Source organism: Dioscorea cayenensis, chromosome 7 (assembly GCF_009730915.1).
Source record: "Dioscorea cayenensis subsp. rotundata cultivar TDr96_F1 chromosome 7, TDr96_F1_v2_PseudoChromosome.rev07_lg8_w22 25.fasta, whole genome shotgun sequence".
NCBI lineage: Eukaryota > Viridiplantae > Streptophyta > Magnoliopsida > Dioscoreales > Dioscoreaceae > Dioscorea > Dioscorea cayenensis.
The window spans coordinates 18092708-18164796 of record NC_052477.1 but is presented as its reverse complement, the minus strand read 5'-3'; the positions used below and the strand labels follow the sequence as shown (position 1 = coordinate 18164796).

General features: G+C 36.1%; 2 protein-coding genes across 2 annotated transcripts; one reads left to right on the top strand and one right to left on the bottom strand.

The window, feature by feature from the left end:
* The first annotated feature begins 31269 nt into the window (after positions 1-31269).
* Positions 31270-37601, top strand: LOC120265810. The gene is made up of 2 exons (XM_039273783.1): positions 31270-31488; positions 37340-37601. Exons 1-2 carry the CDS (start codon positions 31318-31320, stop codon positions 37484-37486), a joined length of 318 nt encoding a protein of 105 aa, XP_039129717.1. The 5' UTR covers positions 31270-31317; the 3' UTR covers positions 37487-37601.
* Positions 37602-52330: 14729 nt separating this feature from the next.
* On the bottom strand, positions 52331-53844 carry LOC120265116 (mannan endo-1,4-beta-mannosidase 5-like). Its single transcript, XM_039273023.1, is given in 6 exon segments — positions 52331-52700; positions 52812-53014; positions 53111-53233; positions 53333-53470; positions 53472-53528; positions 53638-53844. Coding segments are annotated over 6 exon segments (1098 nt in total).
* Positions 53845-72089: the final 18245 nt, after the last annotated feature.

The following is a 72089-nucleotide window of genomic DNA, read 5'->3' as shown; positions in this document are numbered from 1 at the left end:
CTATTCCTTTTAGAGAAAATGGAAAGCCCTCAACTCTTATAGCATCATCCGTAACACCGTATGATCTTCAAGCATGTCACAAACTCCAAGAGCTCAATATGCTGTTTTGGATTGCACTCGACCGTTGTATCATGGCCTGACGGTAATGCTGGCTTTAGCTCAAAGTTCTAGCCATAATCGGGGCCGCGACAATGCTAGATCAGGTCCTCACACCGATGATCTCAAAGCGTAATCCGAAAGCAGTCCTCTCAGTTGTTCATTCTCGCTCTCGCCATGTTACCCTTCAACATCCACTTCACTCGATTTGACGCATTCTGCTACATGTGTTCTTTACCTCCTTTCTTCTCGCGAGTGTAAAGCCCGTCTCAGTGATCATCTTCAATTACGTCGGCGGGTTCCTTCGGGCCATAACCCTGACGCACTCAAAATAAAGAGAAAACAAATCAAACGACGATAGAATAAGAGGAAGTGAAGTAGAATGCGACCGACGAACGGCTAGTGATAACAAAACTGCAAAGTATCTCTAAACGCCTACTCCCCAAGAACGGCGCTTAAAACTCTCGACAACGCCTTGGCGTGGTGACCCATAGCTACGCACAATGTGTTTGTCGAAAGCCATCAATCCCATGAAAGTGGGTGTATCGTGATCCGCCGTGAGTAGGGAATAAAATACCAAAATTTCTACTTAACAGCTTTAAGCATGTAATAACAGTGATCAGTGTTGATAAGATGTGATGTAAAACTAAATAAAACTGAAACAAGAATGAGAGGCACAAGTAAGTGAGGAAAGGCCAATCGAAGTAGTGCACCTGGACAATGCTCCCCTAGACTAATGTGCACGTAAGACTCACTGCATTATACTTCTAACTAGCGCTTAGGTCCAGTCGGAAATTCCTAAAGCATGCCACTGGTCCCAAACCTAAAGCCAACCTCGACTAACTTTACACTATGTCCCTGCTGGAGAAATCGGCTTAATCTCGAAGACATTTCACGACCGTGAAAAAGTTACAAGGGGCTCTAGGATTCCCAAGTGATAAACCCATTCCTATGTGTAGATCTAACCCTTTGGTCCACCCGAAAGTCCTTAGCTACACTAAGCCCTAGAAACTAAATTCACTTAACGGCTTCACTCGTTGTCAAGACATCCAAGCCCCCACTGAGTTCATCCTTTTAGTTCTTCACTCTATCTGTAACCGCAAAAGAGCTCTAGGAATTGGAGGTAGGATAAATCACTGACCCGGAGGAAAGGGGAAGCTCCGTCTGCCTCTCGATTCACCCTCTTAACCCTCTAATCTAGCCTGTTTAACCGCTGGCATGTCACCCATCCACAAAGGTTACCAAGATGAACTCTCAACTCCCTAGTGTCACTCTAGAGAGAAATCATTCAACAAGCATTCAAGATTGAAACTCAATTAAAACATCAATTAAGGAAAGCATAATAAAAGGTCAAAAGAAACAATAACATCCTAGGGTTTACAAAACCAAGTACCCACTAAGGGGTTTAGCTCTCCATGGAGCAAGATACAATCAATAATGAAATCGAAAGTAAAAACAAGTAATCCATACGAAAAAACCCCCTTGTCTTCTCCAAAAGTCACCTTGTCCGGCCTAGGGCACACCTCGCCGGATCGATGCTGACAAAAGCTCCCCTAATAACCTTCTTCCAAATGGAGCGTGGTGTCGAATTCGTAGAAGCACTCCAAAGACTTGCCAAAAGCCTCTCAAAACCCTAACCGACGGCCTCCCAAAAGATAGATAAAAGTTGGAGAGAAGGGTGAAAAGATCTCCCAAAAATTGGGCTGAATCGCGGCTTAAATAGGGCTGGAATCGGGCATCCACACGCCCCTGTGGATTCTCCACACGAGCCTGTGGAATTTCCACACGGGTGTGGGGAATTTCCACACGCTCGTGTGGATTCTCTGGAAACCTGATTTTCGGTCGAATGTGAATAGTAACTGCTATAGTATATTGCTATAGTAATTTACTACAGTAACCTGCTGTAGTACTCCGCTAAAACACTCCCGATTCCACACTTTTCATCGAGGCAACATAAACGGGCACACGTTTATGTCATAGATCGCAACTCTTCTTCAATGAAAGGCCTCATTGGTGAAGATCTTGCTATCAATGCACAAGTCGAGATACGCAAATGTGATTGCTTTCGTGCCCCTCCAACTCATTTTAATGACTTGAATACGTGGAGGTTGGCACACATTCACGTATGTTAGAGCCCGACTTGTGTCTTCGCATTTGTTCTTTCCAAGATTCACTAAATAGTGCGTTCACGATCTACTTTTGCCTTCTTTTCTTAATATTTAGCTTCACAACCCTACATGCGCAAAAGAACACAAATACACATGTATTAGTGCTTAAACCTGATAAAAGTAATGCTTATCGTAAGGAAAAAAATACTTCGCATTCTTAACACACAAGCACTTATCACTTATATACATGTTTTAATTTTCACATTAATCAATGATTTATATATAAATAAATTAAGAAAGTTGTTTAGATACCTAGCAAAACTAGGTATTTAACTCATGCTATTCTATTATGAGAAATATGATTACCTGAACTTAATGATCCACGAGGCACGCTTCCAGCGTGAATTCTTAAAAAGAAATACAAAAAATTATTGGACTAACCAATAGAGATTATCTTGTCCTAGGGTTTTGAAAAGAAATAAACGGCAGAGGAGTTCTTCGCTAAAACTATGGTTCTTAAAATGAAGACAGGATAAAAGAGAAGAGTTTTTATTTTACAATAGGGTAATATTGGAATTTTACATATATCATATTTTCTCAACCATAATGCAGGCCTTGTTTGGGTTAGCTTTTAAAAAAAAAATATTTTTTTTTATTTGTAGAAGTACATTTTCAAAAGTGTTTTTTATAGTATGTTATGTGCTTTTCAGTATTTTATATTTAGATAAGCTAATGGAAAGTACTTTTATATATATGAAGTTGTTTGGATGTAAATTTTTAAAAGGGCTTTTAGAGGTAGCAAATTACTAAAATGGGCATTTATTTTGTTTTCATTGAGTTACTATTATACATTGCTATTAATAATGATAATGAAAACACTAATGATAATAATAATAACTTAATGTATTATTATTATAATTATAATTACAATAATAATAATAATTATTATTGTTATTATTATTATAAAAAACCAAAAATTCTAACCCCAGTATTGGGGTTAGAATTCTCTTATAAAAAAAACCTAAAATCTAACCTCGGCATTGGGCTTAGAATTTTCTTATTAAAAAAAAACCTAAAATTCTAACCCTGACATCGGGGTTAAAAATCTAAACAAAACTTGAAATGATTATTTACTTAATATATATTAATTAAATCAATAAATTATTATTATTGTTAATAATAATAATAATAATAATAATAATAATAATCCAGAAAAGCCCTAAAAATAGTCATTCCTATATTTGATAAGGGTAACCTAGTAATTTAACAACTCCCAAAATAGCTTCTGAGAAGTGTTTTTCCAAAAACACCACATGGTCGACTTTTTGCTTTTTACTGAAAAAGCCAATCAAAATGTTCCCGAGATGTGCTTAATTTATAAAAAAAAAACACTTCTGGGCTTAAAAAAAATACCAATACAAAGACCCTCCTAATCCATTTCACACATCCCCCATTTGTGAATCATTTTCCTTGGTCATGGAAAAAGTAATTACAAATTGACCATTATTTTACATAGTTTCTTTTTCAACCAAACACATGTAAATGTTTCACAACCTTAACTTTGCTGGAAAAGTTGTTACTTTCTTCCATACCAACGACCCCTAAAGCTTATAATTCATAAGATACTTATGCACAAATTCTGAAATTTAGTAGTCAGCTAAACAAGATCAATAGTTCCAATTTCCGTATTGTGATATCTTCCAAATTATGTCTCTAGACCTCCCAAATTAAATAGATATCTCTACTATGCTATAAGAAAAATTTCTGAAATCTATCAACCTTATAGCCATCCAATTTCTAAAAAAATCACATCCGAAAGAAAAGCTCTTCAAGAAAACCATAAGAATTCATTATCTTCACTATAGACTTGTACATTCTCAATTTTATCCCAGCAAACCCAAATATCAATGCCATCTTCAATTGTAAATTTTGTCAAGGACTGTATCAAAAGGGATAATCACCAAGGATTTAAGATTTCAATCAATCAAGCCCTAAATATGCTTCAATAAAGTACCAGATAGATACTCCAACAACACAACTAAGAATCAGAGGATTCTCTCACTAATGGTGATAACAACATCCTTTTTATACCCCCTAAATAAAAATCCACAAATTTTAAATCAAGCTATTACCAACATTGATTCAAGGCCAGAACATTCTAATCTCATAATATCAACCGCAAAATTTCTGAATAATTGTGGACTCCGCCACCAATTAAACTTTTTTTTATATATATTTTGATATTTTGAATTTTAAATTTAAAGTAGCCCTTGATATTATCATTAATATTTTCCTAATATTTCTGATCATTCCTATTCCGTAACCTACAACCCATCTTCCCCTCCGTAACCCTGGGCCTTTGATCATCACGTTCTCGTTCCTGTTAGAAAAAAAAAAACAGTGAAACCTATCCCTAACTTGCCTGCATCTTCTCCCATCTCCTCATCACACTTTGATCTTTGTTTCTGATTGTGGACAAAATCGCTTCTCCATTAGGGTTTGTCAGAGGGAAGATTTTGTTTTCTTGTTCTTCTTTTTTTATTGTTTAGGTTTTGGTGCTAGTTGAGGTTAGAGTTTCCTTTGTAGCTTGATTATGGATCTTTAAATCTTGTGATTTTCATTAGAGAGTTGAAGTTAAATTCTTATGTTTCCATCCATGCTTATTGTGTGAAAGATTTGAGTTATTTAAGGATAATTATTAGATTGAGAAGTTTTTTGGTAGTATAGCAGAGATCTCTTATTAATTTGGGAGAGCTAGAGACATATTTTGGAGGATATCAAAATATAAAAACTGTAGGCATTGATCTTGTTTATCTTACTGTCAAATTTTGGAATTTTTTTCATGTGCATCCTGTAAGATATAGGCTCTACATGCAAGTGTCTCGGATAAAATTCTTTGCAGGCCTTGGAGTGTTTTTAACTTTTTTCATGATTCTAGAGTCTGAATTAGATATAGATAATTATATGAAAGTTGTAGATTTGATATTACCTAATTACCTGCGAACTTTCAGATTTTATGTGTCTATAGTTTGTGAGATATAGCCTTATTAGTGTAACTATCTCAGATGGTATTTCTATGCAAAGTATGAAGATCTATGGGTACTTTGATGATCATGGACATTGAATTGGGTGAGGTGAAAAATATAAAAGTTGTTTCTTATTTCAATACCCTTTTGCGTGTGAACTGCAAGTTCACGGGTTTATCAAAGTAATAATACCCTGGTGAGTAAGTAGTCGTATCCCAGAGAATAGTGATCAGAAACACAAAGATTGTTATTTAACTAGAATGAAGATGAATCGATAGTGGTGTGAGCAAAATCAATAAAAATAGAAATAAGGAAAGAAGGAGGCACAAATAAAAGATAGGAGAGGCAATCGACAGAAATTGGGGCACTCGGACATTACTCACCCTAGGACTATTGTTACAAGTACAAGACCAACCATTATGTATCTCAACTGATGCTTAATGAGTCGTGGAAATCCTAAAACACACGGTCCCAAACCTAAAGTCAACATTGACTAACCCTACACTATGCCCCGGTGGAGAAATAACTCAGTCTCGATGCCTCACACTGTATAAGGTTTCTTAAAGCTCTAGGGATGCCAAGCGATAAATCATATTCCCTAATATAGATCTAACCCTTTGGTCTAGGCGAAAGACCCCTAGCACAATTAAGCCCCAGATATTAAGGATTACATCAATGCTTCACTCTGTTGCTTGCGCAACTAAGCCCTAGTGGAGTTTGTCTCTTAGCACTTCACTCTATTGTGACCGCAAAGAACTCTTGAAACGTGGAGGTAGGATAAATCACACCGGAGGGGAAAGGGGGTGTTCCACTACCTCTCGACTCACCCTCTCAATCCTCTCCAATCTAGCATTGTCTAACCCTCATGGTGTGTCACTCATACACAAAGGTTACCAAGATGGTTTCTCAACCCTAGTGTCACTCTAAGGTAAAATCAACTCAACAAGCATTCAAAATTGGAACTTAATTAAAACATCAATTAAAGAAAGCATAATAAAAGATAAAAAAAAACAATATCATCCTAGGGTTTACAAGTCCAAGTACCCACTAGGGGTTTAGCTCTTCATAAAGAAAAATACAATCAATAATGGAATCGGGAGTAAAGATATGCAATCCATGAATAAAACCCTCTTGGTGTTCGTGTCGGTGGTCTTGAGGAGTAGCCGCGTCTTCTTCAAAGGTGCTCTTGTCAAGCCTAGGGCACACCTCGACGAATCGATGCCGACGAAAGCTCCTCCAATAACTATCTTCTGAAGGAACGCGATGTTGAAGCCCGTAGAACTACTCCAAAAACCTAGCCAACGCCTCTCCAAACCCTAGCCGCGAGCGCCTCCAAAGATGGTGAAGTTATGGGCAAAAGATGGGAAAAAGATTCTCAAAACGGGTTGAAGTCGCGACTTAAATAGGCTTCAATTCGGCATCCACACGGGCGTGTGGAATTTCCACATGCCCGTGTGAATCTGCAGAAATCTATTTTTCAGCGGTCTGTGCACAGTAATTTCTACAGTAATTTACTGCGGTGATTTGCTCATTATAAAAAAAGAATACTTCGTATTGCTAATACACAAGCACTTATCATTAAGTTGTACAATTTTCAGTAAAATTTCATTGATTTTAGAATTGTAGATCGAGAGATATGCATGTTTGAATGAGATATGTCTGAATTATAAGTCTGCAGAAATAATCGGAGATTCATTTGAATGCTAGAATTTGATTAATACTCCAAACAATGTGAATTTCAGATATGTCGTAGTCTTATGTGAACATGAAGTATTTTGACATAGAAATTAGTCCCCAATTAACTATGCGCTAACCCTATCACTGGGGGTTAAATACTAACCATGTTGACATATATTATGTTAAGAGACTATAGTTTTTCACCATTTTGTCCGTGAAGAATAACGGCTTCTGATATTCTGGCTCTGCTCACTGAGGGTAAATAAATGAACTCTAATATTCTGGCTCTGGTCACCGAGGGTAAACAAATACACTCTGATATTTTGTTTTGATCATAGTTATTGGGAGACATATACTGTATTTATTTAAAAATCAGGCTATATTGGATGTTTTTGTCTTGTTCCAAATTGTATTTTGATAATTGTTCTGCTAAATCATATTACTGTTTTTTATTCATAATTTTGAGACTTTTTATGATCCCAATGTTTTTAGTGGTTCCTTACTGGGTTGTCAAGCTCATAATCTGTTGTTAAATTTTTTTAGATCAAGAGTTTAATAGCTCACCGAAAGTGAACAACTAGCAAGCCTGTCCTTGGTTTAGTTGAGATCAAATCTTTGTTTATTTTGTAAACTCTAAGATTTGCATTCTAGAAGTTTGTATTTTTTTCGAAACTTAAGTATTGCTTGATTGTATGTTCAGTTTTGTAATAGGTTTTTAGACCTTGCATGCCTATTCTGCTATGCACAATGGGTGTGCGGCCATTTATCAGCACACCGGGTTTGGTGAACTGGGTTCGGGGTGTGACAATAATCAAAACAAATTAAAGAATCAGATCCTTACCTCTGACGAGCCCTATCAGAGAAAAGAATTTGTCCTTGCAAACCACAAGCGAGGCACATGGTTAGAAGATGCAGGTTTTCAGATTCATAATTATATTTTTTTTAAAAAAAGGCAGGATGTGATTAGAAGGCGTGGATGTGATTGTGGGTCATGAGTGGGATGTAGGGAGGCATGGGAGACATGGGATGGAAGTTTTCAAAAAAGTCCAGCTTTTTTAAACAAAACTTTATAATAAAAAACTAGAAAGAGTGTGGTCCACAATATTTTTCTGAAGGATAGATAATAAGGCAAGTAAGCTCCCATGGACTTTCTACTAACAATGAGCCCCAAGGTCCATAAAGATCTTGTATCATTTGATGTAAGGAGAAAATCTAGAAGAGATTAGTGAAGTATTGCAAATAAGAACAACAAGTGGATATGAAAGCAGACACAATTGAGCAGAAAAAAAAATAAGCCAATTGTGAAATCTTGTAGTTACACTTGGCAAAGTTGTCAACTGTGAGAATTTATTATCAAAATGCAACCACACAAGGCATTGCAGTACTATGCTAGTTAGCTATTTTAGGAGAAAGTGATGGATGCCTTGCTAAGAGAAGACTACAGTCTACAAGTCATCAACATATCAGAAAGAGATTATGTCATCAACATCATCAAAACAGCTAAAATAGAAGCCACGAATGTCCGCAACAACATTGATAAATAATGAAGGGGGAGAGGAGGTCCCTTATCATAGTGTCATGCCCAGCGTGAAATGATCCAAAACATCCCTGCAAGATCAAGTCATGGAAGTTTCTTCCATACTTTAAAAAATTTTGAACTTAGCATCATGGAATATTATAGAATTGTGTTGGACTTTCTAGACTGCCTCCACAAGTCTTAAAAAAAGAGAGAATTCTCAAATATGGAAGAACACTTAGATATTTTTAAAGAAGAATACGGAGTCATCTGAAATATAAATAATGATAGTTGAATCAAATGTATCCCAAGTGCCCATTAGGAGGTTGAGGGCTATAAATAGATTAAGGGTCCTTCATTTGTAAGTCAAGCAATATTTGAAGCAATAAAGAGTCATTTGAAGTTCCCTTCAAGCATTCAAATAAGCTTTTGTTAAATCTAGTCAATTGCTCCCCAAAATTAATGTAGACGGTTGAAAAGATTCGGTTGGGCTATCAAACTAATCGGTTATGTGTTGGCAAATCAATCCACTGATTCCTTTGATTTAGACATCCACAATTATAGGATATTCCTTTGATTTGGTCATCCACAATTATAGGATCTATTTCCTTGTATTCAAATCTCTTATATTATATATTGTCATGTACAGTTACATGAGAGATATAATGGAAAGCAAGTTTACATGGTATTAGAGCACCATTTATCCTCTCCTAGGCTTCATCTCTTTCATGTTTCTTTGTTACTTTCTCTCGGCCTTGTGATGGATGCCCCCTCTAAGGCTACGTCTCCTCCCCAATCATTGCCTTCACTCCTACTCTCCCGGATCCTTTCACTGGTGACAACACGCCCTTCTTTCTTCTTCCTCACGTCACCATTCCCATCATCTCTCACTTTGTTTCTATTAAACGTGCTGAGACTAATTACCTCCTTCGGCAAAGCTAAGTTCAGCTATTTCTCATTGGCCAAAATTTGTGGCGTGTCATTGATTGTTCTTCGTCCTCTCCTCCTACTCATCTTCCATCTGACGATTCCCACTCAATCGTCGCCAATCCAGCCTACACGGCTTGCATTCAGACTAACCAATTACTTGTTTCCCTTCTCAATGTCACTCTCTTTGAACCCGTATTTTGCACTGTTATTGGTATTTCTTCCTCTCAGGCACTCTAGTATTGCCTTCAACAAAACTACAGTTAGCACTCTCTAGACAACGGCATACATTACTGCTTCTAACTTTTTTCTATCTCCAAAGGTACTATAACCATATCTAAATACCTACAACATGCCAAGCTTCTTGTTGACTCTCTTACTGCCATTCATTGTCCTATTACTAATGATGATCATGTGTCCTATGTTCTGCATGGTCTTGGTCCTAACTATACCATGCTTGTTACTACTCTTTTAAACTTTCCTCCGCTTCTTCTCTTTACTGATCTTTGTACTCATCTCCTATCCTTTGAAACTCAAACTAACCCTACTCATGCTTCCTCTACTGCTTCACCTACTGCTCTCTTTACTGGTACTTCCTCAAGGGGTCGTGGCACACGTGGTGGTCATTCTGGCCATGGTGGTGTTGGTCGTGGTTTCCCTAACTCCAGTCAATACTAGTATGCTCATTCTCCTCCTAACCTTAGCATCTTGGGTCTCCTCCTTAGGGATCCAATCCTACACATGGCTTTGCCAAAATTTAATGACAAATTTGCAATAAATTAGGCCATTATTGCTTTCACCCTACCTCAAAGTCTGATCTTGCTAATTCTTTTGCTGGTGTGTAACTCTCTAAGACTCCTGACACAACCTGGTATCATGATACTAGCGTTACTCACCACATGATGGGTGATGCTCATTCCCTTAATCCTTAGTCTGAATATGATGACTCTGATAAGGTGATGCTTGCCAATGGTAAGTTTCTTCCTATATGGTACACAGGTTCTATGTCTCTGCCTATTTCTTCTGTTTCCTTTCACCTTTCCACTGTCCTGCACATCCCTTCTATGCGCAAAAATCTTCTCTCGGTGGCCAAATTTACTCAACATAACTCTATCAGCTTTACCTTTTATCCTCGTGGTTTCTCTATTAATGACTTACAATATGGATCTCAATTATTTCAGGGCCGTTGTGAGCATGGGCTTTTTCCTTTGGCAACCAATACCTATCCTCAGGCCCTTACAACCTCTAGAGTCTCATCTACCGTCTAGCATCATCATTTAGGTCATCCATCTTTGCGTGTTTTGTCGACATAAGTCAATAACAATCTTTTGGGTTTCTCTCCTATTTTGATGCAATCTTAATTGTGTAAATCTTGTTCCTTGAGAAAATCAACTCGATCACCCTTTTCAATTAATGATTATAAATCTTCAATGCCATTTGGTTTAATTCATTCAGATGTTTGGATGTCTCCTGTCCCTTCTACTATTGGTTATCGTTATTATGTTTTGTTCACTAAAGACTTTTCACGATAATCTTGGATTTTTTTTCCCATGTGCCATAATCAGAGGTGTTCCATCATTTTCAAAATTTTCTTGCTCTTGTTGAAACCCAATTTTCTTTTTCTCTTAAAATATTACAGACCGATGGTTGTATCAAGTATGTTAACAAATCTTTTTTCAGATCTGTGTGTTAGGAAAGGAATTCACCAACGTTTTTGTTTCCCCCACACACCTGAGGTGAATGGACATCTGAATGCAAACACTGGCATATTACCGACATGATACATACCTTGCTTTATACCGCAACATTACCCCTTTCCCTTGGTGTTGAAGCTGCTCTTCATGTAGTCTACCTCATCAATCGGCTTCCTACTACTGTTCTTCAGTGGCAGTCTCCCTTTCAACTATTATTTCACACCATACCCATCTATGCGAACATAAGATTTTTGGATGTGCTTATTACCCATTCTTATAACAATATGCTAACAACTTCATCCACGCTTAATTGAGTGTTTTTCTAGGGTTCGATGCTCGCTATAAAGGCTACAGATGCTTGGATAAATCCTCAAGAGGGCTTTATACTTCACGGCATGTTCGGCTCGATGAAACAACTTTTCCTTATACTGTTTCTTCTTTATGTCGCCCACATCAAGACTCTTCCTCCTCTTTGTGATCAACCCGGGCTCTTATACCTGTTCTTGCGGGTGCTACTATTTGCTCTAAGCCAGTTGAGGATGATTACCTAGCTGTTACGGCTATGGCATCATCTTCCCACATATGTGCTACTACTCCATCTTTACGAGATTCTAGTTTCATTGGTTCTCCACCGCCGACACCTCCTATCTCTTTGGCCACCGTCCCTACTAGGCCACTTGCCGCCATATCTCCTGTTGCTTCCACAGCGTCAGCCCCTACTAGGCCACTTGCCCTGTGCCTCATGTTGTATCAATAGCTTTGGTTACTGCTAATTAGGGATGAGCAAGATAGGGTACCCAATCCTATTTTGAAACCCGAATCGGTTACCCCATTTTTTGGATTGACAAAAACTCGACCAGTATCTGATCCGGTTTAAACCGAGTACTGAAAATCAAGTATCCGATTTAAATTGGATAGGATATAGGATATTTGGATCCAAATTTAAGATTCATTTACTCCATGGAATTATTTCATATAATAACATTACATAAAAAATATATATGAAAAACTTATAACTTATAAAGAGGATTAAAATCTTATATTATTTTTCACACAACAAATATTTAACAAAAAAAATAATATAGAGTTTTATCAATTTTAGGCATTAAAAAAATCAAATGTCGCCTAAAGCATCAACTATCTCATCAATAATGATCATAGAGAAGAGATCCGACTGGCCGTTACGACAATGGTGAAAGAGAAAAGACAACAATGGAGGCTAGAGAGAAAAGTTGGGGTGATAGCCAATGGGAACGAGTCTAGGAGGCGGGGTTTTGGAATTTTACTTTTTAACCCATGTAGAATTTAAATTTATTAATAAATATATATAAATATAAGTATATAACTCTTTAACTTATTAGATTAGTTATTTGGATTTTTTTTTTACTTTAAGCTCCTGTAAAATTTAAATTTATTAATATATATATAACTCTTGAAGGGTTTAGATGAGGGATTTGAATTTTTTATTTTTACTTTTAACCCTTGTAAAATTTAAATTTAATAATATATATATATGATACTTAAATGATTTAAACGAGGGATTTAGATGTTTTTTCTTGCTTACTTTTAGACCTTGTGAAATTTAAATCTATTATATAAATATATATCTTTATATATATATATATATATATATATATATAAGAATATACTAAAAACCGGATCATATTAAAGTACCAGTTTTTAATTTATCCCAACCCAGATCCGATTCGGTTTTTCTCTTAAAAATTCAGATCGAGTACCCAACCTTTTTTTTCAGGTACCCAAAAAATTTGGGTTAAAAAATTAGATACTGGATCTAATCATCAGATCCGGATTTTTTTGCTCACCCCTACTACTAATGGCTTGTTGATCGTGCCTCTTGCTCAACCCTCTGTCCCTCTTGCCCCTCTTGCGCACCCACAGCTATCTGGTCCTCTCAAGGTGTATACCCGCCAATCACCACCTATCCCTTCTGCCTTCGGTCGTGCTCCTCCTTTCTTGCCACCACCAGTCAGTGGCGTCTCTTGTCCCATCGAGGAGGCACCGTAGGACAAGGATGCTTCCAGTTCATTAATGCCTTTGTTGCCAGAAAGTGACGACTCCACTCCTCTTGATTCAGTCAGTGCTCCTACTCAAGTCACTCAATCTCGCCACTTTATGGTTACAGAAATGCAAGATGGCATCCGTAAAGTCAAGGTGAGAACTATGACACAACCCTTTGCGTGTTAACCGCAAGTACACGGGTTTGCCGAAGTAATAATACCCCGGTGAGAAGGTAGTCGAATCATAAGGGAATAGTACTTAGAAACACAAAGATTGCTATTTAACTAGAATGAAAATGAGTCGATGGTGATGTGAAAACAAATGAATGCAAGTAAAGATAAGAAAAGAAGGAGGCGCAAATAAAATATAGGAGAGGCAATCGACGATAAATGGGGCACCCGGACATTGCTCACCCTAGGACTATTGCTTCAAGTGCTAAACCAATCATTATACTTCCAAACTAATGTCTAACGAGTCCTAGAGATCCTTAAACATATGGTCCCAAAACTTAAGGTCAACCGTGACTAACCCTACACTATGCCCCGGTGGAGAAATTTCTCAGTCTTTACATTTAACACTGTGCTAGGTTGCTTTAGACTCTATGGATTCCAAGTGATAAACCCTATTCCCTAATATAGATCTAACAATTTGGTCCAGGCAAAAGACCCCTAGTCACAATTAAGCCCCAAATACTAAGGATTACTTCAACGCTTCACTTTGTTGCTTGCGCAACTAAGCCCCAGCGGAGTTTGTCTTTTAGTACTTCACTCTATTGTGACCACAAAAAACTCTTAGAACGTGGAGATAGGATAAAGCACACCGGAAAGGAAAATGGGACATTCCGCTACCTCTCGACTTACCCTCTCAACCCTCTCCAATCTAGCATTATCTAACCCTCATGGTGTGTCACTCATCCATAAGTATTACCAATATGGATTCTCAACCTTAGTGTCACTCTAAGGGAAAATCAACTCAACAAGCATCCAAGATTAGAACTCAATTAAAAACATCAATTAATAAAAGCATAATAAAAGGTCAAAGAAACAATATTATCCTAGGGTTTACAAGTCCAAGTACCCACTAAAGGTTAAGCTCTCCATGGAGGAAAATTCAATCAACAATGAAGTCAAAAGTAAAGAGATGCAATCCATGAATAAAACCCCCTTGGTGTTCGTATCGGTAGTCTTGAGGAGTGGCCGCATCTTCTTCAAAGGTCCCCTTGTCAAGCCTAGGAGCACACCAAGGCTGGATCGATTCTTGTGAAATCTCCCCCAATAACTCTCTTCCAAAGGGAACGCGGTGTCGAAGGCCGTGAACCTCTCCAAAAGCCTAGCCAAAGCCTCTCCAAACCCTAGCCGCAGGTACCTCCAAAGGTGGAGAAAGATAGGCCAAAAGATGGGAAAAAGATCCTGAAATCGAGTTGAAATCGCGACTTAAATAGGGCTGGAATCGGCCATCCACATCGGCGTGTGGAATGGAATTTCTACACGCCCGTGTGAATTTGCAGAAATTCGTTTTCAGGGGTCTGTGAACAGTAATTGCTACAGCAAATTGATACTATTCTTTGCTACAGTATCTGCCAAAAACACTCCCGAATCCACACTCTTCATCGAGGCAACATAAACGGGCACACGTCTATGCCGTAGATCGCGTTGCATCTTCAAATAAAGCACATTTAACGGGAATCTTGCTAGCCTTGCACAAGTCGGAACACATGAGTGTGACTGCCTTTGTGCCCTCTAATTTTCATATTCCATTGAACATAATGGAGGTTGGCACACACTCATATGTCTTTGGCCACAATTTGTGTCTTCTCGTGTATTCACATCAAGATTCCATCAACATAATGCATTCACAAACTACTTTGGCTTCTTTCTTCTCTATTTGGCTCCACAACCCTATATGCGCAAAAGAACACAAAAACACATGTATTAGCGATAAAATCTGAGAAAAGTAATACTCATCATAAGAAAAGAATACTTCGTATTACTGATACACAAGCACTTATCAAGCTAGTATTTTTACAACTCAGCATCCTCTTCATAGTGCAGTTGATGTTGTTTTGTCTTCATCTAAGTCAGAACCCACCTGTTTTCTATTACCATTACGTTTCTTGAGTGGCAGTCAATGATGACTGATGAGTTCAATGTTCTTCTGAAAAATCAAACTTAAACTTTGGTTCCTTCACCAGACTGTTGTAATATTGTCGATGCAAGTGGGTATTTAAAATCAAACGCTGCTTTGATGGTACTATAGAGCGTTACAAAAGCTTGCCTTGTGGCCAAGGGATTTTATCAACAACGTGGACTCGATTATGGTGAAACTTTCAATCCTGCCATTAAACCAGCTACCATTCGCATCGCTATCTCTCGTGTTTGGTTGATTTGCCAACTTGATGTTAAAAATGTGTTTCTCCATAGAGTTCTCTCTGAAACTGTCTTCATGAAACAACCACCGGGTTTTGTTGATCCTCGCCGTCTTTCTCATGTTTGCAAGCTCCATCGTGCTATCTATGGGCTTAAACATGCGCCACGGGCTTGGTTTCACTAATTTAGTTGCTTTCTACTCCACTATGTTTTTTAATGCAGTTAGGCTGATTCCTCATTGTTTATATTTTTGTGTGGTGCTCGGATGATCGTTTGTTGTTATTATACGTTGATGATATTATCCTTATTGGAAAACCCCTTCTCTTATAACTAATTTTCTCCAGGACCTTGGGCTCGAATTTGAAATCAAGGACTTAAGAAAGCTACATTATTTCCTTGGTCTTGAAGCTATTTACACTTCTACTGTTCTTCATTTTTTAAATTTAAAGTATACGTTGGATTTATTGCACCGCACCAATATGGTTGATTACAAACCATGTTCTACTCCTATCTCTACAAAATCTCAATTTTCATCAACTTCAAGGGTGCTACACTCTGATCTCATAGAATGCTGCCATATGATTGGCACACTTCAGTATCTTACTCTTATCAGACCTGACATATCCTATGTTGTTCATTATGCAGCACAGCTTCTGAGTACACCTCACCAACCACATCTACTTGTTGCCAAACGTATTTTACATTATCTCAAGGTTACTCTTGATTTTGGTATTCAGATTCACCATAGTCATTCTCCTTTGCAATTGCATGCCTACTATGATGCAGATTGGATCAGTTGTCCAGATACTCCTCGATCTACCACCAGTTTTTACGTTTATCTTAGACCAAACCTTATTTCCTGAACTGCTAAGAAGCAACCAACTGCTTCTAATTCTAGTATTGAATCTGAATATCGCTCACTTCCTACGATGTGTGCTGATACAATCTGTAGATTCCTACTATTCTTTATTGTAACAACATTAGCGCATTGTATTTAGCTACTAATCTTGTTTCTCATGCTCGCACCAAACACATAGAGCTGGATTATCACTTCATCAGAGAACATGTTGCTGGTGGTAGCCATCATGTCCGCTTTGTCTTGTCTGCTAATCAACTTGTTGATATTTTTACTGAAGGTTAATCCAAGCAACAATTTAAGTTTCTACAGTGCAAACTTGTTACCTAGAGGATGCCAAGTTTAAGGGGCTTGTTAAATTAAGTAAATTGCTCTCCACAATTAATGGAGATGGTTAAAAAGATTTGGCTAGGATGTCAAACTAATCCGTTCTATGTTGGTAAATCAATTCACTGATTCTTTTGATTTGGTCATCAACATTTACAAGATATTCCTTTGATTTGGTCATCCGCAATTATAGGATTTGTTTCCTTGTATTCAAATCTCTTGTATTATATATTGCCATGTACAGTTACATGAAAGATATATTGAAAAGCAAATTAACAATTTTCATATTCTCAAACTCTTAAGTTTCCAAAGTTAAGTTCCTTGCTAAGCTTTATAGGTAAAGATTGACTTGATCAAGAAGAAGTGATCAAGTGCCCACGCGATGTTGGTGAGACGTTCAAGTGTGTGACAATAGGCCTCTCTTCTGCCACATTAATTCAACTAAACCAGTATGGCCCAAAATAGGAAACACTCAAGATTTCAAAAAAAAAAAAAAAATTCCCAATCGAGGGTTGTGTAAGTAAATTTTAATTTTTAAGAAGAGTGTTGCTATTAATCCTAAGGGAACTACCAGAATTCACTAGTTAGTCTCTCTCTCTCTTAAAAAAAAAAGGAAAAATTCCCTAAGTTCTTCGCACTATATCAAAATGAGGCTTTTGAATCATTTTTTTACTTGTACTTTGTAGAAACAAGTAAAGCGAACATAGATAAAGTTACTTCACAGGATAAAGCACTAAAGGGATTTTTTATTTAATAAATAAGGGCAAGTAATAAATACTAAAATAAAAATGTATTAGTCTAAAAGTTTTAAATAAATTGATTAATTTAAAAATCCCTAAAAAGCTTTCATCCCTAATCCTTAGAGTGACGAAAAAATTTCTATTCTTTGCTAAGAATGTCATCTCTAGCCCTATAATTTTCTCCAAATCAAAGCCGAGATTCTCTCAAAATCTCTTCTTTCAATTCAAGTTTGATCTCGCTTTTCATTATAGTTCGACGGTGAATTTGATCTTTAAATTGGGTTTTATTGTGTTAAGGTTTGGGATTGTGAGGTTTGAAGTTGGGATTTTACTGTGTTAGGTTTTGTGATTATGAGGTTATTGTGTGAAGCTCTTGATAAGCGACTAGTAAATACAAAACCAACGACACCAAATAATCCCCCTACCCCCCTACATTACATGAATAAAAACCCATCCATCACCACCCACTTGTCAATTTTACCAACAATTACCACATTTAAACCCAAACAAACATAAATTTTAATACACATGTCCTACCTCCTCCAAGCCTCTATCCTCCCCTCAATTAATTCGTTTAGAACATAATAATCATACAAAACACGAAAAATAAATAGGATGGAAAGATCAAAATTCTCCCCTCAATGAATTCTGCTAGAACATAATACTCGAAAACAATCATTGAGTTTCGGCAATCAACTAACGAAATTCAAATAAATTGAAAACCATACATTATTTTAAGAATAGAGAGCATTAAAGTTAACCTAAATGATATGCAAAAGAATAATAGGGAAACATTTATAACCTACTCACAACTAGTGTTACTCAAATATCTCTTCCTTTTTCTCATCTTCTTATTCTTCTAGCTCCCTAACCCTTCAAAAATCTTCTCTTCTTTAAACTATACCTTGAGCTTTCCCGTTTTCTCCTCCAATATTAAAACCTTATTGAAGATAAATTAAATTTTTTAGTCTACAATATTAAGCCATAGTAGAATCGACACTAATGAGTCTACAATAGTAACGTAATTGACCAATTTCAACTATAGAGCAATATTATTATAATAATAACAAGTGATAGGGTTTGAGGTACTATGACCAAGTTATAAGTTATGCCAACTTATGGCAATTCAAGCCATATGCTAGCACCGTATCTAGGTCACCAGTCCAAGCCAATCACGGGCAAGGTACAACTATAGCCGCTTTCGTGTCATGCCAACAACGAGATAGCTAAAATAGTTTGCTATAACTCCAAAAAAAAAACAGTTTTTTTTAAGAGGAATTGCATGGAACATCCCTCCCATTTTGTCAATGGACTAAAATATCCTTTGAGTTTTCCATATCCTCTATAAGTCCTTCCTTTTTTATACAAATACTTCCAAGTCCAACAATTGACTAACAACGTTAAAAACCGGGTAAAATGGCTATGTTGCACTCAATTTGTTATAAGATTCTGGAAAAGGTTTGAAAATTGAATAGTTATTAATTAACTATCACATCCCCATACTCATCTTCTCCTGAGAAATCAAAACGCTTTTCATCTTCCTCCTTTGGATGGACATATCGCAACCGGTGTTCTTCTAGCTGCTACCGGAAAGAAGGAGCAAAGCTCGAGAGCATCCTTGCCCCCTGTGTGCACACTCAAAAAAAAGGTGTGGAGGCCGACGGAATTGGAGGCCAAGACCCTTTAAATCTTTGGTTAATGTTATCTTATCTTGCATTTATTATTTATTGTTTATTAAATTGGATTGTCATTGTGCATAAGCACTGTAATTCCCTAATGAAGATGTGAAATTTTCATGCGTATTTAGTTTGTACAATAAGTTTGTGCCTAATTTCAGTTATAATGAATAAATCCACATGGATGTATGAAAGCAAGTATCTTTTGTGCGCAGAATCTCTCTAACAAAGTTGCTATAATCATGTGGAATTTATTTTAGGGTTAGTATTTATAAATGTATTTGATGTTCAATTTTTTTGCTAACAATCCTCTTGCCGATGAGATTGTATCTCTTTAGTTGTATTTTGAATGGATCATTAACATTTACGACTTTGTTGTTCAAGAAGTATATGTTGCCTAACCAATTTGTTTTGTTTGTGCTATTAGGAGGATTATGGCTGACAATTCAAGGAATCTTGTGAATGGACGTTGTTACTTAGCACCACTTGTGATACCATCATCCATTTGAAGAAAATGATGACGCGAAGACAGTGAGAGATACTTCGACGGACACCATTCAGCCACCTCATGGACATTGAGCCCATAGTCCAAGAACGCAGTATTTTGGATACGTTAATAATACAGATGTTTGATGAAAGAAGCAACACATTCCATTTAGGGGATAGTTTTCTGCAATTCAATGCTGAAGATGTTTCGTTAATATTATGATTACAATGTGATGGCACTGCCATAGACTTCAAAAGGAACGTTGTGTATTTGAAAAGGAGCACTTCAGCAAAGGAGTAGACCAAAACAAGGACTGCCTCGTGAGGTCGTTAATGAATATGGTGCTAAAAAAAAAAGAAAGCAAGAAAGAAGAAAGTTTTGTGAAGCTTTTATTAGTGTACATTTTGGGATTTCTCCTTTTCCCAACAACTTCGTGTTCGTCACCGGCATGGTTACCCTACTATACGGACAATCTATCAACAATAGGACAGTACACATGGGCACAGGCTACTCATAAGTGGATGATGGATGATATACCTATAGCAGTCGCCCATGTGAAAGAGAGATGCGACGGGAAGAAATCAAGGATAGGATATCTAAGGGGTTGTACTATTGCATTAAACATTTGGTTTTATGAAGTCACATGTACTGTGATGAAGATTCTCTTTGGAAGAGCACCACGTATCCACTGTTATAGTGTTAGTAGTTATAAAAAACAAGCTGTTGTTAATGCCTTGATTTAATCACTAGAGGGCAAGAAGGTATGCATAGTTTAGCATGTAGTCTCTAGTATTCTACTCATAAGTATGTGTATGAAATTAGTATTTATAATTTGTGTTGTATCACACCTATCTGTTCACAATTTGGCAAACTTGTTTACTTATCTGTGTAAATATTTAGTATGTTATATAAGTCATTCATTTTATGTAAAGCTTTTTATGTATAAATTTCTATTGTACATGTTTTTGTTGATGTTTGTTATCTTCTGCTAGTTTGTTCCACTCATGGCCGATTGACAATTTGAGGTTGAACTGCTCGGATATGGAAAGGTTTACCGAAATAATACATTGATGGTTTTAGAGACATTCTATGCTATCAAAGAACCTAAATATGTGAGGACAAAGTGAAGGAAAATGGATGAGAAACTGAAGGGAGAGCCCTCCCATACGAAAGGTCAGTATAGTAGGCTGTCAAATAAGATACAGCGGGAGTCTGGCTAGCAATCACTATCCTCAAGTCCAGTGAGGAGGCCATGAAAAACGAAAAACTATGAAACTTTGATGGCTAAGTTGATAGCACTTCGTGCGAAGATATATGTTCTTGAAGGGAAGGTAGATGTAGTTAAGAGGAATGAGGAGCAACCCACACTAGAATGTATGGATGAAATTGGTCATTTAATTGATCCACCCCATGACGATCCCTCTGCGCCCCTAGCAAAAATGTTTAAGAAAGTGGCATCCAAGCCACGAGTACTAAACCCCCCATTGGCGGACATATCTGAAGGGTCCCAGTACGAGAAGCCAATTATGCGCGCTACAAGGGCAGCGAAACCCTCTTGCCCAGCACCTCTTCCCTCAATAAAAAATTTCAACACTAGGAAAGGAAAGAAAATGACTGCTCTAACTTCATCACAAATGAGTGTGGTCGATGAGCAAATAATTGAGGTCATTGACAATGCAATAGAGTCCTTAACACAACTAAAAAACAAGGAAAAATTATCTGCAAAGGAGAGGGAGAATGAAGCATACCCCGTAGAGGAAATACAAGACATCCCCATCAGTTTAGAAGACACAGGGTTACATATATGCCATGAAAAGGTAAATGAACCTCCAAAAGATTTTATCCCAAAAAAAAATAACCCGCGAATTTTGCTCGTCTGAAAAAGTTAAAGCAAATGGCGTTAAGTATGTTTCTCAACACTGGAATAAATGAGTATGTACCTCAACAAATATTTCTCGTCATGGGTTTCGGTTTGAATTTTACATATACATGAACAACTTCATGCTATGTTAGGTTAGACCGAAGGTTTATGAGTCAATCTTCAATTTCACACTATGCTGGTTGAATTTTAGGTTAAATGTTCACTATCATATAGTATTAATCAAGTTTTAAGGTTTACGTGCTAGTTTCAATTTGTGCATGTTAGTATTACAACTAACAATTTTGATATTATTGTAATTGTTTATTTTTATTATTAAGTGTATATTTATTATATGATGTTAATATGTTTCGTTCGTATGATAACAGGACTATTGTATGGAGTAGTGGATGGGGTCACATGACCCGATCTCATCTGCATGCTTTAAATTGATGGTAAACTTATGGTGTCAGATTTTGTCATTAATGTTTTTGTTCTCATGTTACTTGATTCCTTGAAGAAATTCCCACATGAGTTCAATAGACCTGCCACAATTTGCAGATCTATGGCGCTTGTTCTGTCACAGCAGGAGCATTCAGTTAATGGACTTGATAAAATGATGTCTCCAGCTTTAGAAGATTATGAGAGAGTGAAACTTGTTCTCATACTAGTTGTTTTGAACAAACATTACCATCTTCTTGTCCTCGATAAAGACAAGAAGGAATATTTTCATTATTCATCTGTCGGTAGTCCAGTTTATGATCAAGCGACATATGCTATGGTAACATTGGCGCATATAATGATTCCCATTTTGAGTTTGTGCTAATTTTTTATAACTCTGTTTTCGTGTTTTGCAGCTTCCTTGTTTGAAGATCGTTTGCAAAAAAAATTCAATATCGGCGAGACGGCATCATATACACTTAGTCATGTTCGTTGATGTCCACAACAGAGGGAGGACAGTGTCGATTGTCCAGCATACCTGATGCACTTCATGGAACAGCTTTTGCATGGCGAGGAACTCAGTGTTCCCCACTCAGATGTTGCCATTTGCGACTAGAGTATGATGTATGCATCTTGTCAGATGGCATCACATGAAACACACCCCAATTTGGTGGCACCACACTGGTAGCGAGTAAATTTCCAACAGTTGAGGATATCCCACAATAAGATTACAAGTTAGTATTGCCTACAAAAGAGTCAGAGGCAACTATAGACGCTAAAAAACATGGAGGATGACCCACCACAAAGCCACCAAGAAACTGATCAGCAACCAAAGACCACGCCACCCATCCCAGAAAGTATCGAGGAGGCACAGACGAATGGTGACTCTGTCGAATCTTCAAATGCCTAACATTAATTGAATGTCTTCAATTTGAATATTAACTTCACTAAGAATGGTCATTACCATACTGTCTTACTTACTTATGCTTTACAACTTAACAGTAACAATAGTTATTGTCTAGTATTGTTCATACATGCCATATTATCTCTACTTAATCGCCTCATACCTCACTTTCATTTCTAGCTAACCAATAAAGCTTATTCCTATTCAGTTACTGTGTTTATTGTGTATAAATTTAATATGTCGCTCGTTATTGTATGGTTCTGTTTACATATGTGGCTTGCTGTTTACTTCCACACACATCACTTCATTTTCATTATTTGTTGACCAATAAAGCTATTTACTTTTCAAGATTCGACATTCATGCCAGTATTACTATTTACATATATGGTTTGCTGTTTATGATTACACAATCATGCTCGATATTCAAAACATGTTTCCCTCATTCATTGTTCAATAAAAACATACACTCCGCTAAGTACTCAATCTGTAATTACTTCATTACATGTTACCCTATTATGTCCGATTGAGTGGCAATAACTACAATGTAATTCACGCACATGTCGTGCTTGTGACTCAATCCGATTCCGCCTCGGACGACCAGGCCTTTTCTTTAAGATAGGTAGTCGAATACAAAGCTGGCGAGAATCATCTAACGGTTTGTCATGATCTAGTACAAGGAATATTGATTCTTTGTATGTCAACTTGTATGATTCGATTGTGTGGTATGGCTCGATGAAACGATGGACATTTGTATCAGTTTGCATAATCGCTATGCAAGCATGCTTACATGGTATTCGGTACACCTGCCAGCGGCAAAAAGAGCATGTTCAATTACGCAAATTAACCGAATTACTCTGGTGGTCAATAACCTCGAACTGTTTTCCATTTGAACAACCTATCATTAAGCACTTGCTTTCTTTGACTATCGCTTCAATCTTCTTGTGTATCACAGGGAAAAGATGAGATTCTCATTTCAAGAAACACTTATGTCGATTGTACATCATGTTCATCATCTTAAACCTACAATCATCAAGTAAGGTTGCATCAATTACACATGGAGCATACTGTTATGTTGCTAAAACAAAATAAAACGGGATCTAGAGGTAATAGGTGCAAGTGCAAACTGTAGAACGTATTACCTAAATTCTAAACACCAAGTACCGATACTAAATTGGAACATCATAAACGAAAGGGAAATATAAAATACAATACATAAACATATAATACTAAATAGGTTAAGCGATATCAGAACAGGAAAGGACAATATTAAAAGCAAAAGCTTGAAAAGAAATATGAATACGAGAAAACATGTAATAAGTTTGCATTCTCTTTGAAGACATCTGAAATAAATTAAGAGGTTGAATATGGGTAACACCTTATTGCATCCACCATCTTACACACAGGAAGGTCTCGTGCTTCTCGTATCCATATATTAAAAGATTCTGCGACGTTGGAGTGCATTTCACCCCACCACTGGCCTGTAAACAAGTAATTGCACCAATGTGACATGTCTGATTTTTGGTACATCCAATGGTGTGCTTGTCCTGATGTGGCCAATAGGGAGCCTATAGCTTCATCATATTCGAAAGACGTACAAGCATATGCAATCTTCATTATCAAACTCCAGCACTAATCCTTTAATGACTTTCCTAGCAGGCCATTTGATTTAAGAAAATTTGCTTGTATATGTTGCAAACAATAACCATGCGGGGTGGAAGGAAAAACCTTCACAATAGTATTCACAAGTCCTTTTGATCAATCAAAGATGAATGTGATGATCTTGGTGTAGTCTTCATGACCGTATATTGCATCACCCAAAGTGGATGTAAACCACGCCCAATTGTCGTCTGTTTCATTATCCGCAATAGCAAATGCTAAATGAAAAAATCCTTCATTGCCATACTTGGTTGTTGCACCCAAAAGGATACCACCATATTTGCCCAGTAAGTGAGTTCCATCTAGAAAAAGCATAGGCCTACAACCCCGCTTGAAACCATCAAGAGAAGCACAAAAACAAAAATACCCATTCTTAAATCATTCTCCATTAGTGTTAATAGTGGAGCATATTTAGCATCTCCTACTTCATCTACATAGGCCTAATAGGGTCAGCCATATCAATCAGAGGTTGAAATGGTTTACCTCAATAATTAGAACAAACTTGCATTGTTGATCAAATGCCAGTATTTATAGTGGAGCATTAATTGTTAAGAAGTTAATCATCAAATTTTGATTTGAACTACTAAACTCATGATATTTAGCCGCAAGACTTCATCATTAAAATTAATGTTAAGACTTATGATAGGAGAGACAAATAACAAAAACAAAAAAAACCTGAAAAAATGGCTGCCATTAATGCTTTACTACTCTCTGTCATTATAGAAGTCTTCTTTGGACTTGATACCAAGTTCTTAATGCTATCATCCTCAACATTCTCACTTAGAAAAAGTGCTTGAGAATTTCCAAGAGCTAAAATTAGGAAGACAACTTCAGTTAGTGATTTTTTTAAAACGCTAGGCATTCAAAAAAGAACATATGGATTAATTAACTTATGATTTAAATATTGCAGTGCAAAAATAAAACAATTGTTGAAACTAAAAGAAAACCCCATGAGTGCTCCAATAGAAATCCAAAGCCAGCGACATCTGTCAGCATTCCCCTAGACTTGAGAACAGCCTTTCCAATTGTTGGTGCATCAATATTGCTGTCATTGTTGGGCTATGACAAAAAGGAATTGAGTTATTTTCATTAGAGTTCCTTCTCTAGCAAGGATTGTATGACAATCATTGAATGGAACTTACAGTGTTCCATCTTGGATCAAGAAATTCATTAATAGATACAATATTCTGCCCATACATCATTGGAGAAATCCAGTAACCCCATATCCACCAAGATTGAATATCATCTGGTTGTAGAGAAAGGAAACAAATTAGTAATATTAGTAAGATTATTTATCCAGAGATCATAAAATTTATAGATCTAAATTGGAATTCTAATAACATGATAATTTTTAAACTTTGGAACTTTTGGAGAGTGGGAAGATGTGTAGGAAATATACTACTATATAGCATGCAAATACTACAAACGAAGACTGTAGAACTAGAATTTGCAATCAAACACAAACTACAATAATAATTCAAAATAATAGTTAGAAATTTCCAGCTTGGGGTAGGCGTGCGTAAGCACTGCCCTAACGCTGAATTGGCCTCTCTAGTGCAGGATTTTCCGGTCTCACTCCAAGCAGAGGATACACTAACCCGGGAAGGAAAAACTCTCATAGCCTAGCATGTTTGGCGTCGAGATATCCCAAGCGCACCCGCAAGGTTCAAGCAAAGAACCACGGAATGAGAACAAAATATTTGGGTTTTCCAGGCACACAAAAAGCACACCCGAGAGAAGGAGGATGTGAGAGAAAGAAGTAAGCAAATGGATTTTGGGTTCATGGTTTTGACATGTATTTTTAGCCAAGAGTTCCCTAACAACTCTCTTAAATAACCAATGTGGGACTAAAAGAATGAGAGGGATTTTTTTTGAGTGTACCAACATGTGGGACTAGCTAGGCAGGACCCACATCTAACAAAATGCTCTTTCTGAATTTAAAGATTAAGGATTAAAAAGATAAATGATGAACTTACGAGGGAGTGTATATGAGATACTTGAGAGGGAGTGTCACATCCATCAAGTTGAAATTAATTGTTGTTGCCCAAGAAGGTCTTTTGTACACAGTTATCAATAATTGCAGTTAACAACTTGATCGAGTGGATTACTGAAAACAATATTTAAGTTTGGCAGGAATTGAAATTAACTTAATGATTGTGACATTATTCTGAAAATTACCCCAATATGTTCATAATTCAAGAACTTCAATGTCCATCTGACATTTAGTAAATAATGTCATAGTTCAAGATGATCAATCATGTATCAAACTGCCTCCAATTATGTGGGGAAAAGAGTAGCTTGAAGGATTAGTATGTGATTCATAGTTCTTATTTTATTGTCAGTTTGATCATGCAATTGGATTAGTTTGCTTATTATATCAAATTAGATACTCTTGACTAAATGAAATATAATGACCTGTCATAATAATGATGGTTGAATAGTCAAAGTTTCTATGTTTATCATTCATGTATTGTTTTGTAATTGAGCTTTAAATTGTAGTGTTTGAGTGTTGGAAATATCACCACATGTATTCATGTTCTTCTTTTTCCCATCATTGTTCAGTTATGCAGAACAACTCGAGATCACCCTGATGTTTTATTCCTCAAAGTGGACTATGATGAAAACAAGCCAATGTGCAGGGGATTAAATGTTAAGATGTTTCCTCAAAGTGAATTGATAATAGCATATATAAATAACCAAGAATAATAAGCTACTTCATTTATATTTTTTTGATGACTAGCTACATTGATGGCTTGATGTAAATACTCATGTTTTTCTTCTCACTTATATACATTTATAAACAAAATGCACTTAAATATGGAATAACAATAAAACAAACATCCAATAAACAATACCAAGAATATAACATCATCTAACATCTACAGAGAATTTGTCTATGAAATAACATCGGAATAATTTTCTTTGTGATAGATCCATAGCCCTTTAATTTTTCTCATTGATACACAAAAACAAACATATTACTAACGAATACAGAGAAGCATAAAAAATCATATAGATTTGCAAAGCATTCGTCTATGAATAGACATCCTTGTGATTCTGTGAACCTTATCAAATTGAAAGGACTACTGATTATGACCAAAATTTTCTCAAATTGTAATCAATCACTAACCTTAGATAGAAAAATTCACCGAAGATTAAAGTTAACACTGATCTCTAAATGATGGGAGAAGCGAACATGAATTGGTTCATGATCACAGAAAGCATACGATGCTCTTGTTGAGAATGGATAGCCAGAACGATTGAGGTTATCACCTGAGATTTAGAGAATATACTTGGAGAACGAGCTCCGATGTCTCATGGTGGAGCGCGGATGGGAAAAGGTTGGGAGGACAAGAGAGAGAGTGATCACGACGGTGTTAGAGGCTGGGACGTTGATGGTGGGGACGCGGATGGACGGTAGACGGCGAGGGGACGCATCGGACCAGGGGGCACCGGTGGGGGAAAGAGCAGTGGCGGTGAGGTTACCGCAGGAGTGGCAAAGATGCGGTAGGGAGGGGAAGTGATCGTCAGGCATGGCGATGGTGGTGGTCTCCGTCGAGATGGATGGGGCGTGCGAATGTGCGATCCGAGAAAAGGTTGAAGGGTTGCTTATGAGCCTACTGTGCCTAAGCTTTGCAATGAAATATTATGGGTAAATTTTTTTAGTAGGTCACTAAACTTTGGCTCATTTTCACTTTGATCGCCGAACTTCAATTTGCATCAATTTGGTCACTCAACTTTAATTTGATTTCACAGGGTAATAAATCATGGATTTCAACCCCCAACTAATTACATGGCTGTTTGAAAATCAAAGTCAGCCATTCCCAAGACACATTATTAAGTCTATTATTAGTGTGCATGTCATCGAAAAAGAGTCACATCATTCATTTGGGAGCCAAAATCCCTTAATTACTGCCCAGTGAAATCAAATTAAAGTTGAGTGACCAAATTGATACAAATTGAAAATGAGCCAAAATTTAATGACCTACTAAAATATTTACCCGAAATATCATATAAATATACATTTATATATTTAATATTAAAATTCTATTTTTTTTAATTAAAATTAATTATATGTTATTATCTAAATCAACTATGGAAAGACAAACGAAGGAAATTGGGTCCATGGTTGAATTAGATAATATTATATAATTAATTTTAATAAAAAATCATAGAATTTTAATATAATATATATATATATATTTGAATCGGTTTTTATGATGAAGTGTTAAAAGGCTTATAAAGAGTGGACCTCTCTCCCAACGTGTGTGTACAAGAATTCGACCTCAAAACTACTTATTTAATCAATACAAATCCCTATCGGTTAAATCAACCCTTGGTGGTATATAATCGATATTAATGAAAAAAATCTTAAAATTCTCTTACAAACATTAACTAATATAATTATACAAAGTTGCTAAATATACTAAATCAAACTCAAAATGCAAATTAAAGAGAGTGAGGCGAAGAGAGAGACATACCAATTTAAATCACCATGAATAAAATTTTGAAGGCACAAATACCAATTAGTCATGCTTATTTGTCAAAAAGTCATCAAAACTTGGGAAGGAAGTGAAGAAGGGTGAAGCTGGAGGATTGAAAATAAGTGTCTATGCAGCAGTTTTTTTGCAATTACCCACAAACCAAAACCTATCTTTTTGGTCGGGGGAAATATAGTTTTTTATTGTTAAACTTTATGACACATTTTGTGACGTTAATGGATTGAAGCACATATATATTGGGCTATAAATTTTGCGACGTAAATAGATCGTTGCATATAATGTGTCGCAATTTGTGTCCCAAACCAATTAAATGCTGGGTCCCAAATTGTGCGACGCACTTTGCGACTTTCTTTGAAGGTCCTTTTTGTGCGACACACTTTGCGACTTTCTTTGAAGGTCCTTTTTGTTCGACGCAATTTGCCTTTTTCTGCAATGTTTGTAGTTTTTTTGTCGTACATTGTTGCAATTTGTGTTGCAAATTTGCAACACTTTTACGTGTCATAAATAGTATTTTTTTTTTTCTTGTAGTGCAAGTTGCATTATAGGCCCACCGGCCTATTTAGTTTAAAATTTTTGTTAAAAGAATATAAATATAAAATTAAAAAAATTAAATAATAAATAAGTAAAATGTGGAAGTATTTATAGAAAATATCTTAAAATCATAATGCATAAATGCACCTGAAAGAGAAAAAGGAAAACTAGTGTCATTTTTATAATACTTAGTAGTATTAATTTTAGTGGACTAAAATATGCCAAAATTTTATATATATATATATATATATATACACTTTTCATTTCAAGAGTTTGGATAAACAGAAGACATACTATTGCATTTTATTATAAATTTATTTAATAAAATAGTTTGAGCAATATCTATTTTTCACTTATATAGAACACAAGTTCAAAATTTGAAATATATATATATATATATATATATTATAAATCTTGTTCACGTATCTTATTAAAATTTATTTGATAAAATCAGTTTAAAACATACCCATATTCAATGATTCACTTAAAAAAAATTATTCAATATCAACACTTAATATTATATATGTAATATTTTTCACACAATTTTTTAGTTTTTAATGTGCAGGTTTTGATAAGGTCCATGCAATGGTAGGCCATGCCCATGTCATGCCGAGGCCCGAGGGGCATCGCCCAATTGACACCTTGAGTCATTGCAGAAGTTGCGGCAGCTGGCGCTTGATCAAAACATCCTCTCAATTTTGCTTCTAGCTACCTTAAAAATACCCACAATTCAAACTTCCTTTTAATCAATTTTTTATTAAACTTAATTGTAAATTTTAAAATTATTATATTACCTTAATTTTACATATTTTCTATCACCTTCATTTTTCCATTCTAACAAACCCCTAAAGAAAGCTTACACCTTCCCAGCAAGGATGCGTTATAGGGAAAAGCTCACGCTAACTACAATGTGCATATTACGGACACAGTTTGCCTCATCGCCAGATAGCTTATTTTACGTTGTTGGGTACGTTCATCTCATCCAAGGAAGTTTATCATGTCAGAGAAAATTTGTTGAGTTGGATGAAAGAGTAATTTTCATAATTAAGAATTTGATGGATATATATATATATATATGTATCTGCAAAAGAGAATGGCTTTTCCACTTTATATAAAAAATTTGTTTTCATTTAATAAAGTAATGGTTTATCTAATTTTATTTAAAAAAATTAAAAATATATCCGGAAAAAAGAATGGTTGTTTGAAGTAAAAATGAGGACAAAAATATTTAAAAGAAAATCATCTTAGATGCCAACTATTGGATAGCCTAGTGGTATAACACAAAAGTACAAGAGGGAGGGCAAAAGCTTGAATTCTTCCCCAGATAATAATGTTCATTATACATTTTGGGTATGATAATGATTTAATTTTGAATAATAAAGTTATTTATGTATATTTTTTAATGGTCGTGCTTATTTGTCTATTTTTTAAAAAAAATAAAAAGTAATAAATAATTTACCAAAGAATAGACAAAGCCACTCTATTCAATCGGAGAAGCATATTGATAATTAAATTGAGTAATGCTATTCATTCCTACCGGACTTCCAATTGCTAAACCAAATGAAATTGTAGTCGATGTGGCATCCAACTACTCCATATAATCTCTTTCCTAATCAAGAACATTTAAAAAAATAAACTAGACAAGATAGGTCGGACTGAAATGAAGCCCTAAATCTGGTGTCCTCTTGCTCCGGCTCCCGTCCCCCTCTCACCATCCCGGCTTTCCTCTTGCCGTCGTCGCTTTCGACTCACACTGCTACTCGTCCCCCGCCCTTGTCCCGCCCGACTATCACTATTTCCTCCCCACCAACACCGCTGCTGCGCGTGACGAGGCCCACGCACTCGCCGCTGATGTCTCCGGCATCACAAAGGAGGATAAGGTGAAGTATGGCTTCAAGAAGGCGGAGATGGGGAAGGAGACTTTAGTGGGAACGGTTGGAGGGTTTGATCGCCACCTCTTCTCATGCTACAAGTCTCCAGATGTATGGCCCTCTCATCTTGAATCAACGGAGTTTGATCGCCTCCCTGGACACGGCATCGCCTCTCTCAAGGACAGCAAGGATGATATCAACAAATGGGTCTTCTTTCTTTGCTTTTAGTTTGTGTTTGCTTTCCTTTTCTTTTAATTTTTTTTCCATTCAGTTTAAGATTGATTGAAAATCTTGATATTTAGGACCTGTTTGGATGCATAGTAAATTTTTTTCTCAGAGGAATTTTATTTCACAGGATTCGTAAAATGATTCCTACGTATTTATTGCGGTGAAAAAAATTCCTATAGAATCGTTGTTTGGATGTGTGAAGGAATTTTTCTATATGAATTTTTAATTTTTGAAAAATAAAACTATCCGTTAGAGTTTTAAAAACTAGCCGTTGGATTTTTGAAAAACTAGCGTTGAGTTTTTGAAAAACCAGCTGCTACCAATCTCTCTATTTAAAAGCCAACACTCTTATGCCATTTGTAAACTTATCTCTCTTCATCTTAAATTTTACGCCTAAAAACTCTTTTTGTTTCAATATGGATCTGGATCAATGGAAAAAGCTTAATGAAGATGATGACAAATTCATGTTCACCATTTTACCAAGTTTATTTCCTGTAAGTTCAGAAAGTAGGCCTTGTCATACATCAATATTAACAGGCGATACATATGTTCAAGAAATTCTTCAAGGTCACGAGGTACGTTGTAAGCGTGAATTTCAGTATGGAGCCCTCAGTATATTTCAAGCACTTGCTAATTGTTTAAGAGAAAGATTTCTTCTTCAAGCTCGAAAAAGGGGTTACAATCGAGGAACAACTAGCAATGTTCATGTACACTCTTGCTCACAACGCTAGTAATCATGACGCAAGAACGTTTTCAACATTCGAAAGGTAAACATGCTAGTCGTTATTTTAAAAAAAGTGCTTGAAGCTATTACTACTCTTGCGACTACATATATAGAATTGCCACCAACAACTACATCACCAGTTATCCAGAATAATAGACATTTTTTCCATATTTCAAGGTTAGAAATCTTTACACATACTTTTTATTTATTATTTACGTTTTTTATATATTCTTTTAACAAATCTTATGGGTTTTTTTTTATTTTAGGATTGTATTGGTGCTATTGATGTAACACATGTTCCAATCACTATTTCTTTGGCTTTGCAAGATCCTTATAGAAATAGAAAACAAACATTATCCCAGAATGTCATGGTTGCATGAGATTTTTAAACCCACGCTTTTGTATATGTTCTGGGCCGGTTGGGAAGGTTCTGCTTCTGATGCTAGAGTACTTCAACATTCAATTGACCAAGGTTTCCATGTCCCCCCCAATAAATATTACCTAGTAGATGCAGGATATGCAAATACTCCAAGTTTTATTGCTCCATACCGAGGTGTGCGTTATCACTTACATGAGCAGGGACTCAGGTGGATGTAGACCAAGTAATTACAAAGAACTATTTAATTTGCGACATGCTTCATTGAGAAATCATGTTGAACGATTATTGGTGTCTTGAAGATGAGATTTCTATACTTCAAGTTGCGACCTTTCATCCAATAGATTCACAAACCGATATAGTAGTTGTCGCGATGTGTCTTGCATAATTTTCACACGTATACACAATGGTACGGATAAAAATCGAAGAAATCGAGAATGCAACCGACGGTCATCGTCTAAATGGAGATGATATATATCAAAATGATGTCAGCGTACTCGAACTCCGATCGTATCAGCAGTGCTCCATAAAAAGAGATGAAATAGCAATGCAAATGTGGAATGATTATCGTAACTATCGTAGAAATGTAACTTAATTGATGTGTAAGTTTATCGATGTTGTTTTATTTTAGAGCTGCAATTATCATTATGTAACTTTATCAATGTTGCATTATTTATAAAATCCTCTTTCTTGTTATAAAGGGATAGGATAGCCACAAATAATTCATTTACCTATCAGCAAATAAGCAAGTATATCTCAAATAAATAAATACATGTCATAAACATAATGTCTTACATAAAAAGATGCAAGTCATTTAAACATAACGCCTTACATAAAACATAATGTTTTACATGTAACTAAATATTAAAAACATAAAAACATAACATTATTTTTTTAATTAATCATTTGTCGAATCCACAATACTTTCCGTCTCTTCATTGATGAGACTCAAGAAGATTTCACGATTATCCTTATCTTTTAAACAATGTTGTAATTTTAACAAAATCTTCATCTCGAAATTGATCACACAACACATTAAATGCCGCCATGCATTCTCCAATGGTGTACTTCTCCTCTACTCGGTTCATTTTTATAGCATCAATATATCTATCCGTCTCAGCTCGACGCATATCTATATATTGTTCTAGGAATGACTCTTGAACATTTTTTCGCTTTCGGTCCTTTTTCCTTCTTTGCACTTCATCCCCTAACCTTTGCCGGCTAGCACTACATGAGTTTTGGGGTTGTGAAATATTTGGTTGACTGCATGGAGGCTCCACTTGTGCAAAATCAGGATCCTCTATCTCTATTTCGGGTGTAGACAATGATTGGATGGGATCATTTGGAGCCGTAATGCTTGGAGATGGAGTGTCCATTGGCATATTTGCATAATAGTCTACATCACGAGAACGCCTTCCTTCTCGTGATATCTCCCCGTGTAATAAATGTACAAATTATTATAAAATATATGAACAAATCTTTAAAAGCGTAACATTAATAAACAACACTTTTCTTACCCTCATAAATCTCCTGCAGGGTCAGTGAAATATGGAAAGGGTTTTTTATGCCATCTTCTAGCTTCTTTATTTCTCTCAGATATTTTTGGTGATTTTGATTAAAATAAATTATTGCACAAAGTTTATAAATTATGTAATAAAAATATATACCTCAAGTAGTGGTGCCCAAACTTCTTCAAGCTTTCAATCATATTTTCATAATCCCATCCAAAGCCACTCAATTCGGTAAAACCCTTCAGAAGCTTGTAAATCAACTCTTGCTCTAGTGCTTTTAACTTGTACAATGTGCATTTTTAAATTAGGGAATTTCGTTAGCATGTCACGAATATTCTATTCCATGCCTCTTTAGTCCATCCATTTTGTGAGCGCTTATGCGGAACATTATAATCACCTAATAATTTCACTAGATGAGCCCTATGATTTTCATTCCATTTGGCCCTTTGTGTCGGTCTTCTTGATTTGCCATCTATACAAAGCAATACAAATAATAAGAATTTGATTAGTAAAATAAAATAAAAATAAGTTAGAGAATGTTTTGTGGTCTTCTCTTTAAAGGTTTACATCAGTTACATGTGCCAAGGTTGATCATGTACTTTGTTCTAGTACTCAGGTTAAGTATATGCTACATTTCTTTCAAAAGTTTTGCACTGACTATTAATTAAAGTATGAATGATGGTTCTCCTGATCTTCAGACTGAATGAGTATATGCTACATTTCTTTCAAAAGTTTTCCCGACGAGGTAGTCATGCTATCTGTTTGACCTAATTGGGTATTATTATGAATGGATCAATGATCTTTGTACTTAAAGCGTCTCCTTCTTCCATTGAAAAGAAAGCCTCTATAATTTCTGTATTTAAATACACAACTCATTAAAGTTTCACAACGTTCTAGATTAAAGAATTACATAACGATAAAAAATATTTTTAAAACATTCTCTAAGATGGAAGTTGTGATGTTGATGGTTGGAATGAGATAGACCAGTTCAACTAAGACTAGAGGCTATTCCCAGAAGAAGATAAGTTATTCTTTATGCTAAATAATAAAGAATATTTGTAGATAATAGTATGACAAAATCTATTACATTACTCACACTCCATGCATGATAATTGATCAGAATATTACTTAAATTCTCTGTTTTTTACAAAAATTAGTTTTTGATTAATAAAAAATGAAATTGCATTCACTCGAACATGCATATACTGTTCATCCAAACACACTATTTTGTCTTGACATGACATTCACTGCTTTTGCGTGATTGATATTGGGGTGTTAAGTTACTTGCTATTGTCATTCCTCGTATTCAACTAATCAATAATAAGGCATGTTATTTGGTTGTGTGAGAGGCTGGCTTATTAAATTTTTGGTTGAATTAGTAATCTCTGTTAGCCAAATTAAATCTAAACTATAACTTTTAACAAATTCTGACTAATGTGCCAAATTCATAAGCACAATTAATCTAGAAATATAATTGTTGTTATACATAGATAAGGCATAACACATGTAGCAATATTGTTTGTCTCATTATTTGATTGGTTTTTAATATGCTAAAACAACAACTAAATGGAATAACTGGTTTTCGATAAAAGTAACACAAAATATATATGGATAAATAAATAAATAAACCTTACTAGTAGTAGCTAAATTTGATCATAGTTCATTTGCTTAGCTTGGCTTATCCAAACTATGCACACTCCTAAAGGCAGTAACAGCATATGAAAAACTCCATCAAGCAAATTTCACTTTTCTCTACTTTCCTTCATTTGCAGAGTTCAACAAATATAATTAACATAAATCATGAATGGCACAGACGTAATCCTGAACACACCCATCTTAACAAAGTCCAAACCAAAGAAAGTAGATATGTAGAGAAACTCAAATCAAAACAAAATCACAACACTATAACATGTAATTCCCAGCATAAAAACTCTAGAGAGAGGAGGAAAGAGAAGTACCAAAGGCCCTGAATTAGATTGAAGAGGAGATAGAGAGATCGTCGCCAATGATCGGAGCAAGGGAGTGGGGATGCAAGCCCTAATCCAAGGAGGCAAAAGAACAGCCTGGTGAGCGGTGACCGGGCCGGAGGTGTCAGCCACCGGACCGAGGCGCTGCCACCGACTGGAAGCGCCGCCACCGGATCAAGACGTACTGCCAGCCCTCTACCCTTTTCCAAAGTCGATGGCCCAAGCGAAAGGTAGCAGCCCCAAACCTCAACCTCGAAAAACAAAGGGACAAAAATATTTTTGGTCTCACCACTTTAAAAATATTCCTATGGAATTCTATGTTTACATAGTAATTTTTGCCCTATGAAAAACAATGTCCAAACACTCCATTACTATAAATTCCTATGTAATATTAAATTTCATAGGAATGAACACTATTCCTGTGGAATGTAGGACCATCCAAACAGGGCCTTAGTGTTTGATTCGTTGAAAATTCTGATATGAGAAAGAAAATGAAAATCTTGATGTTCATATCATTGTTATCCTTTGCAATCTCATTGTAGTCACCTCAGTTAATCGTTTATTCAGCATGTTCTTCTAGCTAATTATATGAGTAGGTTTTCTTGTTGTTTAGCTCGGTAAGCAAGATTCTTGTTGGTCACAGTGAAGTGTTTTCATGTTGGAAGGTAGTTCCTTTTTTGGGATTTTATGGTAATGTTTCAATTTCTACTTTGATTGTTTCATAATGTGTACTAATTTTGGCATTTAGTTCATCTTATGTATCTGATCATAGTTAGAATTTTTTTTTCTTTCTCATTTCCTTTGATTGTGTTCACTTCTTGAGTTAATCCTGATTTAGCTTGGTAATCAGGACCTTTGAAGGTCATAATCAAGTGTTTTAAGATTAGTTCCTCTTTTTTTTTTTTGTCAAATTTTGTATAGTGATGCTTTAATTCCTGCTTTTTTTCCCTTCTCTTTGTTATTTTAATGAGATTCTATTTTCTTAGTTCATCTCTTGTGTTTGTTATGATGTCTTTGTTTCAACTGATTGTTGGTTTCTTTTGTTTAGCTCATTTAATTTTTTTGGTTATGCACTATCTAAATTGAGAACTTTTCTCTTTTTGTTGTTTGTAACCAAGACTCATGCTTCCATTTATTAATATGAATTTGTTTTATCATGCTCAATGGATTTAAGAATGATACCAACTGAATTTTCTTGTAATCAAATTAATCTAACTTCTTACTTGATAATTTTGAGTTGTTTGATTTGTAGGTAACTACTCGGAGCACTTTCTACTTTTATTTTTCAACATCCCATCTTAGTTTGGATGCTTGTTATCTTATCATCTATAAGATTTATGCTGAGGTTCATTTTCTCACTACATCTTCTCCATACTCATTTAACCATATATGGTGGTGAGGATGGTACTGAGTCATCTAATGGAGATGTTTTGATCTTTCCAGACATTATTAGATATCGGTTTGCTAACTGAAAGCCATTATCTTGTATTTTAAAACACTCTTGGATGTCGATAAAATCCATGCAGTACTTGAATTTTGTTTCTTGTTCTTTCTTGCGAAAGAGGCTTCACAACCTGCACAAAGTAACATTTTTTTCTTTAAAAAGAAACAAATATTAAAGAAGAAAAATATAACCATTTTATGAGCTTTATGAACACTCTAATCTCTAGCCTTGAGAAAACGTACAAATGTCTCACTTGAATACCCGTGATGAAGATTCTGCAAATCACATAAACCCTAAAAAAATGTGACAAATTTTTACCCTAAAACAATTAATCAAAGTATTACATTGACAATGATCCACATCAAAAACATTCAAATCAAACTCAGAGACTGAATTCCATCACTCACACAGCATTAAATCTGTAAAAAAAAAATTAAACAATAAAATTCATTCCCATCAAACCACCAGAAATAAAGATACAATTACAACATCTACATTGAAATAGGACTCCAAATCCCAATTCCTACATCAACAGTCCCAAAACTCCAACTTGTAAATCAAATCAATGTACAACATAGCTCTAAACCTGGAATGTATCCTTCAAATGCTCATCCACTGCAAAAAAATCAAAAAAATCTAAACTAAGAACTGAAATCTGAAACAACAAACACAAATACTACCCAAAAAAGAAAAAAAGAAAAAAAGTCAGACCTTGATCCATGAGATACAATTCTACCCAAAGATATAATTCTCTTGAATACTACCCAAAGATATAATTCTCTTGTTGGTGAACATAAAGGAAATTAAACATAACAAAACCCACACTACATCTTAAGCTAAAACATTACAATAAGCTCTTTAAACTTTCCTCCACTGCTTCAGGTGTAGATATAATATCCCACAAGAACAACAATACATGATTCAGTACCTCCTGTCCAATTGAAAAAAAGGACATTATACAACTAAATCACATATCATGTAGGGTTCATTTTTAGTTACATGTGACGAAGTATCAATGCCTAGATTTTGCAAAGTGAATCTATCAATATGTATATTCAATGTGATTGGAAGAGTATTCAAAATTACATAAGGGGAAAAAAATAATTATTTCGTATTAAAAAGTTATATGAAATACCATAACAAATATAAATGTTAAATACCAAACATTACCACACTTTCTTGAGTACAAAGTTGAACATGAGTGTCATTTGGAGTTTGTGCATCTCCCTTTGTTTGCTTTTTCTGAAAATATAAAATTAACATTAGAGCCAAGAAATTATTATACAAGTGACAAAATTTAAATATAAAATATGATTACCTTCCTCTTATTTCTAGTGATAATTTCTTCAACTTTTGAATTCTTTCTTTTTTATGGCAGTCGACCCTCACTCCACACTTTAAAGGAGTTAGAAATTTTGTAGTTGAAGAGGTTGTTTGGTGTTGGTCATGATTTTCTTTCCACAAAAACGGTAGTAGAAGTTGCTCTAAATGACTCTCCCAAGAAATTGTATTATCCATCAGCTTCTCTATTGCCCCATCAACACATTTCATTAAAAAATTATATCTCCCCATGGATTGTATTCCAAATTGACACGGGATATAGAACATCATCCATCATTACCAATTATAACAATGACCTTTGCTTGACAATTCATTTTGATGGATAGCCTTGGGTTGAAAGCATTTTTGGCGGTGGATATCCTTTTGCCACACATGAAAGTGTGTAATACTTTAATTTTCCATCTTCTCCCTATCTTGTGCTTCGTTTTGTAATGCCAAAACCTTCTTGCCGAGCAAACTCAATGTAGATATTGTAAACTTCTTCTTCGGAATTAAGTATCATTCCTACCTTTGGAACAACTTTTCTATGCAGTGAATCCTCTAGACTAGAAGATCCAGCTTCTGTCTCATTTTCGCTCGGTTCAGAAGACACATGTTCCAATTCCACCATATTGTTCTTGATTTAGATCAATATTGATTAAAAAAAATTATAAAATAAGTGTAGTATAATAAAATATACTATCATAAATTTATTGTTCCATAACTTTGAACCAAAACCATGTCAAGTGCTGGCATATGCTTCCTTAAAGACTACAAAACTTTGAAGAAACATTTTGTCAAACTAAGCCCTCATATTTCACAAGAATTGAGATTTACTCAAAGGGTGAAGCTAAAAAAGTAGCTAATGAAATGGAGGTTAAAAAGATCCAAAAACATCTCCATCAAAGTTTTTATTTTCTTGTCTACTTCATTCAAATAAAATAGCAGAACATGGTTCCATAAACCAAAGACCAATCCAAACAACATATACAGTACCAAATCCTCAAAAATAACACAAATAATAAAATAATCCTTATGTCACTCAAAATCTCATTCAATGTGAAAACAAAGATACATTAATGACCTGATAAATTTTGATAGACGAAAGGAAATCATTAAAGACCCGTTTGGATCATAGATTGATACCTTGGGAATGGGAATCACAAGCACCCATCAATCTTTAACCTACGTTTGAATCATGGATTGATGCCTTGGGTATGCTTTCATGGTGATGTGATTACTACATGTGGGTTATTTTGCATTCCTCTCAAAATGGGGGATTGATTATCCCTAGCATGGAAATGCCCATATTAGCCCTCTCTTTACATTTAATTAATATTTAAAATTAATATAATAAATTAGTAGATTTAATTATAACAATTAAAATAAACAATAATTAAAAATAATGATATTCAAATTATTTTGTAAGTGATTTTTTTTATTTCTGTTAATTAATTATATGTTAATAAAAAATTATTACTTTCAAATAATTAAGTGGAAATTGCCAAAAAAAACCCCCTAAGTTTCTAATATTTGTAAAAATAACCCATTAATTTGGGAATCCCTAAAAACCCCTTCCTTTTAAATACAATGAATTTGAAACCCCTCAAAGCATGTAATGGAGTTAGTTTTGAATTTTTTTGGATGAAATTATCCCATGCATGGGAAGTTGTGGTAAGTGAGATATGGTTTGACTATAACGCCCTTTGTTGCAATAATTTTTCCTCTTTAAGAGGAAGCAGTTTTTTTTCTTGGTTAATCCCCAGAGAACACCATTATTGGCACTGGTTTCCTTTTTCTCTCATCATCTCTTCAAACTTTTCATTTTTCAAAGTTGTCGTTGCCTGGATATCTTCTATAGGATTGGACCACTGCATCGAAGGAGAACTCCTGCTCAACTCTTCGTAAATCATTAATTTGCGCTCCAAGGTATTGAGGCGAGGTTGATGCCGTTGAAGATGTTGTGCAGTTTCCTTTTGTTTTGATATTCTGTGGGTTTCTTTCTGGTTTGATTTGTAAAGTATTCTATTAGAAAGAGAAATTTTTCGGTTTTATGGTGTGATTATTGGATGATCTTGTAGTTTATAGGGAAGATTTTTCGGCTAGGGTTTTGTTTGTTTTTCATTTTGATCTGTGTACACGATCAAAAGCGATAATGCTGTGTTGAAGGAGATTTTTCGATTGTTTATCTCATTGTGATGTGCGACTTGATCCACATTTGTCTAGGACGGCCAGGTTTAATTTTGAATGTAAATATTGTTGTTTCTTTTTAACTATCGATTGTTTCTATTTAAGTTTCAATTTTTCTGTTTAAGTTTCAGTGTTTATGTTTAAATATCAATGTTTCTATTTAAATATCATCGTTTCATTTTAAATATGCGTTTATTTATAGAAACAATTTTCATAAATAACGAGCAAAATGTACAATAATATGCTATAGTTTGTGGCAAACATATGCAACGAATATAAGTTGTCCTCTATACTTAGTTGGCGACAGTTTTTTTGCAAGATCTACGATTTTGTCTGCACTCATGGTAGTGAAGTGAGTTTTTTAAATGGGTAGCGCTTACAAAACGTTGTCCGACATGCAATGATAAAACTTTAAATTGATCTAACGAGTAAGGAAGGCCTACTAAACCGTCAGGATGACCCTGGGTGGAACGAATACGCTCATAGAATCCGAATGCCTACTAAAATCATTTATGTTTAAACTGGAAACTGGATAAATTTAAACAGAGACATAACATTTTAAACAGAAACTTAATAAATTTAAACAGAAACATTTTTGTTTAAACAAAAAACTGTATAATTTTAAACGGGAACAGGGATATGACAAGGATAGTTGAGAAAAAACATAAGTTTTAAGCGGAAACTGGGATAATTAATCAATAATTAACTTGTACAACTATGTTTCTATTTAAATATCATCATTTCATTTTAAATTTGCGTTTATTTATGGAAATGATTTTCATAAATAATGAGCAAAATGTACAATAATATGTGATAGTTTGTGGCAAACATATGTAACGAATATAAGTTGTCCTCTATGCTTAGTTGGCGACAGTTTCTTTGCAAGATCTACGATTTTGTCCGCACTTGTGGTAGTGAAGTGAGTTTTTTAAATGGTTAGCGCCTACAAAACGTTGTCCGACATGCAATGACAAAACTTTAAATTGATCTAACGAGTAAGGAAGCTCTACTGACAAGGTCCCCTTGCGTATATCCCGCAAGTGCACGGGTTTATCGAAGTAATAATCCCGGATGAGCTGGTATCGAATCCACAAGGAATAGGGAATAAAAATACTTAATTCGATTCTTAGCTATGTGAAAGATCAATGATGATAAGTGTGACAATGATTCAATTCTCAACAATAAAAACAACAAGTAAGAGAGCAAAAGTAAAGAAGGGGGTAAGGCAATCGATAAAGATGGGGTACCCGGATAATGCTCCGCCTAGGATAATCGTTTCAAGTGCAAGAACCCTCTATTATGCTTCCTAATCAATGCAATGGTGAGTCGTGAAAATCCTTAATCACATAGTCCCAAATCTAATGTCAACTATGCCTAACTCTATACATGTCCCGGAGGAGAGATTAGATAACCTCTCAACCTCGCACTCGCATAGAGTTGCAATGAGCTCTAGGGATTCCAAGTGATAAATCTCTTCCTAATTATAGACCTAACCCTTTGGTCCAGGCGGAAGGTCCCTAACCACGATTTAAGCCCTAGATACTAAGATCACCTCAACGCTTCACTCCATTGCATGCGCAACTAAGCCCCAGCGGAGGGTCATCCCTTAGACCATTCACTCTATTATGGCCACAAAGAACTCGAGGAACGGAGGTAGAATCTATCGCGTCGGAGGAGAAAGGGGACGCTCTTGTACCTCTCGACTCACCCTCTCAACCCTCTCCGACCTAGCTTTGTCTAACGCTCGTGGTGTGTCACTCACTCACAAGGTTACCAACAAGAACTCTCAACCCTAGTGTTACTCTAGGGGAAATGTTCATACAATCAAGCATTCAAGGTTGGAACTCACAATAAACATCAATTTATTGATAGCATAATAAAGAGATTCAAAGAAACGAATACATCCTAGGGTTCACAAATACCCAAGTACCCACTAGGGGTTTAGCTCTCCATGGAGCTAAGTACAATCAAAGAAATAGAATGTAAAAGCAATGAATCCATAAAGAAACCCCCTCGATGGTCATATCGATGGTCTTGTGGAGAGTCCTCTACTCGTCGTCCAAGGATTCCGTTGTCCAGTATAGGATACGCCTAGATGGAAGCTCCCCTACCAACCTTCTTCCTAAGGAATGACGATGTCGGAGCCGTAGAACCTCTCCAAAACCCTAGCCAATACCCCTCAAAACCCTAGCCGAAACCCTCTCTCAAGTTGGGGAAAAAGATGGAGAAGAGAATACTAAAATCGAGGCTGAATCGGCTTTTTATAGGGCTGGAATCGGGCGACTACACGGGCGTGGATGCTTCACGCGCCCGTGCGGAATTTCCACATGGGCGTGGATAATTTCTACACGCCCGTGTGGATTCTCTGAACTCCTGTTTTCTCGGCCGGTTGTGAACAGTGCTGCTACAGTACTTGCTGTCGCGTTGCTACAGTACTCTGCTACAGTATCCGCCCTGAATAGCTTCCCGAATCCATACTTTCATTGAAGTAACGCAAACGGGCACACGTTCACGTCGTGGATCACTTGTTTCTTCAATGATAGGCAAGTTGGTGGAGCTCTTGTTCTATGTGCATAAGTCGGAATGCTCGAGTGTGACTGCCTTTGTGCCTCTCCAATTGGATGTGCCAAACTCAAATACGAGGAGCTTGGCACATACTCTAGCATCTCACACCCGACCTATGTCTTTGCATTGGAACCTTAGCAAGATTTCCTCCAAAATCAGTGCATTATGCTCCACATTGGCTTCTTTCCTTCATACTCGGCCTCACAACCCTACCTGCACGAAAGTAACATAAAAACACACGTATTAGTGTAAAAACCCGAGAAAAGTAATGCTCAACATAAGGAATGAACGCTTCTCATTCATATCGCACAAGCACTTATCACCTACTAAACCGTCAGGATGGCCCTGAGGTGGAACGGATACGCTCGTAGAATCCGAATGCCTACTAAAATCATTTATGTTTAAACAGAAACTGGATAAATTTAAACAGAAACATAATATTTTAAACAGAAACTTGATAAATTTAAACGGAAACATTTCTGTTTAAACAAAAAACCAAAAAGAATGTAAAAATGTATGCAAAAAGGTTTAACATGATGTGATTGGGCGATTGTTTTCCCACCATTTTTAAGGGCAAGGATGGAATTTCATAACATGGAACCAGTCCTAGTGACCTGCAGGGGGCAAAAAGGAAGTGAAACAATAAAGGAAGGGCTGTCTGAGGTATTCAAAACTCACAGGGGCTGTTTGGAAAGTTTTGAAATTCTTGAGGGGTAAACAGTAATTTTCCCAATAATTAATTATAATAACATATTTACATATTAATTAACATAATAAAATGATTTAAATATTCTTATTTTTAACTATTATTATTTTTAATTATTATAGTAAATATATTAATTAAATATGTGAATTAATTATATTAATTATAAACATTTAACTATAATAAATTAAAGTAAATAATTATATTCTAAATATTTGATAATATATAACGTTAAATATTTATTATTAAATATAATTTATTATCTTATACAAGATGATCTTATTTACACAAAAGGGTATATATATAATTTTCATTATATCTGTTATAACCGAGTTGTTTTTAGGCCGTTACTGTAGTATTCTAGAATGGCACTACTGTAGCAACGGGGGTACTGTAGTAACCCGAAATTTTTTTCCTTTTAAAAGCTTGAGCCCTTCTCTTCCATTTCCCATTCATGCTTAGTTGGAAACCCTAGCCATTCTTTCTCCTTTTCTTGCCTTTTGATGGTTAAATGTAGGTAAGTATTTTTGTTTTAATTAATTTTCATCTTGTGTTCTTGTTCATATCCTTAAAGTAACATAGGTCTTGTGTTCTTCTTGTTTCCTCTCTTGTTTTCCAAGATTAGTAGAAGTAGAGAGGATGAGAAGAGAAGATTCCAAGGTGAGTGGGCTAACCAAACCTTTAATTATCTCATTAAGCTTTTATGTGCTTCATTTGCTTGCATTGTTGTGAATTTGGAATGATCATGCTCCAAGCTTGGATTTTGTATTGTTGGAATCCATATCATATTTAATTGGGAAGATTTAATGTAATTGATGATTTATTTTGACATCAAAAGTTTTGTTATATATATTTCTACCTCATTGTTAATTTATTGGCCATATGTTCACTTTGTTTATATAATGCACTCTAAACTTGTTGCCAACCTTATATTTTTGTTAAATTTAAAGATTTTGGGAGTTAGATTGGTTGTTATCTATGTCAAGATTATTATATGGATCTCATGTATTAAATGGGATGATTTTTCCCATCTTTGGGTAAAGTAAAATACTTGAATAATAACTTATGTAAATTGTTGTATTCATGTATTATGTTAAGAAGGGATGTGTGGAAAGTTAGTCCTTGATCTTGAGTATTTAATGTGAACAATGAGCAATTAAGTGTGAGAAATTGTCACACCCCGAACCCGGCCCAGTCGGACCCGTCGCGCGGACAAATGGCCGCAGACCCACAAGCGTAAACCCCATAGGCCTGCAAGGCCTCAGAACTTAATTCAGAGCAAATAACTTATAACAAACCAACTGAGTCACTAGGTTACAGACTCTACATAGTACAAAATATGGGGATATAGGAGTCCAAAATACAAAATACAGGAATACAGGGATAAACAATGACAAGAACTCAAAATTTACAATAGGATAAGACAACATCTACAGACAATCTTTCAAGATCCACACTGATCTATCACTCTTCATCTGAAAAAGATTTAAGAAAAACCATGAGCTCACTAGCCCAGTAAGTAATCCAGAAATTGATCAAAAACATCAAGGTTTACAAATCTCAAATTCAAATGCCGAGAACAATTAAGCTTTTCAACTCAGACTGAACAGAGTTTACAAATAAATAGCCCATTAGGGGTATAATTCCCAAATAATGCCGTTAACCAAAACATTGCAGGTAAAAGAATTATCCGTTTTCAAAACTGTCAAACAGAGGTATAGTAAATCGTCAGATATGAGCATAAGTCTCCAAAGCATAGTTAGGCTAAGCCAAAAATTTCAGAGGTATGTTTCAATTATACTGGATTTTCAGAATAATACAAGTTTTTGAAAAAAAAATTAAATAACTTATAGAGTATAATATTCTAATAAAATAATATATCCAAATATGTCATTCACCAACAATTAAAAACCAGAAACGCGATCTCAAAGATGCAAAAATTTCAAGGCAGGATAAAAAGTGTGCCTGAGATATACCCTGAAATTAAAAGCACATAAATAGTGCAATTGAAAGAAAATCAATATCAAAAGTCAAAGCAGAGATTAACAGGTTCTAGTGTATGTCTCCAAACTTATTGTAAATGCCAAAGGTCATTTGTTTATCCTCGGTGACAGACCCGAACCAAAATAACAGAAATCATTTATTTACCCTCGGTGACTCGAGACTGAATACCAAGTGGTCATTGATTATTTCACCGAACGGACACGGTGCGAAACTGCAGTCTCATTTTCCCAAAATTACTTGTCGACAAGGTCAGGGTTTAACCCCCCAAAATATTAAGATACAAAAAAAATATTTACAAGGTACAAATTCAAAAATCACCAAAGTCTTCCGATTCCCAAGTCCGCAGAAAAATAAATTAAATTTCAAGATCCCACTATTGGGGGAATTAAAATACACGGAAATTAAAGATTAAGTAAACAAAACATTTAAATGATTTAAAATTCTAAATTCTCCAAACTAAAGTAAAACAAATATACAACTAAATAAATAATGGACATAATTTAAGCAGATCATACCAACATCTGGATTAAGTACACAGTTCAAAACATTTAATATAGTCATCTAAAAGAAATCACAATACTAGTATAAATAATAAATCAATAACCAAAACAAAGTGAAAAATTATCATTTAATTAAGACAATTGAATAAAAATATCTAAACATACATATTCAAAAATAATAATTTCAATATTAACAAAAATAACAGATATTCAAAGTAAAATAACAAAATACTAGGCAATTATTTTACCGAATAATATAATTTCTCAAATACTAAAAATACGGAGTTACAGGTGGATTACTTATAATATTCATAACAAAATAATTTTGTAGGACAAATTCAGATTTTTCAAAATAATCAATTCAAATACACAGAATCACTGAAATACTAATGTAGAGTTTCTAAAACATGCCAACCTTTATAATCCAAATATGATCAAATATTCCTTTAAACGAAAAAGTTGCAAGCTCCCACTCCTATGAAATTTTAAATATAGAATCAAATAATATTAGAACTTTTTAAATTAATACTTGTCAAAATAATAGGTGCAGATTACTTACCTCAAAAATACTCTACTCCAAGACACAATGTGAAGACCCAAAGTCACTTCTCAAGTGGTCCTATAACCCAAGGATTGGCAACCATTACAACTCGAGAAAGAATGAACCAATCAAAACATAAAATGAACAACATAAACTAGGGTTGTTGGTCATCATCAAGGCAAATACCTAAGATCACCCAAGGACTACAAGGTCACTTTCAAATGCAAAAACACACATTCTAAGGCCGCAGAATTTAGAAAGTGAGTGTGTTCTTCTAACCATGCACTAGTTGGCCCTTAAGCATGCTTGAAAGAAATAAGAAGACATGCAAAACAACTAATTTACAAGCATAAAGCTTCGGTTTCTAATGAGTTCAAAAACATTAACAGGCTGCAGTTTTTGATGTAAATATAAGCATATATATATATGATTATAGTACAATATCACAAAACCAAAGAAAGACAAAACATAAAGAGGATGTCTTTAACACTCTCAAATTCAAGGCTTAAAACTTAAGCATACTCCTACAAAATCATTACTTATAAACCCATGAATGGTTGGAACCTGGGATTTACACCTAAGTTTAAGAGTGTGGAAATGCTAAAGGTTGCACTACAAAATTTTGAGCATGTGCACAAACGGGCATGAAAACCAACCATCATAAGGGTATTGTCATTACCTAAACTACCAACCTAAAAACTTAACATTTTCCAAATATATATGCAAGCATTAAAAAGGTCACTAAAACAAGAACAACAACATGCTAAAGGGCAATACTATCAAGTAGAAGGAAGACTTACTTGGTGTGATGACTAGGAGGAACTACAATATCAAGGTGGTAGCCATCAAGAAAAGAAGCAAGGTTTCTGTCGAAGATAGGCTTAAAGAGAGAAGTGGCGACCAACCCGGGCTTATCCGTCTCACAAGCTTTCAAGAAATTCAGTGATCATAATGATCAAATATTGCAAAGAAGGGAAGAAATCACCAATAGATTTGCATCATGAGAGCAAGAATGCCTTAGTTTGGATCAAGACATGCACTCCATCTACTTTCACTCTCTTAAAGGACTGCATTCTCTTCTTGCTAAAGAGCTCTAATATGGAGAACTTTCTCAGTTGTCTCCAGTGCTCGCCGGACGTTCAAAGGTCGGAAGTTTTTCGAGCCCGAATCTCTCTCTCTCTCTCTCTCTCTCTCTCTCTCTCTCTCTCTCTCTCTCTCTCTCTCACACACACACACACACACACACACACACACACACACACACAAAAAATCGGTAGCATATGGGGTGGGTTGCTAATGGCTTTGGCTCATCATGTGACCAACAAGATGGCAACAAAGAGTCCACAAAACAAGGCTTAATACAAGGCTTTTGCATGGAAAATAAAGTCCAGGAATCCAGCTTCAAACGTAGTTTACAAATGAATGGAGACAAAAAGTTGGAGCCCACAAAAATGATGATAAAAGAAGTTGTTAGTGAAGTAAAAGTGTGGCTAAAAGAATTGTTATTATGTATGATGGTATAAATTAAAGAAGAAGAAGAAGAAGAAGGTAATGGAGATGTGTAAGTTGGAAAGGATTAAGTCATTGAAAAGGTTAATGATGATGAGGTGATACTAAGGGGTTTAATTCTAAATTTTTGGGTTTTTGAGCTTGTATACTTTGCTTATGTTTGCAAACTTGAGTGGTAGGGAAGTTGTGGGACTTATGTTTATTGGGATGTATATGCAAAGGAAATAGAGGAACTTGGTGGTGACTTTGTAAATGGATTTATAATGACGGGAAGATGGAAAGGTGTACGCTTGCATTGGAGGATGTATGATCTAGAATGATTGATGAGTTATTAAGAGAAATAAATGCAAAAAGAGTTCATGATTAAATTTAGTAGTTGAGTAAAGAAAATTGGTCAAATTACAATTATTTTGAGCAAAAGGAATTTCCATAGAATTTTATATGTGATTGAGTTACATAATCCATGCGTGATAGCTTTTGAGATCATTTGGAGGAGTAAATAGTGAAATCAGGGATTAATTGGGGCGTATGCAAGCAACCACACAGGCCGCATGAATCCCGCAAGTACTGTAGCATTACTTTAGCGATGACTTATTTTCTTCAATTTTTGTTTAGGAGTTAAATCTCGGTTTGGTATGAATTCTGTAATGTTAAGGTGATTTAATATGGAGGTTTATTATGCGAATCTATCGATTTAAACCTTGAAAATGTTAAATATTGAATTTTTATATGAGATGATGCATTATCTATATGGGAATGTGAAATTATTTTGGTCTCAAGAAATTTATTTGATTTCGATATAAAAATTTTTCGATTTTGTTGAGACAATTTTTGTGGTGAATCTATATAAATGGTTTCGAATGATTTTAATTACAAGGGATGTAGTGGGGGTTTGTGAGTCATGGTGTGTATTTAAAAGATTTCCTTGATGAAGTTGTTTTGGTAGTATAATAGAGATGTAACATCTTGTTGGGATTAGTAGAATTAGAAGATGAGAATGGAAGTTTATTAGAAAATGTTAAGTTGAAGCATGCTTATAATCCTTTGGTTTAATCTTTGCAAGTTTGTGAGAATAATGATAGGCTATTTCATTATAATTGGAGTCTGATAGAGGGGCTTAATGATTTAACTTAAGCGGACTTATGTTGTTGAGGAAGGATGGAGCTACTCCCATTTACCACTTAGTTTTACTCAATGTATTTTATCATGTTCCTGGTAACCTATTTTCATATTATCACTGATCTTATACTCAATATTTATTTTATTCCTTACCTATATTATTGTTTATTGTTTATTGTTAATTATTTGTTATCTTAAAATTTGTCTGGTTTTCTTCACTAATCTGGGTTTCGAAAATTTTGTAGTTCCGTTCGTGTGGGTAATTGGGATTAATTTGTGAATACTCTGTATTTCGATTATGTTGTTTTTGTTTGAATGATTTATTCTATCGTTTTGCTTACCTTTAATATAATTTATTCTGTTTATCTAGTTTTTGTTCTCAAGTGAAATCTTGGAATTTATTAGTATTTCTGAGTTTATGTGAACTTGTGAATTTACAATTTCTGAACTTGTACACTGTGTTTTTGGTGTATAATTATTTATTTATTTATTTTGTTCTTACATTATTTACTCGATATTTTCTCTGTCTGTACTCTGTATTTCTGTGGTTTTAGTATATCTCCATTCCTGGCTTGCCCAGCTAGGAGGAGTAAGTCCTAGCGATGTGCACATGTTTTCTGTAGTAGCGCTACCCTCCAACTGCAGTTGAAGATCCGGCTTCGGCTGTTGATATTCTGTTCTGTTCTATTCTAACTTCACAGTCGAAGATCCAAGCTCGTGCTGTTGATTTCTATTATTAGTCAGGGAGATGTATACGTCTGTTTTCGCGTATTTTCTGTATTACTGACTATCTTTGTCTTTTGAGTATTTTCTGTATTTCTGTTCCATTATTAGTCTGTCTGTATACTGAGCATTCTCTATATTTCCGTTCCACTTCTATTCTTCTATTTGCCATTCATTTATTTATTATTTTACCCACTTCTGAAATTCCTATAGTCTGATTGGAAAGTATTATGTTTTGGAAATGTTTAGATAACCAATTTCCGTATTCTGCTGTTATTTATGGGTTTTCCTCTTGTTTTCACCCTACTCACTGAGTAACCGAGTTACTCAGCCTCTCTTCTTCCATCTTTTCAGGTACTCAACTCTTAGGTTGTTGTGCTTAAGACCTTATTGTTTAGCCAGTGCTAGGATGGATCCACGGGTTGTCGTTTCTTTGTAAATTTTAGTTAACCTGTATTTGTACTTTTGATTCTTGTATATTTAAGTCTGTGTTGTATTTCTGTACCATTTTATATTGTTCCATGTTCTACTTGTTAGGGTTGACTCTGACTAGGTCAAATCTGAGACCTTACACCCAGTGGAGCCCAGTCCCGTTGGATGCGACCGATCTGTCAGCGGGCCCGGCTTTGGGTCTGGGGCATGACAATATCTCTCTCTAATTTTTTTCTATTCTTAATTCCCATCCCCCTCCAACTGTTTTCTCATTCTTATTCTGCAATCCAAACAGGCTTAGAACATCACCAGGTTCTCTAATATTACAGGGTCCTAATTTTTTTTAGTCAACACCAAGTGTGCAAATTAGACCCAATTGAATCTCAAGAGCAGTACCTCTTCCTCTTTGATGAGAAAAATAAAGATGAATTGAATTTGGAGGAAAAGGTAAGATCTTTTACCTTGTTGTCTATTGGGAACTAGAGGGTTAAATGAATTCAATGAGATGACTCGGCGATGGTGAGAAAGGGAGCCGAGACAGGATGATGAAAACTTGAGCCCGGACTAGACGGCGAGAGGGGGAACCGGGACGAGAACGGCGCGTGGGCATGAGCCGAGACAGTGTGAGGGGAGTCAGTGCTGGGACAGCGACGACGTGAAGCGGAATGGCGACGGCGAGTGCGAGAAGGGGAAACAGGCTAACAACCGTGAGAGGGGAATTAAGGGGAACTAATCTCATGTTGTCTGTAGACTTTTTGTTGTTTTCATTTATTTTTTTAAAAAATTTGGCACACTAGGAAAGAGAATATATGCTGGCATCTCATTCAATTTAGCAATTCGGAAAGTCGGGTGGTAACGATTAGCATTACTCAATATATATAGCCTTTATTACAAAGTTCTTGTTGAACTAGCACGTACTGTACTTATTACTACTATTATTTTTTTCCCATGTCAAACATCCACTCATCAATTACAGGGATCACATTAGATCCAATTCTGGCTATAAACAAAATTTCAAACCATTGAAATAATTCTTTCATATTAATCAAATTTATTATGATAAACTCATTTCAATGTGGAACTCATACTAGTATCTCAGACACTCCAGAAAATCAAGACTCTCATACAGTTTTCACCATCTTTATTCTACCCTATATATCTTTCAAATGATTACATCTTGTGCAATAATGTGGTTAGTTGAGTAGTTGGCTCAGACTGGCCATAACATTGGACTGCCTAGTGATCAGCCCAGCAGTGGATGGGTTCTGTGAGAGAATGATCTCATAGCCATCATAGTAATTTTCCATCCCTTCAGCAATGAGCTGCCACACAAGACCTCCTCCGAAAGTACCATCACTAGATTTTGCAAAATTGTAGACATTCCTGTAAATGGTGCTCATATAGTTGTCCCTTTCTGTCACTGAGAAACCTGGATCTTTGTCAGACTTGCCAAATTCAGCAAACACTATTGGTTTCTTTAGTATTTTGCTTGCGTCATCCCAGTGGCTCCACATCCATCTTTGTGTCCATGCTGTCTGATCTGCTTCACTCTGTCCAGAGAGCCTGCATTCAATGGTAAAATTATTGTTAATTATAATTTGCTTATATATATATATATATATAGATAGATAGATTTATAGATATATAAACTATATAGAGAGCTAGTGTGCTCACCAAACGTCAGGATAAGCATGGATGGTTGCAAAGTCAATGTTATTTAAGAGATTGCTGGTGATGAAGTCTGTGCCAACTTGATATCCAGGGTTATATTGCTTCTTCTCTGGCATTGAGTCACCATAAAATCCTTCCATTCCAATGTCGAGCAAGTGCTTGTTGTCTATGGATTTAGTATAAGCAGCCATCTCTTCGACCCAAGCCTGCATGCACATGAAGTCAAAGCTATATATCAACCATTTACCTAGTCTACATGTATGCACGTATATTCGTTTGCCAAGCATAGTGATGATACTTACATGCACCGTCTTTCCAGAGTAGTCTACTTGACAACGTGGCTCGTTGATCAGCTCCCATGCCATGACTGTTGGATCATCTTTGTAGACTACGTTTGTGATGGTGTTGTATCTTGTCAACACTTTCTGCAATCAAATTAAAAACATTAAATTGATCACAACACCATTCTCTCACAGTGTATATACATGCACGTCAATCATCTATATCTTGATATTAATTTATACCTTGATGTGGTTCTTGTAATAATTTTTCACCACGGAGTTAGTATAGAAATCATCTTCACCACTGACCCACTGTCCTGCATCCTTAGCCCACTGCACATACTGGGCTTTTCCTCCAAAGTCCTGGAAGTTGTTAGCGATGGGTCAGAATCAATCTAACGCCATATCTCTTCGCCTCCGAAACCACAAAATCCAGCGCCTGCAGACAATTAGCAACATTTCAATATACATCTCTTCACATATCAATAATAATAATAATAATAATAATAAATGAACTTAGCCAAGCACATGCACATCAAATACTAAACCTGAAACACTCGTTCATCATACACCCCTGGAGACACCTGAAGAGCCTGGTAACCGCCATCACTGAAAGCCCAAGTCCTGCAAACACTAAGACCGGCGGCGGCCGCATCACGGAACACTTCAGAGACTTTGCCACGTTCTGCGGGATCGACACCTATATGCATCATCCAGTATGAATTGAAACCATTGAAGAGGAAAAGGAGAGCCATTCAGAACAAACTGATTCCCTTTGTATTTTTGACAAACCCATCCCCATTAGCTACTAGTACTCGTGCTTGTGCTTGTGCACTAATAAAAAAACAAAGGCCAAGAACAACACAAGCAAAGAAACAAGAACAAGCACCAAAGCGAGCCATTTCTTGAAAAGGAGAAGGATTGGAGTGATGATGAGTTTGAGGAAGAGTTGGACCATTTATAGAAAATGGAAAGTGGAAAAAGAAGGAGAAGTTCATGAAAATGAGGAGAATTCGGTTATCTAATTAAGATGGGATGATAGATAAAGACGATAGTAAAAAGAGAGGGGAAAATGACTGGGTTTTTATTTGTTAGGGTGATGAGTGAAAAGAAGCAATTGGAGGGGAGATGCATACTTGAATTGAGGGCGGGAAGGGATGACGCTGGAGTTCATGCGGGGGCGTTAGCACTGTGCTGGTAAACTAACGGTTTGAATAACCACTCTAACTAATAAGGGTTTCATGAATCATTAGGAAACCCTTGCAAGTTAGATATGCTTTTCTAGTTTTCGGGGAAAAGTCCTTTTATATATGCTTAGTGAAAAACGGTTTGAAGGGATATATATATATATATAGTTTTATTTAGTGAAAATTGCCAAAAAAACCCTTTAAGTTTGTAAAATTGCCAAAAACACCCCGTTAGTTTTGCAATCCCCAAAATCCCCTCTTTTTAAACTCTATGTTTTTCAAACCCCCAAACCCTGTAACGGATGTGAACGGAGTGAGTTTCAAATTTTTGACGAAAAATGCCCTTGCATGGGGAGTCGTGGGCTGCTGACCATCTCGGCGATTTGAGAGGAAGTGGGCGGTTTTCCATAGGGTAACCCCGAGAGACGAATTTATTGGAGCCGTTTACTTGCTTTTTCTCAACTCACGTCTTGACTTTTCCATTTCGAAGTCGTCTCCGAAGTTGTCTCTCACGTGAAGCCTCTGTAATTGGCATTTCATCGACTTTTTCTATTTCCACGGGTATCTCGAAGGAGAAGTCCCCAGCGAACTAGTTGGCATTTCATCGGGTTTGCAATCTAAGGTATTGAGTATGGTTTTATGTTAAGCGTTACATTACTAAAGAAAGATTTTTTTCGGTTTTGTTTTGTGCTCTGTTTTTTTGTTGGAAGATATTGAAAGTCTGCAGAGGGATTTCTACTGGGGTTTTTGTTAGTCTGCAGGGAGATTTCTCGGCTGGGGTTTTGTTTTGTTTTGCATTTTCGTATGTATACACTATCGAAAATAGTTTTTGATTGTTATAATTTGTGTAATATTTATAATGTACATTTCTCCTTTCGTTTGATATGGTTTGCGATTTTACAAATGAGGGTTGAGCGTTTAAGAAATGAGATTTCTACAGTTTTAAAATTTGTTGTCTCTGTTTAAGTATTCTCGTCTACTGTTTAACAAAAATGGGTCTCGTTTAACATTTTGATATCTACGTTTTAATAAGCGAGAGTTTACCGTTTAAAACCTTATATTTCCGCTTAAACTTTTTGTCAATCTGCATGTTGAATGTGTTGTTATTGTCGCGAGCTTGTGATTATGGCGGTCAACCTAGTTAATGGGCGATGCTATTTGACACGGTTGTGGAGACCTTAGGTGAATTGAAAGATAACATGACCCCTCGACCTTTGGGAGATTATTCGAAGGACACCGTTTGCGCGTTCATCTGAGTGGAAGCTATATACCAAGAGAGGGCCCTTCTTGATTCTCTTTTTGCAAAGATACGATGGTCGCACCAATAAATTCGAGGATCGGGGAAAAGCTGCTTGAGTTTCGAGACCTCAAGATGTGGCCCTCGTTCTTGGTCTGCGTTGCGATGGCGAGCGGTGGTCTTTCGGAAGAAAAAACCGGTCGACGTTCGAAGGGCGGTATCTATCAAAGACCTCACGAGAGACACGGAGACTCCATCAAGAGCACTCCGGTGCAACTTGTTCGACGGAGGGGAGAAGAAGATAATTTTGTCAAACTCGATGGGTGTACCTCATGGGGGACGATCCTCTTCCCAAATACATCATGCTCGGTTCGAACTAGATCGTTGATTATGTCGATGATCTACCGACCATGGGGTGATCAGCGTAGGGCGCGAGCGACGCACAAGTGGCTTATGGAGGATATTCCACGCGGCCGCCCGAGTGCAAGATAGATGCTGCGGGAAGAAGACCAACACGAGGGGTACATTAAGGGGTTGCTCGGTCGCGCTTAACGTATGGTTTTCTGGTGACCGGAGCAGGGGAAGAAAGTCCGTTTCGGCAAGATCCCAAGGATCGTTTGTGCTACGGTGAAAGTACTTACCGGAAGCAAGCGACGGTGAGAAACGAGCTTGTCATCGCTCGATGGAAAAGAGGTAATAAATCATGGACAATGTTTAACATAAGTCTTTAATGTTTAAACATTTTTATTTAGCGTTTAACTTTAGTATTTACCGTTTAACTCTTATTCATACTTGGTTTAAATATTTTTGTTCTCCGTTTAATTATATTCTATAACGTATAAATATATAAACACTCTGTTTAAATATAGTTTTTATAGTTTAAAAATGAATGATCTCACTGAAATTGTTTGGTTTACATATGTTAGTTTCCTGAGTTGGTTCCGGCGAATGCTGAAGAAGAAATATTTGTTGGGGCCAACCGAGCGGATGGATGCCATTGCTCCGGGAACCACTTGCTCGGCGAGGGATGAGAGGGTAGCCTCTATCGTGCGTGCTTGGGACGCCCGTTCTCCTACTTCCCGGCCCACCGCAGCGCACGCATTCCTCGGCCCGGAGAAGCCCTCCCCTACCCCGGCAGATTGCAACAACCCCCCTACCAAGACAACGACAGTCCCCCCGATTGTGGCAGCCCCTCGACCATGGCAGCCCCTCCGACCATGGCAGCTCCACCGGTGACATTAGGCGAAGATGTCACCGCAACTCTTATCGTGAGCATGCCGGATATTGATGACCGAGTTTCCTCGGCTTGTCGCTCGTGTTGGGACTGGAAAGAGCGTTCTGCACGGGCTGCGCCATCCCTCGAAAAGACTGAAGCACCGGGACGAGCGAGGGTGTCGGGAATTTGACGACGGCGACATCATCGGGAAGGTCATTCCAAGGCGGCCACATTCGAAGAGACTTGCGAAAAAGAGGAGAACAATACTGCCTCTGTCTCCATCGCCGGCTGACGATGAAACAATAGCAACACCATCGGCGGTCGATCGTCGTTGTTGAGAAGGACATCGTAGATGATGTGGCCGTTGCCGCTGTTGAGAAGGTCGTCGATTCTCTTCTCGATGAAATCGTCGACCCGCTGGAATCGGCTGCCGAGATTGCGGCATCAAAGATGGACACAATGCCTGAAGATCAAGAACAAGTTAAGGGTGTGTCTCCCAATGATGCTGTTGTCATCGCCACGGTCGAGAAGATCGTCGAATTTGTTGCCGTGGCCGTGGCCGTGGCCGACGATGACCGCATCAAGCGGGGACACAATCCCACCACAACAAGAACCATGTAAGGATGTGCTGCGTTTGATCTTTGTCGCCGTCGTCCCGCGATCGAGCCGGACACAATCCCACAACAAGAACAACCATGTAAGGATGTGTACTGCGGTTGATCTTTGTCGCCATCGTCCCGCGTCGAAGGAAGATCTTTCGTCGAAGACCCCGACCGAGCAACGAGAGAGATAATGAAGGCCAATCAAAAATGGTACCAGACGGCTAGGAAAGCTTTTATTCCGAAGAAGAAGAAATGGGTTGGCCTGACTCGTCTTAACAAATCTGAGCGAGGAGTTGATGAGGATCTTCCTCAACTGCTTTATGGACGAGTAAGTGTAAAGTTTTTATGATATTGTTTAAAGGTTTTATTATAGTGTTTAACTATTACCTAATAGTGTTTAATACCTTTTATGTTATCATTTAATTTGTCTACTTAACGTTTAATTATATATAATATCATGTAACAATTGATAATATCATTTAAATATTTACAATATGGTCTTATTATATACATTATCGTTTAACCTCAGCATGTCGTGTGGAAGAATGACATTTGTCGGCCTCACCGCGACAAATTATACTCAGCTGCTTGAGGGGAAGGAGATGGTCACTGATGATGTGATGGGCGCTTTTCGTATGCATAATATAAAAAGTCGTTTGAGCAAAGAGCCATATCCTTACAAGAAGCGCCTCCATCACCGGACCGCTTGCTGTTTATTTCAAAGCGGGGACTGGCGCACATGACATAATTATGGCTATGATCGGGGGATGCTTTGTCGCAAGCGCATGAAGTTTCAAATTGTCATCCTCCCGATAATCATGAATGGCCACTTCCATGTCGTCGTCACGGACAATGATAAACAAGAATACAGGCATTATTCTTCATGTCCAGAGTGCGATAAGGGACGCGTTGGACATGGTAAGATTCTTTAATTATGTCCGATTAATATCCATTTGGTATTTAAATCGGTATTCTAATCTCGACTTGCATATCTCGACAGTGGAATCTATTCGACATTTGTGTCGATATGGAGTTCGGCGAGTCGTGACGACAAAAGTACCCACTCGTGCACGACATAGAAACCCCACGCCAAAAACAAGGAAGCGTCGATTGCGCCGTCTACGTCATCCGGTTTATCGAGCAATTACTTTGGGGTGAGAAGTTACAGCTACCGCAGACAGATGTTCCTTACCTCAGATTAAGGTATATTACCCGCATACTTAAGGAGGGAGGCGGTAGGCGTCCATGACAAAGGGGGAGTCGTCATGGCGGGTTAAATTTTTGTTTTTTGAAGAACATGTCCTGTATATCTGAATGTCAATTTTGTTTTCGAATGTAAATCTGGACAAATTCAATTCATTGTTTTCGTGTTCGAAGAGCATGACTTGTATATCTTAATGTAAATTTTGTTTGTTTTGAATTGTAAAGCAGGTTAAATTCCATTCAGTTTCATTTCATTGTTTAATTTACGTTCTAATTGTGTACATTTCACTTTCATTGTTTAAATATACTATATATCGTTTAAACATCAGTTTTAAATATTTCAAATTACGGTGTACCCGTTTAAAATAACACTGTCTCTGTTTAAATAAATGCATTCATTGTTTAAATAAATATGGAAAGTTGCCCATCAATACACAATGTTTCTCTTTAGAAACAATGTTTCTCTTTAGGAATATTTCAGATTAAAGGTATGTTACCCGCATACTTAAGGAGGGGAGGGCAGCCGGCGTCCATGAGAAAGGGGGGTCGTCACAAGCGGGTTAAATTTTGTTTTTGAAGAACATGTCTTGTATATCTCAATGTCGATTTTGTTTTCGAATGTAAACCTGGACAAATTCAATTCATTGTTTTTGTTTTCGAAGAACATGACTTGTATATCTCAATGTAAATTTTGTTTGTTTTCAATTGTAAGGCAGGTTAAATTTCATTCAGTTTCATTTCATTGTTTAATTTACGTTGTAGTTGTGTACATTTCCGTTTCATTGTTTAAATATACCATATATCGTTTAAACATCAGTTGAAATATTTCAAATTACAGTGTATCCGTTTAAAATAATAATGTCTACGTTTAAATACATTCAATTCGTTGTAAAGAGTAAGAGTTTAAATATGGAAAGTTGCCCATCAATACATAATGTTTCCCTGTCATCGTCGACTTATTAACAATGCCTAGTCGGTGACGGTTTCATTTGCAAGATCAGTCGATTGTGACCGGATCCATGGCGGTGACTGCAATGTAACTTCGCGGACATCAAGCGCTTGCGACTCGATCCTCTTTTCGTCTAGGCCGCCCGGTGCTGCCTTCGTCATCAGGCGGTGCAAAGCGAAGCTCACGATTTCCGTCCGAAGGCACTGTCATCGTCGGGTATGGGAGAATATAGCTTCCTTATGCGCGGTTTGTAATTGTCGACGGTGAAGTACCCGCTAATAAATCGATGTACGTTGGTGTGCATGCGCATTATTCTCTGCATGAGCGTGTTTTGCAAGGGATACCATAAACTTGCCACCTTCGACATGAACAAGTTCGATGGCGAGATCTACTGAGTTCTTTGCATTGGTAGATCGCTCGTAACGATCATCGACACAACGACCAACACGAAGATTTCGGTACGTCCTCAACAATGATCTCTACCTTGGAATGTATGTGCGGGCATAAGTAGGGTCTCCCATTTGTTCGCTTGCTCACGCGATTTACATAACATGCGCATCAACTTGAACACGGCAAATAAGGTTAAACAAAAGGCGGTGATGGTTAAATAATTAGTAAACATGTTTAAACATTATTGTAAATATTTAAAGCGAAAGGGTTAATATTTAAAAGTCGGACAAGTGTAATTAAACAAAGATTGAGAATGTTTAAAGGGTAACACTAAATGTTAAGTGTAAACCAACATTCAGCGAGACCTTATGGAGTCGACCATTTTTAAAGTCACCCGGTAAATGGCGAGCTTCCTTGATCCAAGCATTGAGCGACTCCGCGACGTTTGAATACATCTCACCCCAGCGATCACCTCCGAGCAGATAATTTGACCAATGTGCCATATCCGATTTATTAATCAACGGTGATGAGCTTCGGGTGATGTGGCTGCGAGTTCATTCACGGTATCATCGAAATCTTTAGTCGTGGATGCCCACGCAATGCGGAAAGCATATAGACCCGACACTCCTCCCTCAATGACTTCCCAAGTCTGACATTGGCTTTCATAAAATTGGCCTCCAAATGTCGAAGACAGTATGCATGTGGCGAAGAAGGGAAGACTCTCGCAATTGCGCTCACAAGGCCCTTGGACCTGTCCGACACGAAGGTAATTATCTCATGATAATCTCCATCCTCGTATAAGGCATCGCCTAACTTAGATATGAACCAATTCCAATTGGCATCGGTCTCGTTGTCGACTATACGAAAGGCGCGTGGAAAAAAACCATTGTTTCCATCTTTCACTGTGGACCCGATGAGTGTACCCCGATATTTTTCCAAGGAGGTGGGTACCATCGAGAAAGCTAGACGGCGACCGCAAGCCCTCTTGAATCCCACAATACAGCTGAAAGGAAAGAATGCACGTTTAAAAGCGATCACCGTCTCTTTCCACGATCGCCACTGCTAGGGATTTGTCTCGACCACCTTATCCACATACCAAAGCAAGCGATCATAGCTGGAGATGTCACTGCAGTCGAGGACCACCGGGGCATGCTCTTTTTCCCAACCAAGCACTGCTTGTATGGTATGTGGACACCATGTTCCCGCAACATGTCCTTACGAATGTCGATGGCCTTGTACGAGGGGACGGTCCTTGAGCTTCGAATCACTCGTGCGCTAACCCATTTTTTTGGGACGCTTTTCGGATGTGACGCCTTGAACCTATGCCACCACCGCAAGTGTGTGACGGGTTGATTGTCTTGATTCTAAAAAGTATTTTTTTGTTATACTCTTTTGATGCATGAAGGCGCCAACGACAACCATCGGCAGCATTCACAGATCGCTCCGATGTTTTTCGTTCTTTATGAATTTGAAGTCAAAATTTCTTTTGATTGCATGATTTCGTACATCCCTGAAATGTTCAACACCGTCAAAATGTTGTCCAATATCCAACGACGACTTCGAGAATGATCGGCGAGGAAGGAAGACATCCCACGCCGTCGAGGGTCACCATGGGGATGAATGGGAGCACTCGCGAGAATCGAATTCCTGCCAACACTTCAGTCAAATGAAAATATCAATATGTTAAGCGGAGAATATAATGTTTAAGTGATAATGACAATATTTAAAGCGTTAAATTAAATACTTAGCGAGTTAACTAATAACGTAAAGCGACTAGCACAAGATGTTAACCCGATGACGAACATATTTAAACAATAATGACCCCAGGACAGCTGGAATAATTAAAAGAAAAGGAACTTACTAACGAGTAAACCTCGTTTTCATTAGGATTCGACAATGGCACATTTTTACGTCTCGACGACAAGATCAACTCTGACACATTTGAAGATGGAGTGGACGTGACACATCCACTGGAAGTCAACATCGTTTTCTATTAGGGCAAACCGTTTTATATCCATCGGTGTGATGAACTTAACCACGACAAGAGAAACTTGAGACCCCATCGCTCACATATCTCGACTAACACCAACTCCCAAGAAGTCCGAGCCGTGAACATTAGCACTCTTCCCTCCCCGTTGAATCTAGCAATACCACAAAAACTCTCCATAATATATCGGTCGAAAACTAAATCGTACAAACCAAATGAAATAAAGAACAAAAAGAAGACGAAGAAGAAGAAGTAGAAGATGTAAAGAACAAACAGCAGTCAGAAAGGCAAACAAAAAGTGCACAGTTGTATGCATAGAGGTTAGACTAGACGTGATGTGATTGGGCGGTATTTTTCCCTCCATCCCAAGGGCAAAAAGGGAAATATATGTCACTGTCGCGAGGAAGACATATTGTCATCGTTCGAATGAAAGTTCTCAACTCAACATGAGTCTCTATATAAACGTCAAGCTTTTTATGTTTAAACAGATACATATAGTGTTTAAAATAACGGTTAACTGTTTAACTAAAGTCTATATCATGTAAATAATATGTTATTGTTTAAATTGAATGCTTTCACTGACATCGCGTTGAAGATGGGTACCTCCTGAGTCATCTGTTTAAATATCTTTACGTATTTTTCTTAAACACGGTTGTCATTGTTTAAAGAGTAACTTGAGTATTGTTTAACTTTTTTTCTATTGTTTTACAATGACGTTCTTTTTGTTTCCCACTTGTTTTTTTACTAGGTCTATGTTTAAATTTCAGAAGTTCAGCGATCAGAATAAGCTTGTTTCGTTTTATTTATAAAAGATTTACAACATTTACAACATTTACAACGTCCGCTCGGGACTTTGGACACTCACGACTACGACCCTCGTATATCGAAACAAGTGTACATACATTCGAATGCTCACAGCGATTGCATAACATGCGCATCGACTTGAACGCACTGAGCGTACTAACATTAAAAAAGGTTAAACAACACACATTCATGAAAATGACTATTAATCAATGTGTCGTGGTGGGACTTAAGCGAAGATCCCGATAGTTAAACACGAGCGTAATAGTTGTACTAGCGACGTCATTTTCTTAAAAGGTAACGAGAAAGTCTCAAGTGGTAAATGTCGACCCCGTCTTAAAGGATGTTTCCCGATCTCCCTCCTCTAGAGAATCCTCCGCAATCACGCAATACGTGAAAAACTTTCTTTTCTTACCCAAAGTCGAAATGCTCTCTTAATTGCTTTCCCAGTCGTCCACACTTTGGGAGAATCCTCTGCATTCAGGCAATTATGAGAGCATTTCGTCTTGGGCAGGAAAAGATAGTTTAACTAGTTCGGTGATTACGGCTAATTGATTCTCAAGATAAGGAAGAAGGCTCACGAAACATCCTTTCGGATAAGTGGTTGTCCCATGGGAAGGAGGAGGAAAGGAGGAGGAGGAGGAGGATGATGAGGGGCGGCGAGGGGTGGTTGTCCGTGGAAAGGGTTCTTCTGGTTGTTTATGGTGTGAAGTCCATGGCGGTGACTCTTCATATCCGAGAAAAAAAGTTAAGCGCTACGGTGGACCCGACATTGGTCGATGACAGCGAGCGGGTGTTCGGATATTTATGTTACGCGTGCATAAGAATTAATGCCAGTCATTAATTCTTATCGCGGGATACTCATAACCTTGCCACCGCCACGTGGCACTGCCAACAATTCGGATCGAAATGAAAAAGATCACCGCTTTCTGCGAGACTTTTGAGAATTTTAGCGTTAATATGAATAGTTATACATATAAAGATAATGTTAAGCGGAGATGAAAAGTATTAAAGCGGATATGACAATTATTAAACATATTAGTAATATATTTAAAGCGGATAATAGCAAATAGTTAAACATTATTTAAAATATACAAATAGAATAACGATAAGCGAGAAAGAACTTTACAACGAAATAAACTCGTTTTTCAAAGCGGAGGCGACAATGGCACATGCTGCGCCTCGACAATAAAAATCGACTACGACTCATTTGAAGATGAAGTGCACTTGACCAATCCGATGGAAATCAACTTCATTTTACATTGGAGAAACCGATTTATATATTTGGGTATGATAACCTTCACCGAGACTACCACAAATGAGTCGCCATAATAAACACTGCTGAATGGTCAAAGCCCGATAGCAACGAAGAGATTCTCACCGTATCATGAAACGCGAGGCTGAAGTCGAACAAATCAAATGAGGAGAAATGAGGATAACAACAAGATGTAATGCAACTCCTAGGCATTGTCTAAGCAAAAAGCCCTTGAAAAGGTTGAACATGATGTGATTTGGCGCTATCCTTTCCCACCATTTTCAAGGCCAAAAATGAGATTTCATAACATGGACCCTTTTGAAGTGAACGGTAGGGGGTAAAAGGGAAGTTAAACACTAACGGAAGGGCTGTCCGGGGTGTGTAAAAGTAGGAGGGGGTTTTTGGGAAGTTTTGAAAATTACGATGGGTGAACAGTAATTTTCCCATTTATTTATGATAATTCTTTTCAATATTTAGTTTGATATTCAAATAAATAGAACGTACAAGTGTAAAATTCAAAACACAGTAAGAATATACTTATCTAATAATATTCAACAAATAAAAAGTATAGCTGATGCCTATCAAAAGTTTGGTATATCAAGTATTATGATGTGTTGCCTAAAAAAGAATATATTTATATATATATATATATATATATTTATCAGTTGCACGCTTAGCTATACACAAATTACTTAAGAGGGAAAAGAGATTTGAACGAAAAAACATATGAAAAAAAAGAAGGGACTGAGATTCTAACTTTCGAAAGGTGAAATAATCCATTCATTCTCATCATCAAATCCACCAATAATAATTTCAAAAAAAATTATTTCCCTCTTTAAAAATCTTATGCATATATTATTGTAGGTTATATTATGCTCAACGCATTCGTCATCCTATTACATAATGACCATTCAACTTATCATAAGAAAAAAAAATTCTTATATTAAACTAAAGACATATAAGGATTTTTTGGTGTGGTTTTCCATTAATTTTAAAACATTAATTTTCATTGTGCGGCCCGGCCCGTTTTCATATTTCTAAAATTTTTAAAATTTATAACCAATTGATATTTAATTGAAATAGATTGAGGACATAACAAGTTACGGAACTAGAACGAGAAAGAGAACAAACTAGCAATAGATATACTTAAATTTTAAAATTTTAGAGACCGAAACAAATTTCCTTTTTTATCTCAAACAAACGTATTTGTCCTTCATTTTGTGATTAATGTATTAAATAAATAAATATATAAATCATGAAAATATATATAGAGAGAGAGGCCTAATTGTTACCTGATATCATTGATAGAAGTTGCAATTGGTTAATGAAAAGATAAATGTACCAAAAATTAAATTTAATAATTAATTAATATGGAGATGGTGAATGAACCTTTTGGAAATTAAGGTTATTGAAGGTGAAACTAAAATAAATTGATAAGATCAAATTTCCTTTTGCAATTTTGTTGGGGATGATGCATGATGCCACGTGATACATACCAGATCAGAAGAGATCTAATGGATAAACATTGGAAGGGATACGTAAAGTGAATTCGTTAAAGTTTGCAAAGTTTGTGTGACATCATAAGGAGTCTACTTTGACATAGACCATCATGTACATAAGCTTAAGTTCATGCATGCATGGCATGATATTGGAAACAGGGGCTAGAATTCTCTTTTTATGAAACTAAATAATAATTGGTCCTCAATTTGATAGATGGAGGGATGCGTACAAGTATGAGATATGAACTCTGCAAGCTATATATATATATATATAATTATTTTTATATTATTACAAGGATGAAGTGGCATGTAAAATTAAATCTCATGAGCAAATCATATACTCAATCATTGCCCTCTACTTCAATTTTAATTAAAATTAATTACATATTTATTTTTTAAAATAAATTTTATTTCTGTGAATAATATAATATAATTACGTATAAAATTGAATATAACCTGATTCTAGCCATAAATAGTAAATTCAAACTAAAAGATGGTATTTAATGGAACAACTAAAACTAAAATTTAGTTTTGAAGCTTTTATAGGCATATATTCAAGTCATCATAATCAGATTTTGTATGCCCTTGAAAGCGGTATTTGCATGCGAATGTGCCTTCAGAAACCTTATGTTTTTTGGGCATATTATATACCATGTCCTTACGGCAGGACTTCATGTGAGATAAAATACATTAATTTAATTCATCTTTGTTTTAAATCTCTAAAAAAAAGTTGCATTCCCATGATATAAAATAAAATACCCTCTTAATCTCAAAACTAATTAATTTAAATAAAAACGATGCAGCGTGACTCTTACATGCACATTATAAAAATAATATAATTGTGTATATTTTTCGATATAATATATGCGGACATTGTCGATCCATGAAGGGGTTCATTTCACTCATGATAACAAATATTTACACTTCTAATGCGTGATGGTCATACTGTAGCACACACATAACATTCTCGATTGACGTGAGGCCATAATGATATGTTTTAAAAGCGGTTTTTCGATTGCCATATCGATTGCCATATTAATGCCACTTCAGCGACGACATCGAGACACTGCTCGAAACAACCTTTAAACATGCCATTATGGCCTCATGTGTAACCGAAGAAAAGTTACGTGGCCTTTGTGTTATAAAATTTTTTTGTAGCCACAGCGTTATAAAATGCAAATATTTTGTAGCTATCAGTGAAATAACCCCTCAATGAATTCTTGAATGAATGCCATACGTGTTTTGAAGGTTTGCTTTAAAAAAATTTAAAATCAACATAATAGGTTTTTTATAATTTCAATAATAATTTCAATATTAGATCTATCTCAAAAATAAAAGTCTGCTCGATTATCTTAAATTCTTTTAATATTTTGGATAATTTTTCTAAAGTGTGCGTGGTCAGGCAGGCCACGACCACTTCATGGTTAGTGCAGGTTTTGTATGGTCAATTGGTTCCAAGTCGACATTCAATAGACACTATATGAAAAAATGCTATTTACGACACATATATTTGTGACACATAAACGTGTCAGCAGATTTACTAACACTGATTCTGGTCATTTGTGACAAAAACCAAAAACGTTCAGAATATAACTAAATTGCGTCACAAAAATGGTATCGAGAATGTCGCGATTTTGTTGCAAAAGTTTTTACACCAACCATGTAATGGTTTTGTGATACGGATTATGACAGCGTTATTTACTGCAGCGATCTATTGGTGTCGCGAGAATTTGTGCGCAAATGTTGCTGCACTCATGCAATTGGTTTTGTGACCGCAGTTACGGCACATTATTTTGCAACGATTTGTTGGCGTCGCAAACTGTGTTGCAAAATTTGGACACACATGAAATTGATTTGTGATACAGATTGCGACACATTATTTCAGACGATCAATTTCCATCATAAAATGTGTAGCTGAAATTTTAATAATAAAAATATATTTCTCCCATTCAAAAAAGATGGGTTTTGGTTTGTGGGTAATGCAAGAGAACTCCACTTTATAATTCACCGTAATATGTTTTGTTGAGAAGGTGTCTCCCACGGAGGCAACTTCGGAATTAGTGGCGAGGGAAGTGGGGGTTGTGAGGAGGGAAAGAACAAGCGCATGAATGTCCTAGCTTTGTTTTTAAATATTGGATCCAGGTCTAACTTTCACCCGAATCCGATTTAGATTAAATATAATATTTTCTAAAAAAAACTAATTTTTTTATTAATATTTAATATTTTAATCATTTCACATTAATAGTTTGGATTGTAAACAAAAATTGAAAAATAGAGGGAGTGATGAAGTCCAAATTAAAATAAAGAGAGTAAATAGGCACATTTAAAAATTCTCCCATTTTTAATAGTGATTATATATCAACTAGACTTCAAAAGTAATTTTTTTTTAAATATTAACTTGAGATGCTCACCAAAGTCTTGATTATTTTTTTCTCAGCTTGGAGAAAATTAAACCCGTTATTCAATAAATTCATATTTCTTAATTAAAACAAGTTATATATACATATATATATATATATATATATATAAAAATTTTTAATTTGATGTTGATTTCTTTTAAGCAAAGCAAGCTTGTTGACAGAGCCAAAAAACAAAAAAACATTAAATTACGTACCACCGTCCAAATATTATAAATATATCTAATTAAAATCATTGATCCTACATTTTATATTACCAAATATATACGATGACTTTGAATTATTGAGTTTATTCTATATTAAAAAGGTTTTTAGTCATAAACTATAATTTTATTTTTAATTTTTGTGCCCTTGTAATGTTTTTGTAATTCATTAGTAAATTTATATCTGACTTTTGTTGTATATGGCTCATATACATGGTGAATAGGCAAATACATCGAGATAAGTTGGGGGTCTGGGCAACAGTTCGTGGTACGATACGGGGATATTTTGGTAAATCTCATATATTTCAAGTTCTTTGTTCACTACCAAATTGTTTTTCATTTCACTATAGATCCTCATCTGGTTTTAAATTATTTTTTTCAAATAAAAAGTAATAATAGTCATACGTTTGTAATAACTTCACAAATTCTACAAAGGGAAAAAAACATGCATTTTCTATTTTTAGAAAAAAATTTATTCAGCCTTTTTCAAGGTTTCATTCAAAAATAAAAGCTATATTAATCACAAACCTGGAACACATCCTGAGGTAAATCCAACGGGCATTTTTCCAAGCATCACGTCCTTTTCCTCCACATGACTTCCGACTCTACCGAGTGAACAATTAATCGAAAGAGACCACATCCCAAGGCAAACATACGGTTAGAATAAGGCATGGGTTGTCCTTATTCACTAAGGTTTTTCGAGCCAGGGACGCCGATCGACCGGGAGAAGGGGTAGGGAGTCGGTGGTCGAGGGGTTGGCAACGGGTTGAGACGGAGTCGATAATTTTTATTAAAAAAATAATATAATTTTTAGTTATATATAATTAAAAATTAAATATTGAAGAATAAAAAAATATAAAAAAACATGATTTTTAAAAACTTTAAGCGAGTATTTTTATATAAATAAATATTGAAGTACACCACATTAAAAATGTAAAATACACCCAATAACATAATAATAAACTAATATAAAATTAATTGAGAAGCATAAAAATATTCACAAGGAAATACACAACTAAAAAGTTCATAAAAAATTAAAATAAAAAAATATTCCCTTGAGTCTCTCCCTTCCTTAGTTTTTATAATTTTACATTATAACCCTCAAAACATTAATATATTATAAAAATAAAATAAGAATTAAATTGGTGCAAACCGGGTTGATGATCCGTGGGTCATGCGATTCGATCGTCGGGGTTGCTTAGGTTCAACCAGTTTTATCAAAATCGGTTTTATATATTGAAGCGGACCCGGTTTAAGAGAGTCGGGTCGACCAGTCGATCGAGTCGAAAACTACTTGATTCTAAAAGCTTTGGGAATGCTAGCACTCTTGGGATCATCCACTAGGGAATCCCATGCTCTATTCTTACGGGGCGTGGTCGAAAAGAAACGACTAGCGTCTGGCGGTGCTCGAGAAATGAGTTTCCCGCGTCGGAGATGGGTCTAGTCGGGGAGTTGAGTGAAGTCAGGGAGGTGATACTTTGGTGGTGGGTCATGCTCATGTCCATCGCTCGTCGGTGCGGATCGTGTCGTCGAGGAAGAGAAACGAAGGAGCACTGGGGAGCTGAGGAGTGCTCTTCTACTTCCATTCACTTGTCGGTGTCGTCATCACGGATTTTAGGATCGGTTTATTTATTTGTTTTTGTTTTTCTCTGATTTTTCTCAGAATGAGATGTAATGGGGTTCAATTCAAAGATGTATTAATTAAATTGGTTTATTTTTGGGGGATAATTTATGTCGTAGGTTCTTTATGGACCTTTTCGATTGTTGCGCTTGCTTTCTGGGTCTTGCCAATCTCGCTGTAGATTTGATCATAATCCCCATCAAAGTTATCAGATGGTCCAATCTCTCCAAAGGTTTTTCTTGTTTTTGAATCCCTTCATTTGATGACGATCTCGAGTGTTTTTCTATTTTTCTTTACATTTGATGACGATCTCGAGTGAAAAATGAGCTTTGAATTAACTGGAAATTCACAAATACATTGAACAAAAAAGAAAACAGCAAGCATTGCACCCAATTGTTTAAAGAATTTCTTTAAATGGGTTTGATGTTTCCTGTAACATTTCAATGTATGTTATATTACTGTTTAGAGGTATGTATGCACAAAGTTTCTTCCAAACATGAACAAGAAACAGAGAACTTCTTTTGTCCTTTCCCAAAATACTCCTGCCAGTCTGAAAATGGTTTACCTATAATAACTAATCATTCTATTGATCAATTGTGAAGAGCTTTAACAATATCTGCACCAAGAAAACCAAGGAATGCCATAGAATTGCAGATATCATCTCCCATGATTTTATGAGCCTCATCTAACTAGGTTTATACTCATACTAGCAATGAAGCAGTTTAGTTTGGAGCTGCGAAGTACATGTCGAAATGATTGATTGGAAAGAATGTTGTTAGATGTATGATACTAGGATGATGTCTTCTGCTGGTGTCCAAGGACCTTTTTTTTATCCCAACCTTATCACAGCATGGAGGTCTCCTCATCATACTAGCAATGAAGCAGTTTAGTTTGGAGCTGTAAAGTACATGTCGTAATGATTGATTGGAAAGAATGTTGTTGGATGTATGATACTAGGATGATGTCTTCTTCTGGTGTCCAAAGACCTTTTATCTCAACCTTATCACAGCATGGAGGTCTCCTCCATCACAGCACCAGCTTCTCTCTTTTTCTCTACCTTTCTCCTTGTCTCCCTTATACTAGTGTCTCATCAACATGTGAGTGCTATATATATATATATATATATATATACATACAAGTGAAAAAGATTCTCTTTTTCTTTTGATACTCACATGATTCAGTGAAACATGCAACAAAAGTTGAAACTTGATTTTTGTCATGTTACATTTGTATGTAAATACATATATAATAATTATATAAGTATATCTGCATTAGATTATTAAGTGAAAATAATTAATGATGATCTTGTTCATGACAAAGTTTGGTAGATCTCTTTTTGTACACATGTATGTATGTACTTATGTTTGTGCCTGTATTATACAAGTACATCTCTTTCAATGATTGCTAATGTTTGTGCTCAATTTTGGCTTGTAGGCCATGCATGGAGGTTCCCGTAGACACGTGAAAGTCTTCTCAGTGTATCATTAGGTAATAGTTTGTTTTTTCTTATTTTTAGGAATTATATATTTAGTACCTTTTTGAATGAAAATATCTGAGTTTTATTCTTATTGAGTCGAATGTTTTTCTCTCCACTTGTTCTTTGATAAAAGTTTCTAACATTATTAGGGGCATGAGGGTTTATAGAGTGTTAAGATATATATATGTTAGTTTGTGATATGACTTATAACTCATTTTTGCATTTTATTTTGTGTTTCACTAATTTGAGAATAATATATTTATGATTGCTTAAATTTGTTATATATCTCCATTTATTTTGATCTTTGATTATTATATATGTTGTTTCTTCTTGTCTACACTACATCACCTATGTTTGTGGTTGATGTAGAAGTGACTAAAAACATGAGAAAAACTTCAAACAATATAAAAATATTGTCATTAGATATTCATTTTGTGCTAAACGGGTTAAATATTAGCTGTTCAAATGTATTGAAGTGGAACAAAGAAATATTAATGTTATAATGGGTGTGCTGACTAGTTTTATATCAATCACAATTTTTGGGATATTACGGATCTCTCATTATATTCAATTTTTGGAGTACCACAACCTTTACGTCTGCACGAGGAACCAGGTTGCATTAACATCAAAATATTGTACCTATTTTTAATTGCCTCATTTGTCCCACGCCTATTATCTGTTTACATTGGTTATGTTCATACATGTATATATATATATATATATATATATATATATATATATAGCATTGTTTTTAGAGACATTAGGAAGTTGATCGACATTCTCTCTCGAGGTTACTCGTGCTGGAGAAGGCCGAAAAATTCCCTCAGGGATTCACTCACACATTTACTGAAAGATACTCTTGGTGGAAATGCAAAAGGTCACTGTTATGTTCCATTTCTCCGGATAATAGGTATTTTTAATGAAAAATGTGCGTGAAGTTTACGCTATTGTCTCCT

Bases quoted from the DNA above. Each gene is read 5' to 3' on its own strand.
- LOC120265810 (XM_039273783.1), top strand. From the start codon at position 31,318: ATGGGGAAGGAGACTTTAGTGGGAACGGTTGGAGGGTTTGATCGCCAC. The intron at 31,489-37,339 runs GTCTTCTTTCTT...TTTGATTTGTAG, and splicing joins AGGATGATATCAACAAATGG to GTAACTACTCGGAGCACTTT.